The sequence below is a fragment of the Cervus canadensis genome, chromosome 14 (assembly GCF_019320065.1).
Source record: "Cervus canadensis isolate Bull #8, Minnesota chromosome 14, ASM1932006v1, whole genome shotgun sequence".
Lineage (NCBI taxonomy): Eukaryota > Metazoa > Chordata > Mammalia > Artiodactyla > Cervidae > Cervus > Cervus canadensis.
In genome coordinates this window covers 11,941,844-12,013,061 of record NC_057399.1, presented here as the reverse complement: position 1 = coordinate 12,013,061, position 71,218 = coordinate 11,941,844, and the positions used below count along the sequence as shown (strand labels likewise).

The 71,218-nt window shown below is 46.3% G+C and overlaps 2 protein-coding genes and 1 non-coding gene across 7 annotated transcripts; 2 read left to right on the top strand and 1 right to left on the bottom strand.

Moving 5' to 3' along the window:
* The first annotated feature begins 19,060 nt into the window (after window positions 1–19,060).
* Window positions 19,061–27,952, top strand: GRHPR (glyoxylate and hydroxypyruvate reductase). The gene is made up of 9 exons (XM_043486658.1): window positions 19,061–19,191; window positions 21,081–21,211; window positions 21,572–21,644; window positions 22,193–22,309; window positions 23,345–23,433; window positions 24,478–24,582; window positions 25,363–25,498; window positions 26,021–26,151; window positions 27,614–27,952. The coding sequence occupies exons 1-9, from the start codon at window positions 19,109–19,111 to the stop codon at window positions 27,733–27,735; spliced, it is 987 nt and encodes a 328-aa protein (XP_043342593.1). The 5' UTR covers window positions 19,061–19,108; the 3' UTR covers window positions 27,736–27,952.
* Window positions 27,953–28,767: 815 nt separating this feature from the next.
* On the bottom strand, window positions 28,768–62,082 carry ZBTB5 (zinc finger and BTB domain containing 5). 5 transcript variants are annotated; one of them, XM_043486654.1, is made up of 3 exons: window positions 61,863–62,081; window positions 55,865–56,089; window positions 28,768–33,162 (listed from the first exon to the last, which is right to left on the bottom strand). In XM_043486654.1, the coding sequence occupies exon 3, from the start codon at window positions 33,156–33,158 to the stop codon at window positions 31,128–31,130; it is 2,031 nt and encodes a 676-aa protein (XP_043342589.1). In that variant the 5' UTR covers window positions 33,159–33,162; window positions 55,865–56,089; window positions 61,863–62,081; the 3' UTR covers window positions 28,768–31,127. The 5 variants fall into 5 exon arrangements, with proteins under 5 accessions (XP_043342589.1, XP_043342591.1, XP_043342588.1 ...); XM_043486656.1 differs by lacking the exon at window positions 61,863–62,081 and adding an exon at window positions 60,471–61,468; XM_043486653.1 differs by lacking the exon at window positions 55,865–56,089 and having other exon boundaries at window positions 61,863–62,082.
* LOC122453442 lies at window positions 48,435–48,539 on the top strand. Its single transcript, XR_006273064.1, has one exon. It is a non-coding gene; the product is annotated as a U6 spliceosomal RNA (small nuclear RNA).
* Window positions 62,083–71,218: the final 9,136 nt, after the last annotated feature.

Sequence of the window (71,218 nt, the reverse complement as noted above, 5' to 3'; positions counted from 1 at the left end):
GCCTGGTTTGAGACCTCTTCATGGTCCTATGGTATAAATCAGGCTGCTGCTTCATCTCTGGGATACGGCTTTCTTGGGCCTGTTTAAGTCCATCTACTTTCCCACTACCAAAATGCTGTTGCTGATGACTCCTCTGTTATCCTCCTCTTTGTGGGTTGTTCTGTTTTAGTCAATTTGCTATATTGATAGTTTGGAGAGAAAGCAGTGTGGTACCAAGGTTAGGTACGGAGGGAGTCCTGCTTCCCGGCGGAGAGTCTCGACTGGACTCCTCCCCAGCACCCCCCGGGACCTGGTTTTCACTTCTGACTCCCTCCTCCCACAATCCTCTCAAAACAGCTGTTGCTTAGCTCAGTTCAGCTGGCTGGGCAAATACCCTCAGGGCAAATTAATGACCTCAGTGTCAAGTGTAAGGAGGTGGAAAAAATTACAGTAAACCCCAAAACAATATAAGGAAAGAGATTTAAAAAAACAAAATGGAAATCAATGAAATAGAATTTAAAAAATGGAAGGTGAAGACCAATGAAAGTAAGAGTTGATTCTTTGAAAAGACAAAAATCTCTGGGAAGATTGATCAAAGAAAAAAAAGAAAATATACAAATAAATGATATTATATATGAAAAGAGTAACATAACTATAGTTAAAACAGGTTTAAAAGATAACAAGATAAAGATAGACAAATATCTGGAGATTTTATCTTTCCATGTGGCTGTATTTGCAATAAAAGATTACTGAGAAAAAATGTAATAAGAGAATGCTATCAACAACTTTATGCCAACAAATTTGAAGTCTTAGTAAAATAAATTCCTACCAAAGCTGAAAAGAAATAGATGTTATGGGTAGCCTTAAATCATTTAAAATGATTAAAGAATTTGAAGCAATAATTGAAAATATTCCCATAAAGAAAATTCAAGGCCCAGATGGTCTTATAGGTGAACTATACCAACATTTCAAGAATAGACAATCTCAGTCTTACATGAATTCTTCTAGGAATATAAAAATAATGAATAGTCCCAAATTCATTTTTTGAGGCCAGTGTAATCGTAATACAAAAATTAAACAAGTAGAGCATAAAAAAAGAAAATTATAGGTCTATTTCACTCATACATTTAGATGTAATAATCCTAAGTAACATTATCAAAATAATTCAACTGTATATAAAAAAGATAAGGTAAAGTAACCAAGTTGAGTTTGTTCCAAGAATACAAAGGTGGCTTAATATTAGAAAATCTATATAGGTAATTTACTGCATTAATAGATTAGAGAAAAAAAGCATATAATCTAAGTAGACACAGAAGAAGGTATTTGATAAAAGTATATACTGACCAATGATAAACTTTTAAGCAAATTGGAAATAAAAGAGAAGTTCCTTAACCTGATAAAGGATATCTAGAAAAACATCCAAAGGAAATATTACTTGTGTGAACAATAGAAACATTTCCTTTAAAATCAGGAAAAGATAAGGATGCCCACTCTAACATTTTTTGTTCAACTTTGTAGTTACAAGTTTGTTTTTCTTAAATAATTACATTTAGTGGTAGAAGTTTATAAATAAATTAATAAAGAAGAAAATAAATGAATGACATACATTTGAAAAGACAGAGAAACTGTCAGTATTTGCAGATGATATGATTATTTAGAAAACCCAAAAAAGTCTACAGGCCAATTATTAGTTTGCAAGATTACTGGGTATAAAATCAATAGACAAAAGTCAATGAAATTCCTAGTCATTAGAGAAGAAAACGCAGATAATGAATACATTTATGAAAATATGCTCAACCTTTGTAGTTATCGGGGAAATTCAGTTTAACCAAAGATGGTATTTTATACTTGTCAGACTGGCAGATATTTTTTAAAAATCTGATACCATCAAGTGTTGGAGAAGAGGCAGAGTAACTGGACCCCGCACACGCTGCTTGTGGGGGTCACCGGTACCATCTAAGTTACGTCAAAGATGCCCTAGGCTCAGCAAATTTATACTAGGGTATATGCCCCCCACCAAATCTCTTCTGAGTGTATCCAAAGAGACATTTATAAGAATGCTTATGGCAATACTGTTTATAATGACAAAAAAAATCTTAAATGTTCATTGCCAAGAAAACAAATAAAGATGGTGCATTCATAAAAAAGAAGAAAATAATATGGAGTAAATAAACAGGAAATAGAAGGATATGATCCTACTTAAAATTGCAGCATTGCACCCCCTGCCCCCCACCTATCTGACTTTATTTTTCTCCTTTGCACCTCTCACATTCTAACATATAATTTATCTATAATTCATAAGTTTTGCTTATTGTTTGGCTCACCCCGTGGGAATGTACACAAGAGTAGAGACACTGTTTGAAAGGGTACCCCATATACAGTAAGCACCCAATAAATATTTGCTGAGTGAATTTGCTGAATGAATGCAAGACAGCATGAAGCCACATATTGAAAGTTTAAAGGCGTGCAAAACAATACTGCTTAACACTACAGATCAACGCCCCTTTGTGGTTTGGGTTACCTGTGTGACAGAGACGGAGGATCAGTGCACCCAGGAGCCTCCAAGTGTCCCCGTAAGGTTTTATTTCCTAAGGTGGCCGTGGAGGGGGAGCATTTGTCATGTTATTACCAGCAATGTTTGCATGATGGAAAATGTTAGCATTACAACTTGTTTTAAATAATAGGAACAATTGCACCTGCGGTATGTATTAAGTTTCTAAGGGTTTTTCCACATGATCTCATGGGTCAAGTGTGCAGAGAGGGGGCTTCCTATAAGACCAGCTCAGAGCAAGATGGGGCCTGGCACTGGGGTTCTTCCAAATTGCCCAAGAGGGGAAATCCCAGTCTGAGGAGGCAGAAACAGTTGCCCAGGGGACACCCCTCCTGGATGAAACGGGAGGGTCTGTGAGAACTGGGGTTTGTCTGACGCGGTCCTCACTCGGGAGCTGGGGGCTTGCTGCTGGGCCCCCAGTCTGGGGCATGCTCCTCGGAGGCAGCACTGGGTTCTGTGTTAGGAGCTGCCCTAGTTCAGAATCTGAGTCTCTGGGGTCTCTCTTTTCTCGCCTGGATTATGAGAGAATAACTAATGACCTGTTCTATGTACCTCAGAGGGCTGCTGGGAGGACCAGACAGCGAGGAAGGAAGATTGCCCTGACAGTGTCAGAGACCAGAGTCCCAGTTCAGCTTTGCATTTTCTCCTTCGATGTGAAACACTTGAATGTAAACACCATCTACGTTGTTACACAATCTTCTTCTTTTCAACTCTTTGGCCACACAGAGAGGCATGTAGGATCTTAGTTCTCCAACCAGGGATGAACCTGTGCCCCCTGCAGTGGAAGCGCAGAGTCTTAACTACTGGACCACCAGGGAAGTCCCACATTGATCTTCAAAATGATAGTTTTTATTGGTCAAAGAACCATCAAGGGCCCCAGCATAATTTACAGAATCTCTCCCCTCTTGTTGTAGGTGGTGGTTACCATTTTCCTCAACTGTAAGCAACACGACAATTAACATCTTCATGTGCTTGCATTTTGCTTTGCTCTTTTGGAATTACTTCACTAGGATAAAGTCCAGACTCAGTAACTGGTCAAAGTATGTAAATGGCTCTTGCAGCTCCCTTCAGAGCTCAAGAATGGCTTGCATTCTTGATGGCTTCTATCAAAGTGCTACTTCCAAAGGGCTGGCCCTTGTGGTATGTGTAGGACCTCTGCACCTTACTCCAGGAGGGGTCTAGTCCTGCTGGGGCATAATTCAAAATTCACTGAATTCGAGACTAATCCTGACAAAAGATGAAAGAAGATGTTTATATTTGTTTACCTGTTTTAAAAAATGCCCTACGTAGCATATTGTAAATCCAGTTGGCAGCTCACTTAACTGCAGAGCTTCGAAGTTGCTTGTTTCTTGACATACATTTTAAAAGGTGGGAGAATTCAGACAAAATGAGACTTTATTAATATGTAACATTCATAAAATACTTACCTTGCAGATTTAAGACACTCACAAAATACTGCCACGCTGTGCTAGCTTTGTCACACCATTCCCACCATGGGGCACTATTATTTTAATTGATATTTTTTCCCCTAAAGAAATAGGTCTTCTTCTAACTACTGCCAAGTTTGCAGCTGCAAGCCTGCGAGAACCACCTGTAAGGCAGGGAAGGAGGAGAAAATGCAACATAGGGTCCTCTCTTGGAACCAGCTGACAGCTATATGCTCTGATTATTAAGAATTTACTTTCTGCCGGGCACTGTGCCAGGCTCTTGCCTGTGTTACCTCACTTAATCTTTGATACTATTAAATAGGTAGAGTTTTCCCACTTTACAAAAGAGGAAACCGAGGTCTGGATCCTAGGGATACGAGCATTACAGACATAGCAGGTAGACTCAGAGAGCAAGATAGAACTGATGTCAAGAGTCATTGCTCCCAGTTCTGTCCCTAATTTCTGGCTCATCGCTCAACTCTTCCGGGCCTTGTCTTTGCCACCAGGGTGAGGCTAAGGACCACGGATGGGCATGGTACAACCTCTTCACATCCTCTGCCCACTCTGGGGCCCTGGGAGGGAGAATCACTGTCTTTTCTTTACCTGCACAGAACACCAGGAGAGTCTCCATCTCAACGCTCAGCTGAGCAAGGACGGGCCACACAGACCAGACCAGCAGAGGGCTGGTACACGCTGTGTTCATGGTATCTTCATCACTCACTTAGGAGCCCCAGAACTCAGGCTTTTCATTCCCCAGACACTTTTTTTTTTTTTTTTTCCCCAGACACTTTTGGAGCACCATGCTGACGGCCGTGGAGCCGGCCTTGGGGCCGGGGAGCCGGCTCCACTCCGCTGTTTCACAGCTGTGGGACTGGGTAAGTCATGTCTGTGGCCGCTGACCGCAGCTTCCTCCTCTGTAAGATGGGGCTGAGAATGTCTGCCTCAGAGGGTTGTTGGGAGGCCTGAGTGAAGAGAAGGTGTGACTTTGGCCTCATGAGAGGCCCTGTAAAGCGTGAACTGAAGCGGGTCCTCCAGGTGTTCTCTGGATATGACTCAGGTGCCCGCCAGGGACCCCAGCCTGACACCAACACCCCAAAGAGACCACAAGGGAGAAAGTGTCAGGCCAGGAGGGGGTGGGACCAACTTTCCCTGAGGGTTGGGAAGGCTTCTCAGAGGGCTCCCTGGAAGAGGTGGTGTTTGCACCAAAGGAAAAATCAGTCCTACTGAGTGATCAGAGCTGCCCCCTGCAGCCAGGACTTCCATTTAGAACCCGGACAGAAGACTTCCTATAGGAGGTAAGGTCAGACTGATTCCCCCCACCCAGAGAGGACAGCCCCCCAACATCTCAGGATCTCTGCCACCCGCTGTCTCACCGCGCAGTTCATTCATTCATTTGATTAATATTTATTGAGTATCATGTGCCAGGCACTGCTCTCCGTCCTGGAGATATGTCAGTGAACAAAACAAATCCCTTGCTCCTTTTCACAAAATTGGTGCTGAAGATAAAGAGGAAGCCTCTGCCCCTCCCAAAGCCAAAGGCAAAATAAAGCCCTTGAAGACTGAGAAAGCGGTGTTGAAAGGTGTCCACAGCCACAGTAAGACGATCCGGAGGTCACCCACCTTCCGTTGGCCCAGAACACTGTGGCTTAGGAGGCAGCCCAAATGTTCTCAGAGGAGCGCCCCAGGAGAAACAAGCTTGACCACACTGCCATCATCAAGTTTCCCCTCACCACAGGGTCAGCCACGAAGAAAACAGGCAACAGCACACTTGTGTTCATCGTGGAGGTCAAGGCCACTAAGCATCAGATTAAACAGGCTGTGAAGAAGCTCTGTGGCACTGACGTGGCCAAGGTCAACACCCTGATCAGGCCTGATGGAGAGAAGAAGGCGTGTGTTTGACGGGCTCCTGACTGTGATGCTTTGGACATTGCCAACAAAATTGGGATCGTCTAAACTGAGTCCAGCTGGCTAATTCTAAATACAAAACTTTTACTATTAAAACAAATCCCTTGCTCTTAGAGCTGACATTCTGATGAAGAATAGAGGGAAGCTAAACAATAAGTAAAAAAAATAAGGATATTTCAGGCTGGTGGTGAGTGGTAAGGAGTGAGGAGAATAGAAAATGAATGGAGCACGGGCGTAATCACTGCAAAGGACCAATTTTTGAATAAGATCAGTAGGAAGAACATTCCATGCCGGGGAAACAGCCTGCAGGAGTGCTGGAGGCAGAGTGTGTCGTCAAGGGATTCCAGGGAGGCAGGAGGAGGGAGGGAGTGAGGATGCAGGGCGTCGTGTGGCCCTTAGTGGGCCTGACAGCATTCCTGAGTTCCCCCCAGGGGCAGCAGGGAGCCCTTGGAGAGCTTCTGAGGAGCCATGGCTTGGCCCTGGTTGCTTGTGAGCAGAGACTGGAGCGGGCTGAGGTGGAAATAGGGAGATGGCCAGGGAACCACGCAGAGGTGACCGTGGCTTAGGTGGGGTGGAGGCAGCAGAGGAAGAGGAGGTCGGATGCTGGCTGAGCTTAAAGGTGGAGCCAAGAGGAACTTTTGATGAGCTCGAGTCTATCCCCCCTCCCCCCAAAGCCCTCCTGAGGCTGCAGGACTGAAAGGCTCCCTGAGACCACCTTGCCGAACACCACCTGGAAGCCTCCTCCTTCCAAAAGTTTTTGGGGAAGTTAGACCTTAAATGCTTCGTTTTCGTGCTTTTTTCCAGAAATAAAACCAAACGTAAGCACTGTTAGAAAAGCTCCACCCCCAAGGCGCTGCTCCCTCCGGTGGAGGCAGGGATTAGATGAGATTTGCAGGACTGTGTTGACTCCCAATTTAGATGCTTTCCATAAATTAATTACAGAGGCAAAGTCGGGAAGGGAGACTTGGGGAGCGGGTCCCGGGGCGGCTCTTCCCTCTTCCTGGAGAGCCAGGCTGCTGCCAGAGCTGCCCTGCCTGCGGGCTCCGGGAAGATGCTGGAACTCCCGATCTCTGCCTGAAGTTTGCTGCCGTCAGCCCCTGCGGGCTGAGCATCATATCCTCAAGGGAAGAGGTCCTAGGAGAACATGGGGCTTTGGTCTTTCTCCTGAGGGCAGTGGGGAGCCAGGGAAGGTGGCAGGCAGGGAGGAGACGGGACCAGATTTGCTATTTAGAGAGAACCTCTAGCAACTCCAGGAGACTGGCTTGGAGGAGGGGAGGCTGGGGGCCCGGAGGTCAGGTGGATGGAGAGAGGGGAAGTGGGGTCATGTAAAGAGACGGGAGTTCCCACTAATAACACACCGCCCTCTCTGGGCTTCCCCTCATCAACATGGCTCTGCCCTCTGGACCCAGGCCTGATGCCCACCTCACCTGAGGCCTGGAGGTCTTGTTGGCAGAGCCTCTTGGGGCCTGGATCAAGGCCAGTGACTCATTTCCGAACGGTTTTGGCTGAATAAGACAGTTCTACCTCTCACCTAAGCTTTTTGTCCCTCCTCGTCACAGTTCAGAGTTTTGGCCGCAAACAGTGGCAAATGAGAGAGGGATTTCCGGAGGTGGTTTATGGGACTTCTGCTGAAATAGTTGAGTGTACTTCACCTGCAGCCTGCAGGGAGGTGAGCCATCCCTCCGGCTCCACGCTCTTTCCTGGGTCTTAATCGCTTAGTCGTGTCTGAGTCTTTGTGACCCCACGGACTGTAACTGCAGCCCACCAGGCTCCTCCGTCCATGGGATTCTCCAGGCAAGAAGACTGGCGTGGGTTGCCATTCCCTTCTCCAGGGATTCTTCCCAACCCAGGGACTGAACCCAGGGCTCCCGCATTGCAGGTGGATTCCTTACCATCTGAGGCACCAGGGATGGAGTTCACGCTCTCCCTCAGCCTGTCCTCACGGTGGCCACCCTGGCCTTCCGGCAGTGTGCCTGAGCTCCTCTCTGGCGTCCCTGTCAAGCCCTATTCCTCAGCAGGAGGAGCACCTGGGCAAGGACAGGGAAGGGTCCAAGCCTTTTGTGAGGCCTCAGGACCCAGCCGGGGGGACACTCAATAAACATCTTCTCAGCGAGGGAACCCCTGCAAGGGTGGACACCATCCCCATTTTTCAAACTGGAACATTGAGGGTCAGTAGGGGATGGGGACCTGCCCGGGCCGGAACCTGCACATCCTGGGCAAGGCCGCACCGCCTCCTCCAGGAAGCTGCACTCAGGTCTCCCGGGATGGTGCAAACTCATGGTTGCAGGGACCAGGGAAGCCCAGCTCCCTTGCCTGGGCTTTTGAGAACCCTGACATGTAACTTACACTCCAGGGCCCCCTTGGATCAGACTGAAGTTTCCTTCTGCAGGAGGAGACCAGAAATGGCACCATGCATGATGGACAGGGAAGCCTGGCATGCTGCGGTCCGTGGGGTTGCAAAGAGTCTGACACGACTGAGCGACTGAACTGAACTGGAGTGATCTTCTCCCTCCTCCCCACCTCCACCCCTCCTGGATCCCAGTCCTTTCCAGGCTCATTCTGGGAGCACTTCCCTGGATAAATCACTTGCATTGGAATCCTCAGCTAAGAGCCTGCTTCTGGGCCTCAGCCCCGCCACACCCACAGTCCAGTCTGCATGTGGAGTTCTGCTGCCCCCAGCCTTGCAGCTGCCCTGGGCCTCCACGGCTCCATCTGTATAAAGGTGGTGCCGGGCTCTAGCCCCGTGTGAGCACTGCTGTTCTTCTGGTCCTGGATCCCTGCCTCCCAACCTCCCCCACCCCTTGCCACAACTGAACTCAGTCATCAAGGAAAGAGGAGCCCTCCTCATGTAAGAATGAACAGTTCTCAACTCACAGAACCCAGTATTCGGATGGTTACAGCTCATTACTAAACCCCAGCCATGCCCTGAGAAAGGTTGCAGAAACGGCTCTGGTAGAAATCCCCAGCAGAAATAACCTGCTCCTGCTGCAGGGAGCCCTGCAAATCTGACTGTGGTCATTCCCCTGCTCATCTCCACCCAAGCAGATTCAGGTGTTTGCGAGTCAGTGGGCTCGCAGCATCTGAGGGATGCTGCCCACTTTTGGGTCCACATGCAGGACTTTGTGGTCTTCCTTGATGGTTCAGATGACAAAGAATCCGCCTGCAATGCAGGAGACCTGGGTTCGATCCCTGGGTTGGGAAGATCCCCTGGAGAAGGGAATGGCAACCCACTCCAGTATTCCTGCCTGAAGAATGCCATGGACAGAGGAGCCTGGCGGGCTATGGGGTCCATGGGGTCGCAAAGAGCCAGACATGACTGAGCGTCTAACACACACACACACACACAGGACTTTGTACAGCTGCTGGGGGGCTTCAAGCCACATTGTCCCATGGAGGGAACCTGAGTCTGGGCAGCAAGAGGCCCAGGCTGGTGGGCGCTCTGCTTGGAGGCTGCTGGTGGCCCAAGCAGGTCACCGCCCCCTACTGACCCTCAGTTTGAAAAATGGGGATGGTGTCCACCCTTGCAGGGGTTCCCTCATTCATGGGGAAGATGTCTGTGGAGTGTCCCCCCCGGCTGGGTCCTGAGGTCTCACAAAAGCCTTGGGTCCCCCCCTGTGCTTGCCCTGGTGTTCCCCCTGGTTTGTGGGGACAATGGGCAGGGAAGGAGGACGATGCGGGTCAGAGGGAAAGTGGAGTGTGTTGGTTGGAGTCAAGTTAGCACATGGAGGGGCTGGCTGCTGGCTTGGGTCAGAGGAGTGTGGGTGTTGGGGTCAAATGCTGTGGTGTCACTCTGTCTTGGGTTTGAGGACAACTTACGGCCTTGGGTGAGTCCTTCTGCCTCTCTGAGCCTCAGTTTTCTGGAGGAACCCTAACAGTGCCGCTGTCAGGGCCATGTGGTGGTGAAGTGTACATTGTCTCAAATCTGACTCAGAGCTGAGCTCAGCATGGATGGAAGAGACTTCCCCGTGCTGAGTCCCCCAGGCTGGGGTCCTCTGCTCCCCAGAAGAGCAGGCTGAGGGCTGAGAAAGGGGCAGGAGGATTCCTTTGCTGGGAGCAGAGCTACAGCAGGGCTGAAAGTCTAGGGGCGACCGAGGTTTGCTGAGAGAGCTGGGTCACCCCCATCCCTCTGTGCTCTGGTGAGTCCAGCCCCTGCAAAGCCTGTGGGCAGGTCCTGCCAAGCCTCCCTCCCTTTCCGCCAGCCTGTGGCTCTACACGCTCACCTCATCCCCCAGACACACCTCACTGGGAGCTGAAACTCAAACACATTATCCAAGGGCCTGGGCTGGTCAAGGGGGCCCAAATGGGCCCTTTGCTTCCTCTCTGCCCGGGGCTCAGGTCCATATGGCCATATTAGCTTCCAGCAATCAGATGCGAACCCATGCAGAGGCCAAGATGGAAGCCACACTGAGTCTAGCTTGGTGTGTATCATCAGAGGACTTCTTGTCCATCTCTGGGCCTCAGTTTCCATATCTGTATAATGGGCAAGTAAGAGATCTCTGAGATCCTTTCACCAGTCATTAGAGCCATTGTACCCTCTGGCCCAGAGAGGTGAAGGGAGCCCAGACTAGAACCCAGGCATCCTGCCCCCAGACCAGGGCTCTAGGACCATGAGCGTGAGCAGAGGGAGGCTCCCAGGTTATGAAGCTGTCAGGCCTTGAGATGACGTGGAGGAGCTAAGTGCCCAGGCCTCTGGGTATCTGGAACCCCAGCTCCTAGCTTTCTGCATATGCCCCATCACCACACACCCACTTCAAGCACAAATCAGGGGTAGGCACTCCCCTCAGGGAGGAAAGGATCAGATTATCTCAATTCAGTTCTGCCCTTTATCAGCTGTGTGACCTTGGACAAGTCACTTCATGCATCTAGGCCTGAGTTTCTTCGTATGTAAAGCGGGGGGACTGCAATCTGCCTCCCTGGACTCTGCAGAGACTAAATGACCTGCCTGGCATGGGTCAGACACCAAGTGGAACTCTCCTTTCCCTGGGGCCTCTTCCCCTCCTCCTGTGTCGTTATTTGGCTCACCTTCCACTTCCCATCCCGGCTGCTTGTACGCCTCTTCCCCTTGGCACACGCCCAAGCTTTCCAGCCTCTAGGCCCCTGCTCATGCTGTTCCTCCTACCAGGAATGCCTTTCCTCCCTCTCACTCCCACCGTTCTCAATCTTATTGCTTTCCTTGTTCAATTCAAATGCTGCCTCCTCCAGGAAGGCTCTCCTCCGAGGAGCTCGGTTCCAGCAGACAAGAACACAGATACAGCGGCATCAGAAGGGACAGATCTCTGTCTGCCGTGACTTCGGGTCCCTCCTGCTTGGGTTCAGTCACGCACGTGGAGCGTCGTTCTCCCCTGGCCCGCAGTACACCAGAGTGTCCACTAGGTGGAGATAGAATGACAAGGTCGCCGCGGAGATGCGCCAGACAAGGGAGGCCAACAAGGTCCAGGGTCATTCATATTTCTGAACATCTGCCACGTGCGAGACTGTAGGATGACAACGAAGTCCTTGCTCTCAAGGAGCTTATGTTCTTGTGTCAGGAGGTGAGAGAGAAGAAACAAAAAATAAGGAAATAAAGCAAGAAAAACCAGGACACGGGTGAAAGCTGTACAGAAAACACTGGGACCCACCGTGTCCAGACTTTTGAATGAGCACTTCTTCGGTGAACAGCGGAATCTGTAATCAAAGCATCACTCAGGGTCTCCGAGTGGCTGAGCTGGAACATTCCCCACGCCCTTGTCCACAGTGTGTTGTGAACCAGCAGCATCACTTACAGGAAATGCAGCTTCCTAGGTCAACCCTACATCTACTGGATCAGAATCTGCATTTTAACAAGATCCCCAGGTAATACATGTGCACATTACAGTGAGAAGCTCTGCTCCAGCCAGAGGTTGGGGGGTGACCTGCAGCCATGGGCTAAATCTGGCCGCCTATTTTTGTACGATGCCCAGGCAAGAATGAGTCTTGCTTAAAAAGAAGAAATCTAGGAATTTTACGACACAAGAAAATTATATGTACAATACTTCAAATTTCAATGTTCATACGTAAAGTTGGATTAGCACACAGCCATGCCCATTTGCTGGCTTGTTGTCTGTGGTGGCTTTCAGGCTACGATGGCCACAGCTGAGTAATGCAACAGAAATGTGTGGCCCACAGAGTCTAAAATATTTACAAGTGGGCCCTTTGCAGAAAAATTTTGCCGATCTCTGCTCTAGTTCATCTCCTTGAAGAATCAGGGCCCAGAGAGGGGCAGTATCTTGTCAGAGCTCATAGGAGCCCAGTTTATATTTCCATATTCCATGTAAGGTCTTGTTTGCACAGCCTCTGGTTTGGGCAGTTGAATTGCCTTTGTCTTTTCTGGATTTGGAGTGATAACCTCACTGGAAAAGGTTCATGATTGATTTATGATATAATAAAGACATTTCAATGAAATATCCGTTTCAGAGGAAGCTGGTTTGGAGCCCAGAATGAGATACGGGTACGCATGGAAAGTGGGTTCTTTTTAGTAGAGTGTGCATGGCTGATATGAGCCTTTTGTTGAGAAGGGCGGGAATCCTGGGCTCTTGAGAAAAGGAGAGGGCTTCAGAGGCCAGCACAGGGAGCTGGAGGGAGACTTTCCTGGCCATAACCCACCTGCAGAGTGAGGGGTCCTGACCCTGTGGGGTGCTCTCAGGCTTTGGGACGGGCCAGCAGTTGAGACTTATCTCACGTCACCAAGTACTTGCCTGCTGCGTCTCCAGTAGGAGTTTAGGGGTCTTGCAAGGGTGTGGGTACCAATAGGGCACAGCAGAGAGGACCGTGGTCCAGGTCTGGACTCTGGGAAAGGAAGCAGCTCTCCCCGACTCTGCTGCATCCATGATCCCACTGTCCTTGTGCTTGAGGGCAAAGCTCAGCCTGCCACAGCCCCCCCCTAGTTGACCAGCTGCCCAGAGCAGCTCGCAGCCCCGCTTTGGGGCCTGTGCTTTCCCTGTCAGGACCTTTGCTCCTGCTAGAGCCGGCCAATGACCGCAGTGGCCTCCCTCTGTCCCCAGCTGCCTCTCCAAATCCTCCCCGTGATTCAGGGCCCTGCTCAACGTCTGCTCCTAAAAAAGACTTTCTGGTTTCTCCCCAGTTAGTTTCTCTGCCCCCTTCAGCACCTTGAACCTTTCTCAAAATTAGGAACACCATTGCTCTATCTCTTCTCAGCTGCTGGTTGGGGAACAGAGGGAATAAGAGCACAAAGTCATCCATACTTAGATTTAAACATCATCTCATCCACTTATTAGTTGTGAATGCTTGGGCAAGTTTCTTAACATTTCTGAAACTGTTTCCTCATCTGCAAAATGTGAATTTTGCACCACAGAGGGTTGCTGTGAAGGTGAAATGAGATAACACATGTAAAGGACAGCGTGGACACATAGCTGGCACTCAGTAAATGTCAGCTCTCATAGCATGTTGGAATAATATTACTACTAGTTGTTTGTTGAATAAACAGCTGAGTGGCATCAATTCTGAATCAGAGATCTGATCAGCACCCATGGACACCTGTACTGGTGGGCACTTTTCTACACGGCGCCTCTTGCAGCCCTTCGCTGTGGCCTCCGAGGCAGCCGCACTCTCCCTGCCTCCCAGCCTGCAGCTGTCCCCGCGCTGTTTGATATTCAGGTGTCTCTGGGATGCATGCTGGGCTGTGTTACTCTGTGCCTGGAGTGGGTGTGGGGAGGGCTAGGTCACAAGGTCAGCCCTGGGGTGCCACAATGGGACTCCATCCCAGAGGACCAAGGCTGGACTCTAACCATGGCTGGGGGGAACAGTGGAGGACAAAGGGAGGCATGCCCCCAGGTCAGCTGGGCAGGGCTCAGGAGGGCTACTGGGTTGGCTCAGGCCCTTAAAGTTCCAGGTTTCAGAAGGCAGGAATAGGGAGCAGCCTCAGAAACTGGGCAGAAGCCAGATGACCAGAACAGAGTCCCAAGGGCCAAGTAGACCCCTCAGCCAGGCTGACCTGAGCTCTCTGCATCCCCTGACCAAGGGTAGGAGGGGTCCAGGGCTGGAGCAGGAGAAGGGGCTGCAGGGGGCACGTGCCCTAGCTGTGGGGAGTGGAGCCCCTGAGGACAGGCAGGCAGACAGTGGACATAAACGTGGCTGGGGCCCGTTTTCTTCCGCTGGCCAAGGAGTGAGGATGAACTTTGGTCCAATTTATCAGCATTTCCTGCGCACCTCCGAGGCCCTGGCCCTGGATTCAGCACATACCAGCCACCATGACAGGGAATGACTGACCCATTCTGTGGGTTGGAAACCAAGGATCAGACAGAAGCGCTTTGCCTGATGCCACCCGGCCAGTATGCGGCCAAGGCAGATCTTATGAGCCAGCCTTGTTCTCACAGCGCCTCACACACAGGCCTGACTCTCAGCTTCGAGGCCCTCAGGGGTGTCCTCACCCACCCTTGGGTACGAGGCTGCATAACATGACCACAAACCTAGTGGTTTCCAGAACAACACCCCTTGACTGTCTCACAGATGACCAGTCACATACAACTAGATAGAAAGTTCCAGAGCAGGAGATCCAATTTAGGAATAGATCCTAAAAGACCCACATTTAGTATATGATAGAAAAGATGGTTTATTTCATAAAAGGTGTTGAACAATTCGCTAGCTATCTGAAAAAAAAATCAAAATTTCAGTAAAAAATTAAACTGCAAAGGTACCAAGCCTAGAAAGTGTGTGTATATGTGTGTGTATATATATATATATATAACCCCATGTGAAAAAGATTTTTTTGTGAAAAGGTAACTTTAAAACATAGCCCCCAAGTCTTCCATACTCTTCCCATCAAGAGATGGGGTCTCTGTCACCCCCTGATTCTGGGCTCAGTGACCGTGCGGCCAAGAGAACGTGGCAGAAGCGAGGCAGTGCCGTTTCCGGGCTCGGGCCCTAAGTGCCTGAGAGCTCCCTGTTCTGTCTCCTGGACTGGCCCAGGCTCCAGGCTGTGAGAACGTGCAGGCCACAGGCCGGGCGCCCTGCAGAGGCCCAGCTGATGGCCAGCCTCGGCAGCCAGACACTTCAGCTGCCTGCGGCCCAGCCACCATCTGACTTCTCAGCAAAAAGAAGCCTGAGCCAGACTCTCTTACTGAGACCAGCCAACCTCCAAAACAATCAGAGATAATAAGAGAATGACTGTTGTTGCTTTAAGCCACTATGTTTTGAGATAATTTATCTCAAATAGATACAATAGATACACTGTGGTACACAGTATGTGACAAAACCTAAAAGCCACAAGAATAAAAATGTCTTCATTAAAAATAATGAACAAAATCATATGACAAAAAAAAAAAAAAAAACCTGGGGGAAAGACCATATTTGCAACTCATTATAGACAAAGGGCTAATTTCCTAATGTACAAATAGTACCTACACATCACTAAGGCAAAGATGCCCAGCTCACCTGAGTAGGCAGAGACTATCCATAGATAGTTTATGGAAAAGGAAATGGCTCTTAAATGTATGAAAAGTGCTTAACTTGGCTCAAAAGAGAACTGTAAATTAAAATTACAATAAGATATCATTAAAAATAATAATACGCTGAAGAAATAGGTGCTTTCATATGTTACCGATAGGAGCGTAAACTGAACAACTCTGAAAAGCATGTTATCAGTATCTATCAGAATTTACAGCGCACATGTTTTTGGACCCAGCACTTCTCCTTCTAGGAATTTATCTTACAGATGTATTTACCCATCCGCAAAATGACATTTGTGAAAGGCTCGTTGTGGTGGCACTGTAACAGTAAAGATGGAAGCGCCCTAAATGTCCATTAGGGGAGGACTGTTCATGGCGGTTCACTCCTACAGTGAAACAGTCCACAGCCATAAAAAGAACGAAGTGCCTCTGTGTGTCCGGATCCGCAACACTCTCTAGGATAGGCTGCTCAGTGAAAACAAATGGGGTGAGGCAGAGGGTATTTGCTACCATTTACCTGAAAACTATATGCATATTCCTGTATGCATTAAACATCTCTGGAAAGGTGTGACTGCCTCTCTGGGGATGATCTGAGTGGTGGGGGCAGGCCAGGAATAGGCAGTTTTCACATTATACCCTGTATACCTTTGGGGATGTGTATCTTGCATTTATTGGGTTGGCCAAAATGTTTGTTTGGGTTTTCCTGTAAGATGTTATGGAAAAACCCCAACGAAATTTTTGGTCAACCCAGTATTCTCTATTCCAAAACTAAAGAAAAATACTCATTTAAAAATAGTACTTGAATAATTGGCTGATCCTTTGGAAAAACATTAAGGAGAACCCCCCTCAAACTGTAAACACAAAATACTCCAAATGTATTCAAGATGCAAATGCAAAAGTGAATTTATAAAAGCTCTGCAAAAACTTCCTTTCTGTCATTTTGAAGTTTTGCATGTCCCAAACTTCCATCCCCCTGCTGGAGTTGTGGCCCTGACCCCCAGACCCTCAGGCCCTGAAACCCCACCCAGGTATCTCCCAGGCTGCTGGAACTTACTAAGGGCTCCATGAATCTTAGCTGCCTGTTAGTTTGTTTCACCCTTGAAGCCTGGGAGAGACAGAGCAGTGCAGAGTGAGCTCAGTCAGTGAAGGCTCTGCTTGCCAGAATGCCTTCCTGAACCCTGAAGGATGGAGGAGGGGTTAACAGCTGAAGTTGGTACACTAGGTGAAGAGGACAGACAGGGGTGCAGGGAAACTTGACTCTGAGGAGTGAGTTCACCACCTCCATGGTCCCCAGGGGCTTCCCCAGTGGCTCAATGTAAAGAATCCATCTGCCAATGCAGGAGACCTGGGTTCGATCCTGGGCGGAGAAGATCCCCTGGAGAAGGAAATGGCATCCCACTCCAGTGTTCCTGCCTGGGAGACCCCATGGACAGGGGAGCCTGATGAGCTGTGGTCCACGGGGTCAGAAAAGAGTGGGACACGACTGAGCGACTAAACAAGAACAGCAACCCATGAAGCTCAGGTCAGGTAAGCCCGGATCCCCCTCCAGTTTGGATCCGTCCTCTCCCAATTGCTTCATCTCCTGGGCCTTCAGTTGGCCCCATCCCCTGGCTCCCTAGCCACCATCCGGTAACCCGTACCGAGCACCTGCTGGGTGCTTTGCCTTGGAGGAGGGGCCCACTGACATGTCACAGCCCCTCCTGCCTCTGGTGGCCAGACTTGCCCAGTGTCCTTGCCTGTCCCAGTGTGAGGGAGGAGCTGGACCCGGGTATCACCACTGATTAACGGATGCTAGAGCCACAAGGCCAGAAGCCCTGGCCTGAGGAAAGAAAAACACCATGTTTCAGTGTTTGAGGTATTTCACAAATTGTCCTCGAGGTGGCCTAGCACCGCAGATCGCAGTCTGTGGGTAAGACATTGATATGTTACGTACAGGGGGAGATGGCAGGACAGAGCATGGTTCAGGGACCCAGGTGACCCCAGGATCCAGCTCTGGCCCCTTCAGCGGCTTCTGTGTGAACTCAGGCTGGAGATGTCACCTCTCTGGGCCCGTCTCTCCTTCCTATGTGGGCCTTGAGGAGGCAGATTGGATTCAGATTAACATCCACAGAGAAGAGACCAACAGGTAGGGCTTTTGCCTTCTAGAAGCTCCCAAGCCTGGGAGCAAGTACGTGAACAGCCTGTGGTAGAGATGAAGCCGGCAGAGCTGAGGGACAGGTCTGGGCCCCGCTCACTTGTTTACTCAGCATTTGCACCTCTGGCCAGCAGCTATCGCTGGGGTACGGGGTTCCTTGAATGTGTTGCTATTTATTAAGCACCCGTGACATGTGTTACCTTGTATGGTTAGGCCATTCACGGTGGCTATTCTCTTGTTCTTTGTATAGCTGCTGCTTGACTGGTCCCTGCTTCACTCACATGACTATCCAGTCTCTTAATTAGAGGGCTTAATTAGCCCTCGGTAACCGATGAGCCCACCTGATGCCAATTCCCTCCTGTAAATGTAGCCTTCTCCCTCGGGTAGTAAAGACTGTTGCAATGTCCTGCCAGCATCTGTTTGGCAAGGTGTGGCTCCAGGACCCTCTGTGTATGATCCCCTGTCAATAAGCCACTGATATCTCTGTCTCCAGGCTCTTTCTTCAGTTTCAAAGCTGGACAACTACAAGGCTTGTAGGCCTGAGGGGTGCAGCCCAACAGACCTGCTGCTTGTGAGGACTGTACATAGTTAGCCTCTCAACAAGCCATGAGGGAGGTAAGTACTATTACACCTATTTTACAGATGAGGAAACTGAGGCACGTAGAAGGTGAAGACTTGTCCTTAGTGGGTCACAGAGCTGCGATTTAAACCCAGGCGATCTGGCTCCGGAGCCTGAACTCCTCACCTCTCTCGTGGCCTCGGTGCTTGGTGACTATCAAACATGGCCCAGGGCCCACGCAAGTGCTGCCTGCTTAATGATCACGGTAACACTCAGGTAAGTGCTCATCCCCCCATCTTGAAGCTGAAGAAGCAGCCTTAGGAGGAGGCTGTGAACCGACCAAGACTACAGTGCTGGTAACTGACGGAACTGGGAGTCAGACCCTGTCCACCTGACTGGGACCCCAGGCTCTGCCCATGACCCCATGACCTCGCAAGGCTCCAGCATTCTTGGCCCTGGCCCTATGCCTGACCTGCTTCCGGCCAGTCAGCAGGTGTCCACCAAACTAGGTGGCTTTCAACTGCGGGCTTCCTATGGGAAATTGCACCAAGTATTAAGGAGGTCACTCTGGGATTCAGACTGCCCTGGTCCAGGCGCCTGTGTTTGCACAACAGGCCGGGCTCAGAGTCCAGTCTGTGTGACCAAAGACCGCTGCCTGGAACACTGTGACCATGATGGAACAGACCTAGAGAAGATGGTCAAGGCGCAGCAGACCCTGGGAACGGGGATGACCCCTGACCACACCCTTCTCCCCCAGCGCAGGCAGCATCCTCACGGCTGTCAGCACCTTTACGGGCACCCACGCACATTCACACAGGACTCTCCCGTGGCTGCCGCTTTACCCATCCCAACCCCCTAAGACCGACCGGAGGCTCTGGGGCAGTGAGCACTCAGAGGTAGGCCCTGGGAGCCAAGGGCACGAGCCTGCCATCAGCTCCAGAGCCAGTCTGTTTCATTAAGGTTTGATCACACGAACAGAAATGCACAAGGCGCACACTCGGAGCCGGAGTCCCCCCGGCTCCGGAGCCAATCCACACCCTCGCCCCGCCTGCTCCGGCTCCGCCCCTCCCGGGGCCCGCCCCCTTTCCGGCCCGCCCCGTCCGGGCCCAATATCCGGCGGCTGCGGGGTCAATGAGGCCAGTGAGAGTCATGAAGGTGTTCATCACGCGCAGGATTCCCCCCGAGGGCAGCGCCGCGCTCGCCCGGGCCGCAGAGTAAGAGCCCGGCGCCCCCGGACCGCTCCGCGCGCCGTCCCCTCCCTCCGGGCGCGCGTTCCGCGGGTGGCGTCGCGGGAAGGGGTTGCGGAGCCCGGGGCACCGCTCCGAGACCTCGGGCAGCCTGCACGCGGGGTGACTCAGCGTCTCCGGGCGGGCCGGGGGGCGGCCTCCCGCCACCCACTTCTTTTTGGTGGGGAGGACACAGCGGTCCGGGGGGCCAGAGAGAACCGGCATCCTGCTCTTGGGCCTCCGCCGAACTTTCGAACCCGTGCCTGGCTGGAACGGTCTTGGAGTCTGGGGAACCTTAGAGAAAGTCCTCAGGGGCCAGGCTTTCTCCAGGCCCGTTGCTGTGCCGCTGGGACCCGCAGTTTCCCGTGGCACTTGCAGTGGGGGTGGGGTGAAGGCTGGAGGCTTCCCCAGTCATGGGCGTGGGGAGAGGGGAGACTGCCCATGTCTCAAGGCCCAGGCTGTTAATCCTTTACCCTCTGAGGTCACTTGGACGGGTCAGGGGCCTTGCCAGTCACTGAACTGGTCCCTTTGGACGGTTAGCAGTGGGCCTCTGGTAGCACTTCTTAAACTGAACTCTGCACCTTGCCGAGTGCTTCTCATGAGTAAACTCTTAATTCTTCAACACTGTGAAATCAGTGCTGTGATTCCCACTTGACCGAGAAACTGGGAGAGGTCAGGTACCTTCGCCAGCCTCTATTGGTGGCACAGCTGGGGTTAGAAATCTGCCCTGCGGCAGTCTGAGCACTGCAGTATGCAGGTTTTCACGTCCCAGGTCAGGCGAGGAGAAGGTGGACCCAGCCTTAGAAACAAGTGCCAGGGGGAAATGAGATTTGTTTCTTTTGCTCAGTGCAATAAAACTTTCGCTGAAGACTTGCCGTGTACTAGGCATCGAGGGGCAGAGGGCAGGGCAAAGACAAGAACTCTAGGAGCAGCGCTCACACTGCCGCAGCGCTGGGCCGCTGTCCAGGGAAGGAGGCCGAGAGGAGGCCAGTGCCTGGGCAGGGAGTTTTGGAAAGTGCCAGCAGCTCTGTGTCCTGCGCATGTAGATTTTCCAGACGTTTTGGCTGCACTGAATTAAATGTCAAGGGCCGGAGGCTGGGCAGCACTGCTGGGAAACATGCCTGGGGCCCACCTGCCCCTCCGGAAGCGCCCCCTGAAACTCCTCCATGTTGAACTGCTTTGGTCTTGTCCATGGCTCAGACGGTAAAGAATCCACCTGCAATGCGGGAGACCTGGGTTCGATCCCTGGGTTGGGAAGATCCCCTGGAGGAGGGCATGGCAACCCACTCCAGTATTCTTGTGTGGAGAATCCCCACGGACAGAAAAGCCTGGTGGGCTACAGTCCCTGGGGTCGCAGAGTCGGACACGACTGAGCGACTGAGCAGAGCGCAGCACATGTACAGAGTCAAAAACAGTAGTTGCTCCCTTCATGACTCAGAGGAGAGGATGTACAACTGGACGAGGGATCCGAGCCCGGCGGTGCCAGCACCCCCCCACTTGGCCTTGCCAATAGGCAGCCTGGCCCGGGAGCTCATTGCCTGCGAGGCCTCCTGTGGGGGAGAAAGAAGAAAGCTCTTCTTGTGTTGAGCTGAGAATGGTCCCCGTGACTTTCTCCTTTCAGCTTAGGCCCTTTTCAGTCCTTGTTGGAGAGCTCTGCTCCGTGACCGCCTTCACCCTTCAGCCACCCTCTGAGGACAGTTCTGAGGCCGCCCACACCTGACCTTGACTCCCCTCAGCCAGCCCCAGGCAGCTTGAGGCCAGGGCAAGCAGAAAACAGTTTCCCACTGACAGGGTCTGTGGTGTGGTCCGAGGGCTTTGGGGGCTGGTGGGCACCTGTGGGCTCCCCCACTTCTGAGCGGTCTCTCGTTTGTCTGCAGCTGTGAGGTGGAGCAGTGGGATTCTGACGAGCCCATCCCCAGAGAGGCCCTGGAGCGGGGGGTGGCCGGGGCCCACGGCCTGCTCTGTCTCCTCTCGGACCGCGTGGACAAGGAGCTCCTGGCCGCTGCGGGTGCGTCCGCTGGGCAGGCGGGGAGGTCCCCGGGTGTCTTGGGCTGCTGCTGCTGGTTCCCAAGCAGGTCTTCAGTGGGCTCTGTGGGCTCTGAGGGCGTTCACTGTGGTCCTAGACCACAGCTCCACGTGGCACACACTTTGCCCCTCTCTGCTGGCTGTGAGTCCCCGGAGGGAGGCCTTAAGAGAGCAAAGACCATGGTGTGGAGGAGAGCCAGGGCCCTGGGCCCTTGTCCAGCTCTGTTCAGGCTTGGTTTACGACCTTTAGCAGGGCCCTCCCTTTTCTGCACCCGTCTGTGTATGTGCGAAGGCCTTGAATCCCATGATGAGAGATATAAATAAGGCTTTTTCTGCCCAACAGGAGCTAATCTCAAAGTCATTAGCACAATGTCTGTGGGTGTCGACCACTTGGCTTTGGATGAAATCAAGAAGCGGTAAGTGCAACCTGGGCTCTGGAGTGAAGGGTGACTACCAGAGAGGGAAAAAGAGGAGCTGAGTATCTATTTGTTTTTTCTTCATATCCCTTGACCATTTGTTGAAAATGTAAGGTAGCCAGTGATAAAATCTGCCCATGTGTGCACAGGTCAGTTAAGAAGCAGTCAGAAACAGTGGGTAACAATGTCCAGGTAATATCCTTTCTCATTCACTCTTTTTTTTTTTTTGATCCTCACATCAACCCCTTCAGGTAGAAAAGGCAAGTATTATTATTTCCCTCTTTAGATGAGGAAATTCAGAAAGATTAGGTAATCATAGTTACTGGAGCGCCACCCATTGGAGCCTGATCTTCCATCTTATATCCTTCTCAAAACGGGAGATGGTCAAGAGGGGACTGAGGGCTGGCTGTTCCTGGGGGCCCACTTACAGCTCTGAGCTTCCCAACAGGCAGCGCAGAAGGCGCAGAGCCGCATCACAGCAGTGTCCCAGCAGTAGAAATTGGGAAGGTGCTTGAAGCCATTGTTACCACCACCTCTTTGGTTCACAGTGGGATCCGTGTGGGCTACACTCCGGGTGTCCTGACTGACGCCACGGCCGAGCTTGCCGTCTCCCTGCTGCTTACCACGTGTCGCCGGCTGCCGGAGGCCATCGAGGAGGTGAAGAAGTGAGTGAACGCCCGGGGCGGGATGTTGGCTCAGCTCGGCACTTGAGCACTCAGAGCCACCCCTGGCCCAGAGCTGATCCCACCCCCAGCCGTGCCCCAGCTAATGAGGGAGACAGATCCAGGCGAGATACTAAAGTGCAGAGCAGAGCTGAGACAGGGCATGAAGGGAAATTGCAGGGGTGCAGTGTGGCTCGGGGAAGGCTTTGCAGAAGAAGTAGCCGGTGGGCATCCTCAGAGGGCCCTGTCTGCCGTCATGTGGATCCAAAAGGCTCTGAAGACTGAAGGTTGTTCATGTTGCTGCAGATACACCGACGGGCTTGATACAGGTGCCTCCCCAGATGTTGTCGAGTGTTTTATGTGGAGTACAGCATATATACTTGACCCCCTTTCTAAAATCTGAAAATTTAAAAAATTTGACCTGGGAGTTTCGGATCGAGATGTGGGCTGTACATCCAGAATCGGGGAAAGCACCCAAGGTGGAGGGGACTGACCCGAGCCGAGGCCAGGAGGCGTGCGGGTGCAGGCGCTCAGAGAGTGTGGACCGGGAGAGGGGCTTCGTGGTGGGGGGTGTGGCAGGGCCGAGGCTGCGTGGGGCTGGGTAGACACAGTGCTGAGTGTCCCTCCCACCCTCCTGCCCAGGGAGTTGGCCCCTTCATCGGAGGTGACTCAAGATAGGCTGTGTTTCGTCAGTCCAGGGCAGCGGGGTGGGCCTGTGTTTTCCCTGGAGCACTGAGAACATTGGTTTGGGAATCCCACATTCCAGGTTTGCAACCTGCTGCTCTGCCCTGGCTGTGTGACCTCACACAAGTCGCCCTTTCTGATCTCAGCTTCCCTGTCTGCAGAAAGGGAGGAGAACCCCTAAGCAGCTTTCCAGCCCTCAGATTCTGTGTCCCCAGTGGTGTCCTCCATCCTTAACTGAAGGGTGGGGCCTGCCCTTGGACCACAGCCCCTGCCTGGGAATGTGGGGTCTGTGCAGCAGCCCTCATCTTTGCCCAGAACCAGGGCCTCTCACCCGCCCCCCCTCCCTCCCTGCAGCGGTGGCTGGACCTCATGGAAACCCCTGTGGATGTGTGGCCACGGCCTCTCACAGAGCACCGTCGGCATCGTTGGCCTGGGGCGCATAGGTGAGGCTCCGTCTACCCGTTTGTCTTCCTGGCTCACATGTCTTGGTTAGAATCTCCAGCACCCTGTGTCTGGATGTTGACAATCCTTTGGGAAGGATACCTGTGTGCAGTAGGGATATCTTCAGTGAGAAGAGACAGCATCGTAAAAGATAGGCCAAAAAATAAAATGAGTTCCTTAAGAAGTCACTAGGTGATAGATGCGAGTCATTATTGCCAGGGTCCTTTATGATTATAGCTCCGTACAGAGCAGATGAAGCAGTGATGGCTGAGGGGTTGGGGAGCCCTGCTCCCCGAGGCCTGCTTTCTAGAAGGCATTTGACTCCTGAAGCCTTAACACAGAAACCAGAGGGTCCAGTGGACAGAGCTTACCTGTGATTCTGAGGCAGGGCAGAGCTATTTTTCTTCCAGTGGCCCCAGCACTGGAGAAGTCTGGCATCCTGCCTGGAGCAGAGGCGAGGGTGAGGGTGGGAAGTGGGCATAACTTGTCTGGCTAGCTGCTAGCCCTGCCTCCCACACTAGGGAGTTGCTTAGAGGAACCCAGCAGCTTTGGGGCATGTTCTGAGTCAGAAAATCCAGCTGCCCAAGCCCGTCTTGGCAGCAGCGTATGTGGAAAGGTGTTAGAGGTGGGGCGAGTTGGCAGTGCCATCAAAAAGTCATCTGGGGCCTGTGGCTGCATTAACAGAAGCAGAGGGTCCAGAGGAGGCAGGGGGCCGGGTGGTCAGACCTCTCTTGGGCTGCCAGGTCCGTCCAGTGCTCAGGGAAGGTTAGAAGTGGCCCTCAAGATGGCCAGACCACTGAGGACAGCACAGGCCAGTCACAGCCGCACAGGAGCTGTGGTCGCTGAAGGACGGACCCCTGAGCTGAGGGCAGTGTGGGGTGGTGCGGCTGGGTGCCCTGTGGCAGGATTAGCTAACGGAGGAAAGGACCTTGCCCCCCAGCCCTCCCCCCAGGGGCTCCCCCTCCCTGGAGCCACTGGACGCTGTTCCCGCCCTCGCCCTCTGAGGGCTTGGGAACAAGCGCTGACTCTTGACTCCTTGCCACCAGGCCAGGCCATAGCTCGGCGTCTGAAACCATTTGGTGTCCAGAGATTTCTCTACACAGGGCGCCAGCCCAGGCCTCAGGAAGCAGCGGAATTCCAGGCAGAGTTTGGTAAGTAAAACCTGGATTTCCGCAGGGCCCTTGTGCTTGGCCAGGCGGTTCTCCGTGTTCGCTGTGATGGCAGCACTTTGGGGCAGAGTGCAGGCGCTCTACAAGGCCTGTGATGTCCCTTAGGCTTTGTCTGACTTCCCTGCCCTGCATGCAGAGGCCTGTTCGGGGAGCGCAGGGACTCAGCCTGGCCACACCGAGTCCCCTCGTGTCAGATACTCCGGGTCTCCCGTCCTGCCAGGTCCCTCCTCACTGTGGTCCACGTACCTAGAGCGGTAGAGATGGTGACACCGTGTAAGGAATTGGTGCATGTAAGGATGATACATGTAAGGAACTGCTGGGAACCTTCGCTCATAGTTTCCGTAGTAAACTGGTGAGCGCTGACCCTCAGCCTTGCGTCTGGGTGAATCCAGCCCCCTGGCAGGCGCACAGTGGGGTGAGCAGAAGGCAAGCCAGATTTCAGCCACTCCAGCCTGTTGGCACATTGGGCCTTGAAAGAGGTGAAAGCAGTGTGGCCTGGATCCCCGCTGTGTGACCCTGAATAAGCTTCTGCTCCTCTCTGGCCTCAGTTTCCCCACCTTTCGAGCAGGGGGCTGACTGAAGGATGTGACACATTGGGACCCCGTGAGTGGCCATTGACTTGAGTTGTCCAGGTGGAGACGCCGCCGTCAGGAAGCATCTTGGGAGTCTCACTGTGGGGGGAGGGAGGGAGGGGTCAGGTTCCCCAGCCCCTTGCTGTCCTTACCCGGGCACAGCATCTGATGGAGCCCCGCGCTCCCCCAGTGTCCACCCCCGAGCTGGCCGCCGAGTCCGATTTCATCGTCGTGGCCTGCTCCTTGACGCCGGCGACCAGGGGGCTCTGCAACAAGGACTTCTTCCAGTGGATGAAGAAGACAGCCGTGTTTATCAACATCAGCAGGTATCGGGTCACCGGGCGAGCCTGGAGAGGGGCTGCCCCTGCTGTTGTGATCCCCATGGGCTGTCGATGAGACTCAGGCTGAGTCTACTGCTCTCCATAAACCAATCAACCACTCACCTCAGAAGGACAGTGAGCGCCCCAGAGCAAGTCCCAGCTGCTCAGAGCAGGGCCTGGTCTGGTTCCCAGCAGTACCTTGACCTTGCTCAGGAAGTGAAGGCACCATAGCAGCAAATTAGGTAACTTGGTTCCTCTAACCCCAAATGGTTGGACTTAACAGACTTTACAGCCCGTTAGAGGCCAGCCTTCACGGCCCTGGGCCTGGGTTTGTCAGTGAGTCAGTGAGCTTGGACTCACACACTTCTGGACAGACAGACCCAAACCCCAGGTTGTCTTGGGTCCTCCAAATGTGCACAGGGTGCCTCTAGTCCACTAAGTGTGTTATGGGGGCAGACCTCCCCTCTCAGCCACTCCAGTCCCTTCCTAGTATTAACAGTGCCTCAGGACACCCACCGTCATCCCCAGGGGAGAAGTGGTAGACCAGGATGACCTCTACCAGGCCCTGGCCAGCGGCCAGATCGCAGCTGCCGGACTGGACGTGACGACCCCGGAACCACTGCCTACTAACCACCCTCTCCTGAGCCTGAAGAACTGTGGTAAGAACCGCCCTTGGCCAGCAACACTTCTCCCAGCGGTGGTTCTTTCCCACCGCGGCTGATGAAGCCAGTGGCAGTTCTCCCAAACACTCGGGTTAGGCACCGTGCCCCTCAGAGCCACAAGCCACAGTCATCAGAGGCAGAGGCACTGCTCCGAAGGGCCCCCCTCAGTCTTCTAAGTTCTAACCACCCCAACCCCTCTAGCTCAGTTGGTAAAGAATCGCCTGCAATGCAGGAGACCCTGGTTCTATGCCTGGGTCGGGAAGATCCACTGGAGAAAGGGATAGGCTACCCACTCCAGTATTGTTGGGCTTCCCTTTCGGCTCAGCTAGTAAAGAATCCTCCTGCAATGCGGGAGACCTGGGTTGGGAAGATCCTCTGGAGAAGTTAAAGGGTCCCCACTCCAGGATTCTGGCCTGGAGAATTCCACGGACTGTATAGTCCATGGGGTCGTAGAGAGTCGGACACGACTGAGCGACTTTCACTTCACTCCTCTCCCCCATTCCCTAGCCCCGGGGGAGGTTTGGCATCGCCACCGCGGTGATACCTCAGTGCCCCTGGAGGGACTGACCAAATGCATGGTTCCGGCCCCACAGGCATCTGCCTCAGTAGGTCCCAGGTGGGGCCTGATGGTGTGTCTGACATCTCGCACGTGGCTGCTACTCGGCCCGGGAGCACTGTGAGAACCACGTACTTAGAGTTCCTCTTTAGCTTCCTCAGTTACTGTTAACAATTCTGTGCTGAGTTGACAATTCTTTATATTACGTTCTCTCTATTCAGGTAGCTGGTCTGGTTTCCGTCTCCAGACTAATACATAACTGTTAGGGCCGCGGGCCGTCTGGGCCAGTCCTGCCCTTTGCTCACCCTCTGGAATGGAAAACCAAAGAGAAGGCCTGTGGCTGCCTCCCCTCGGTGACTGCTCCTGTTACCACAGCCCTTGGAGGCACTACCGTCCCCACCCTGTGCCTGTGTGAAGGGGGCGCTGGCTGTGACCGCCAGGCTGTTGCCCAGAGCTGGGAAAACTCCCATTCCCGAGGCCTGGCGCTCAGCGCCGTGCCCTGGGGACTGCTTTCAAAAGGCACTGTCTGGGGACCACTGACCCCACTTGTTCTGCAGTCCAGCCTCTCATCTGCTTGTTTCGGGAGATCAGGGGCCTGGGGCCTTCAGGGAGGGGCCCACGGTGTGGATGAGCAGGTAAAGGGGCACCTGGTGTCACTGCCTGCTGTTTGAAGGGCGGCCTGGAGAGGCTCCGGGACCTCCTGACCCTGACACTTGTGCTCAGGCCGCACATCTGTCACCCTTGCACCTGGCGGCCCGGGGAGAGGAGAGCTTTGAGACAGGAAGGAAGGCAAATAGAGAGCAGTGAGGGGGGTCCTCCTTGTTCTTTTTCCTGGCAGACCCTAGACCGACATAAGGCTCTGGAACTGCCCTTCTCATTTCCCGTCCTTCCTCTCCTCTCCAGTGATCCTGCCGCACATCGGCAGTGCCACCCACAGAACCCGAAACGTCATGTCTGTGTTGGCGGCTGACAATCTGCTGGCTGGCCTGCGAGGGGAGCCGATGCCCAGTGAGCTCAAGCTGTAGCCACACGGGGACTCTGGGGGCCAGAAAGCAAGTGGCTCTGGGATTCTGTCAGACGCGCCCTGGCTGGTTGGACCCACAGGCTGGGAGCCAGAGGAGAAAGTCTGATCTGTACCCTCTCTGCAGAGGGAAGACTGGTGCTAACACATGTGCTGCACTTTTGTGGTTGGAAGCCTCCGAGCCCCGACTGTGTAATTCTATTAAATAATTCTCGGAGAGACGTCTGGGCATGTTAACGGGGAGAAACCAACAAGAGCGTCTGCTTGGCCTTCCCGAGCCAGGGCCTCTAGTGACTCCAGGTTCTGCTTCCAACCTCTGTCCCCACCCCCGAGCATTTGAATTCCTAGAACCTGCCCAAGCCACCTTAACCTCAGCCAAAAGGCCTCCAAGTTTCCCTCACTGAGGACAGGACAATCACAGCCTAGTGATGACCACAGAAATGGGACCTGCTACCTAGACCGTCAGGCAAATTAAATACATGTGGCGAAGTGAACTAGGTAAGGTCACAACACTCACTTTTTGGTCAAAAATAATCAGGGTAGGTAGGTTTCTTTCATTTTTATTTTAAAATTGGTTTCAGCACCTTCACACGTTGTTCCTCGTGTCCCTCTCCTCCTCCACTCCCGTCCCAGGTGGATGCCCTTTACTAAGCACCTCCTCACTCCTAAGGCCTGGCTACCAGCACTGCCGAAGCCCCGCGCCTGCTAAGGGACTTGGCTCTGGCTTTTCCCCGCAGCCAAGCCAGACTGAAGAATGGGGTTTCTCCCCTAGGAGGCAGGAGAGGGAGCAGCAGGAAGTACACCATTTGGCAGGCCCTCTAGGAGGACACGGCCTCACCCCGTCCACAGTGCAGAGGCAAAAAGCGCAAGGGTCTAACGACCAATGCTTGTTACTGACAGCATGAGAGTGTTATTTTCTAAGATGCCTGGTTTAAAACAAAGTACTGGTAACAGCAGGTTAGCAGAAAAAGCAATACTACTTCACTCTTTGTCTCAAACTTAATAACCTAAGGTGAAGAAAAAGAACACATAATTAGTTAGAGGCATTAATATGACAAAGCTTTTATTTCAAAGTCTCAAATTTTGACCAGCATAGCACCACTGACACAGGTGCCCTGATAGAACTTTATGATTTGGTCACCAGAAATGATTATGCCAAGCTATAATTAAGGCTAACCAATCAAAATCCAGGTACCCAATACCACTTGAAATTCAGGTAGAAACTACCAGTTGTAGGAATCCTGGGACTGGTCTTCCAGGGAACCTCTGAATTTAAGTGCTACAGCATGTACAAGGACACTGGCCCACAGCCTTGCTTCTCACACATGGAAACTGATTGACTAAGAGGTAGATGAGAGATTCCAGGCTCCACCGGGCAGTGGAGAGGCAGGGCTTCAGCCACTGTGTCAGTCCCCGAGGCAAGTCCACTGAAGCCTGAGCTCAGGTGGGGGGCCACTTTCCGGCACCTCTTCCTCAAGGTGGAAGGGGAGGAGAGCGACTGCTGTTCTGTGCCGCCAACTCCTCTTCCCAGGCCAGGCAGGGCCTCTCTCCCTCCACGCTGACCCACCTGCCTCCCAGGGTTGATCTCACAAGTCACTGGTTCCCCAGAGGGGTGGATGTAGAGCCTCATCACATCGTCAGAGCATGACGACTAACAATTTTCCACACACACCGAGCTTCACAGGTGATCCCACGGCCTCCGCCTGCCTCCCCAACTCTCCCCTCCCCTGTCAGGAGAGGGACCAGAGGCTTCCCTTTTGGGAAGGAAGCCTTCCCTTTCCTCCCTGGGAATCAGGTCATAGGAGACGCTAAATCTGACAGTGAGCATTATGAGTTTATCCACAAGACAGACGTGTAACTGCATATGCTAGATTAAGAGAAGGTGCATGCTGACTACTTTCCTAAACACAAGAACTGAAGGATTTTGCTCAGTTATGCACAGTGGTTTGGGGTGTCTCAAATAAGCTGTATAAAAAATGAACTCATGTACGAATTAAACTGACTTCATGAGCTCTACAGAGACACATTAACCTGTGCTGTTCCCCTGGAAGTTCTCAAGCAGGGCTCAGCCTAACTGATGCTGCCCAAAGGGTGGGAAGGCCACAGGGGTGGCCCAGAGAAGGCCAGGCCAGTCACCCAGAGGTCTCCTCAGACTGTCTCAGATGCTGCCTGGTGGCTTCTATGTTCTGGGCTGCCCAGTCCTCTTACAGAGATGGGAATATTTACCCATGACCACTGCTGTGTCTGGATTTTAAACCTTCAGTATTGGGCTGGGGCAACAACCGAAGCTCAGGGTCTGTACTTTAAAACCATAGAACAGAACAGTAATAAAGCCCACGATGGAGGGGGGTTGACTTCACTTTTGGTTAGTTTTTTACCTGAAAACAGTAATCTAGGCCCAGGAAAGATGCTGTAAGTGGCATGAGTGTGTGAAGAAGCGAAGCAGAGAATGGGCTTGTCGTTGGGTGAGATGTGTCAGGCTGGACCGGCCCCCGAAATCTGCACGGAACAAAGGGTAAATGCGCCGTAAAAGATCCCACTAAACAGGACTCCACATCATCAGAACAAAGACGAACATTAGGTCTTCTGGCTTCCAGACCGTAACGTGTGTGATACAAGTCGGCTACAACACCGCTAAACAGCACATACAGAAACAACACCTTACTTGTCGCTCCCTATTAATAAGTACACACTCCTTTTACAACTTTGTCTTTAAAACTGGGGAAAACTGTTAAAACGTCTATCTAACGATGTTTTTTCAAAAGTATATACACACCTGTTAGTCCAGAGAATGCTCGCTCTGGACCCAGTGTCAGCACCATCAAAGTGCAGCATCTGTGACTGCAAATCAGACAAAAAAAAAAATACAGTACTTTCTAAAGCCTAGAACTAGCTCATGATAAACTTTAAAGCATTTCTGGCAGACAGGCGTGTCCTCAAGGGTATTCCTTTTAGACAGGCACAAAGTTGCCACTGGTTACACATAAGTGCGTTTTGCATCACTGTATACAAGTATATAATATTCTCATCAGAAGGTATATAGGAAATTTAATTAAATGCTTCAGTTTTACAAAAATTGCTAAAAAATGTTTTTGCACTTCAATTTTTAATTGTTCAATGTGCCACTTCTAACATCAATTAGAGACTACTTTCCAACTGCATTACTCAACCCTAAGGAAGAACGTGGTTTCAGGGACTGGATCCCTTCTCTGAAATGTGTACCTTGTACTCAGAAACGCGGCAGCACAAGCACTACACGTGTTAACTCTCCACTTATTAGTCTTCGACATTTGCATGAGCCGCTCACAGCCTGAAGTCTTAAGCCCCACGGCGTTAACCACCAACCAACCAGAGATCCGGTCCTGCTTCTGGCATCCGCATTATCTCGAGGTCGGGCTAGAGCAGAGTGCTGGGGAGGTTGCTGCTCTGCCAGCGCAGGCAGGTGGTCTTCGAGTGTTTGTACAGGTGGCTGGACTGACTGAACCTCTTGCCGCACTTCAGGCAGGCATAGGGTTTTTCACCGGTGTGAACACGAATGTGCTTCTTGCAATCTGTTAAGGTCAAGAAAGTCTTGCAGCAGATTTTGCAGGCGTACTTGCGAGCCCCCTCTACAACCAAGACGTTGTGCTCCGATAAGGCCTTCTTGCACTTTGACAAGACATCAGCAGATGCCCTGGTCAGCTGTGGGGGACCGGGCTGCGAAGGGTGGCCGTTTTCAAATGACGATGTGGCCGCATTCATCATCAGCTGGGAACTGGCAGAATTCTCTGGGATCTGTGAGCTCCTGACAGAAGTTACCACTGGCATTTTGGGAGCTATGCGGCGATAGTATGGAAAGTTACTGGCTCCTCCTCGAGGGGAACCCATCATTACCCTGGAGAAGGAGGAGTGCAACCCCAAACCGGACCTGGAAAAATCTATCCCAAACTGTTCTCCTCCTTGGTAGCCTGAGGTTTGCACACACGGGAGGCCCATCACATCCTGCATGGGCCTGACAAAGTGGGAGTCTGCAGGCTCGCTGAATGGGTTCTCCACATGGGCACCAGGGGCCGAGGAGGGCCCGCTCGCAGGCCCGGCCTCCGGACTCAACAAATAAGGGGCCTCCCCCTCCAGCCTGCAATCACTAGTTGTGTTTGGGAGATTATCGTCATTGTTCTGATTGGTACTAAAGTTACTTCCTCTGCTCTTGTTCAGAAAATTTGAAATACTAAAGGTGGATTTATGTTCAAGGTTATTGGTGACTTCCAAAATGTGGATGTCCCCTACCCGGTCAGTGCTAGACTGGGGATCTGAAAAACTCCGGTCGCTGCTCTCTGGGCTGAGGTCTATCTTCTCGGCACTGACCACCACCCCCTCCACCTCCACTGACTCGCTGCCTTCCGCTTGGGAGGTCACGTCGCTGACTTCGTCCTGCGGCTCCGGGGAGCTCAGGGGCTCAGATTTCACCACAACTCTCATGTGCTCCTTCTCACCAAGGCCCACCTCCCCGTTTTCACACTGGAAGCCACTCTTCTCGGTTGTGGCTTCCTGCTCAAAGCCAGTCTCCACCTGAGTGGCACGGGAGGCCATGGAGAGCTGGGCTATGTTGCCGGCACTGTTGTCGGACTGGCTGGGCACCTGGGCATCTTCCTGAGTGCTGAAAGACTGGTCAAACATGATGGTGCTGTCGTCCGGGTTGTCGGCCATCCCATCGGCCTTAGGGTTGTCCACGATTTTGAGAGAATCTGGAGAAAAGAACTCCTCCCGGGAATGAACCCCCGGCCCATTCTCTGGCGTCACGTCGGAAATGGCAGACTCGTCCAGGGTGGGTCGGAGGCGCTGTCTGGCCCGCTCCTCCGCAGACTGCTTGCGCTTATGCAGGCGGCGCATGGGGAAGGGCGTCCGCTGGTCCAGGTTACCGCGCATCGAGGAGCTCATGGGGGCTGGCTGCTCCTCGCCGCTCTGGCTGGAACTGAGGGCGGAGCTCACGATGCTCAGTCCCAGCTGCTGCAGCATAAAGGAGCGCTGCATGCGGGCGCTCTGCTCCTGAACACGCTCGCTGGGGGGAGACATGGGCAGCGTCCGTGTCGTCAGGTAATGTTTACATGCCTTAACAACAGAGTTCAGGTGCAGGTGAGAGGCTGCCAGTAAGACATCCATGACATTGCTCTCCCCCAGCATGAGCGTGGAGGTGTACATCATGTCAATCAGCGCGGCGAAGGCCTCTGCCGTCACCACTTCGCTATCCAGCTGGATCATGTTCATGGTCTGATCTCCCTCTGCCACTGAGAACAGGGCTCGGAAATGCGTGCTGCACGCTGCTAGTACTGAGCGGTGGGCTTTGAAATGTCTATTCCCCACTACAATGACACAGTCACAGAGCTGGCCGTGAAGTCTCTGATAGTTCAGCTGCTGGAAGATCTGTTCAAAGTGACCAGGAAAATCCATGATCCTACAATACAAAGAAAGAATGAATTAACATGCAAAACAGCTTAAGTCAAAGTCAGAGCACAGAGCGGGCACTGACCCGAGAGGCAGGAATGGCCAAGCCTGGACCTTTCAAAGCTTGTGGTGTTTCTGACGGGGCACACGGATGAAACACCTGTCCAATAAGGAACAAATGGTGACTCAGCTAACAGCCTCAGAAATCTACATGGACACACACAGATCAGCAACTGGCTGTTTACAGGCTTCCCTTCACTCTTAAATGACCCACTTTCAACACTTGGGGCCATTCTTAGAAAAGACCAACATGTGGGTGATGCAACATCTATACCTGAGAAGTCGAGAGTTCTGCATTCCTGAGAACAACAAACTCCAAGAAACTCTAAACTGAGACTTTTGGCAACCTTAAATGATGAAAAATGCAAATCGACATTACTGGGAAGATGTCCAGTTCTAGATGGCAGTAGACTGACACGTGCGTTTGCCCGCTCCACCCCATACACACTCCCGAAACCCCGTTAAAAAGACACCAGTGTTTCTTGGTTTGTTGTTTTAAAGGTAAAAACCCACAAGGGAAAAAAGAATGGGAAAGAGGTATCAAGGCCATTTTGGAAACTGGTGAGCAGGTAAACAAATGTGTGCTGACTTAGTGCACCCAGAAAACTGAACCCCAAGTTACAGTCCATGGAGTCGCAAAAGAGTTGGACATGACTTAGAGACTAAACAACAACAAATAAAACTGGCAGTGGTTAAAACAATCTGACTTATATATAAGTCCCCATCCACCCAGAGGCTCAGAACTGGCTGCCAGGGTGCCAGAGGAAGTGGAGCAAAGATGATGCCAAGATAAAAGGACTGGCTGGAAGTCTACTCAAAAAAACAAACAAAAAAAACGGAGGTTCCACACTTGTGACACAGAAAACGTAAACCTATAGAGACAGAGAACAGATTAATGGCTCTCTGGGGCTGGGCTCAGGGCAAGACTGCAATAAGGGACTTTCAGGGACATGATGGAAATGTTCTAATATGATGATTACTCATTAAATTTTCTAAAAATACTTCATCTGTACACTTAAAATGAGGAATTTTATGGTATGTACATTATACCAAAGTAAAACTCAATTAACTAAACTTCAAAAAAAGGGGTGGGGGGGGAGAAAAACAGGAGATGAGCAAACTCTAAAACCACCATTTCAGACTACATTTTGAACTTCAGGGCTTCTATAAAACCAACCAGGGGCTTCCTTGGTGGTCCAGGTGGTCTGTGCTCCCAATATAGGAGGCCTGGGTTCACCCTCAGGTCAGGGAACTAGATCCCACATGCCACAACTAAGACCCAGTGCAGCCAAATAAATATATATATATGTATTTTAAAAAGACAAAAATAAAACCAAACAGACTGCTTAGAACATCACATATATCTTCGATAATACTATGGAATTACACCCAGAAAACTGTAAAAACCCAGTGTTTGGGTTTTTTTTTTTTCCCCTTATATGTGATAATGGCATTCTGATTTTTTCCCCTGAAGGAACAGTTTTTAAAACGAAAACACTAGAATATTTACAGATGAAATGACATGATGTCTGGCATTTGTTTCAAAGTTTATTTTTCATACATTGGAAACTTTCCATAAACGTTAAAAAAGGGAAAAAAGAGATCACATCACCAAGTAGAAAAATTTCCAGAGCTGAGTTTGGAATCATTAAATATCTGGACATTTTCATCTCCTGGACTCATTAGAAATAAGAATTTGCTTCCTCTCCTAAGAAACTGCTGTACTTCCCAGGAACTACGTGTCTGCTGATTCAAAGTCTGTGTCCCTGACTAGTGCTCAGGACACACACTCGTGTGGTTAGAAAACAGGGTCAAGTGGCATGGCTCTGTGCCCTCTGCCCACAGACTCTGTAGAAGCTGAAGGAGCCACAAAGTTTAAAACCCTGTTTCACAAGTATACTATCAAGGGTGAAACAGATCACCAGCCCAGGTTGGAGGCATGAGACAAGTGCTCAGGGCTGGTACACTGGGAAGACCCAGAGGGATGGGATGGAGAGGGAGGTGGGAGGGGGGATCGGGATGGGGAACACATGTAAATCCATGGCTGATTCATGTCAGTGTATGGCAAAAACCACTACAATATTGTAAAGTAATTAGCCTCCAACTAATAAAAATAAATGGAAAAAAAATAAAAATAAAACCCTGTTTCATCCTCTCCAAAGAAGGACCCTCTGGTCTTCTGGGAGGGGGTGAAGCAGAATCTAGTGGTTAAACTCCAGGTTACAAACACACACAGACAGAGCATCTAGTGTGCCTGGTACTAGAGATAAAATGATCAACAAAACAGATCGGATCTCTACCCTCAGGGGGGAACAGACTAATCAACGTTCAAATACAATAAAGTACTGCAAGTGCTAAGGTAGAAAGGATGAAGAGGCCCCTGCCTCTGATAGGGGGTGTGGGAAGGCATCGGCAGGGAAGAAGCCTGCAGACTCCTGCTGGGCTTGGGTGGCTGAACCACGGAAACTGTACTCAGGACAAAGTGTGCTTGTGAGGCTGGGACGAGCTGGTACACCCGCAAGTGGAGCGTGAAGTTAAAGTCGGCATCAGAAGGCGAGCCGCTTCCCCTCACCCCACTCCCCACCAACAGAAGACTAGCAGCTGGGTTCATATGCCTGGGAAGTCCCTCCAATAGAAGAACACTTGGGACCCCATCAAACTTCTCCACAGTGAAGCCCCCAGTCCTCAAGGCCTATTAACTCAGCTTCCAGTTACTCAAGAACACCACAAACTGGAGGGGGAAAGCTTCTAACATGAACAACAAAGTTCTAAACAAACAAATGCATTTGGAAGAAACAGAACTAAGAAAGAAAAGCACCTATAATTAACATCCTCAGAGAGCTAAGATATCATATCCACAAAACAAGAAGAGAAAGTTTTTAATTTTTTAAAAAACATTTATTTAGCTGTGCTGGGCCTTAGTTGTGGGATCTTTAATTATGGCATGTGGGATCGAGTTTCCTGACCAGGGATCAAAACCGGCCCCCCTTCATTGGGAATATGGAGTCCTAGCCATTGGACCACCAGGGAAGCCCCTGTTTTTACTTTTTTTTTTTAAGAAATATTCCAGAAACAAAATTATTGGAAATTTAAAGTTGCAAAAAAAATTTTTGTTGTTACTAGAAGGGCTGGAAGATTATATGGCTGGAGAAACGTGGCAGACAAGGCAAAGGAGAAATAAAAGTGAATGAACAAGGGAAAAAAAAGAATTAATGAAGTCCAATGTCTGAATACAAAAAGGGAAAAGACAGAATGTGAGGAGAATGATAACAATAAAGAATAATTCCCAGAACTGAGTAAGTTACTTATTCAAACTAGAAAGTTCCACCAGGTACTCAGCAATATGAGCACAATGGACAAATCCCCACGTTTGGTGCATCACAGTGACATTTTAAAACACTTGGGATAAAGATCTGGAAAGTTTGGAGTGGGGGAATTAACAAAGAATCAGGAATAAAACTGGCATTAGACTTTTCAAAAGCAATGTTGGAAAGTAAAACGTGACAGTTCCATTGAAATTCTCCAAGAAAATTATTTCCAACTTAGACCATACCCAGTCAAACTATCAATCAATTATGAAGGTAGGCTAAGGCATACTCAGACAAACAGGAACCCAAAAAAGTTTACCTCCAAAAAAAAAAAAAAAAGTTTACCTCCCACATACCTTTTCTCCAGAAGCTATTAAAGGTTGTGCTTAAGGAAGCTGAGAATAAACCAAGAAAAGGAAGACAATACAGAAAGTTGAGACCTATCCTAGAAAATAGGCAAAGAGAATTTTTAAAGATGCTGCTGAAGCCCAAGGGGACAGCTAGGCAGCGGGGCAGGGGAGCAGACTGGAGCAGGGAGCTGAGGGCCTGACTCCACAGAGTCCCCGGAGAGGGAAGAAGGAACAGGCAGACCACATCACATGGCTGAGAGCGCTAACAAGTGAACAGTTCTGTGAAAAGGTGATGGCATCATGTAAAACAAGAATTTCAAATGGGACAATTTAAAACCTTAATGGTTGTCTAGTTGCAATGTCCTGTGTGGTCTATTTACAGAGTCATAACGATGTGAACACAGAGCCACATGTGAGATACTGGAAGCACGAGAGGAGGCCAGTGTGCACTGTGGGGCAGGGCAGAGGAGAGGCGTAAGAACATTAAACTGCCACCTTCCCTGTCAGTCAAGAAATAATACCTGAAATACTACCTCAAGAAACAGTAATATGAGAATGTTATTTGGAAATAAGTAAGTCAGTAGTGGAAAAACAAACTAAAACAAGTGAAAGTGGTTGCCTCTGAGGAGGGGGAATTTGGAGGGGAAAAGGAAGGGATGGAAGACTGCTATTTTTAGCTCTAAACTTTATGGAACTATGTGCCTTTTAAAATATAAATACACACACACATTAACTTTTATAAAATGCATTCTTTTTTTTTTTTTGGCCAACCAAGGATTGAACCTGGGCCCTTGGCAGCAAAAGTGTGGAGTCCTGTCTACTGGACCACCCAGGAATTCCCAATATAAAATGAAATTTTAAAAAACATGGTAGATCCTTGACATTCTAAAGGCACACACCCTGAGATCTTTGCGTATCTCCAAATTCACAGATACCGCTATGGCACTTTGCAAGGATTACGGCATGGATGCCATGCTGCACACCAGGCTTGCCCACCTGCTCTCGTGGCCCAGCACCCCAGAGCAGGCCAAGCCTTGACTGAGTGAAATGACCAGTAACAGAGAACACACACCTTCAGATCCTGGGAAGTAACAAAAACGACAAACGCTAAATCCAGCAAAACCAAGCATCTACAGTGCCATGAGGGTGTTAAGCCACAGGCCTTTGCTGTACCTTGAAAGTTGCAGATGGTAAAATGCCTCAAAGCAGTGGCCATGTGTTGGCCATATTCATTGTTGAGTGAAGGGTCAACGATGGCAAGCAGCAGCACACGTGCCCGGACCCCTACTCAATCAATGAGGACCAAAGAGCTCAAGGCTTTGGGGAGATTAGTTAGACAAAAGGCAATCACTGCTCACAAGTCGACAGCCCCCTGACTTGGAAAGTAAACACATATAAGTGTCAAGTTCCAAGGAGGTGATTATTTTATAGAAGTAACAGGGAAGAAACATTCTGGTTCAAGTTTATTCAAAAGAAATAAAACAGGGAGTTGTCTTAGGAAGCTGTGCTGGCCTCAGAGTCACTCTGAGAGACCATGTCGACTGGGGCCTGTTAGGTGAGAGCAGGCAGCACCAGACACTGAGCTTATTGCTTTCTCTCCTAACGTGGAGACCAATGCTGAGGTAACTGCTTAAGTGCCATCTTAAGTACTTTTCACTTATTTATCTCTAATCTTCAAAACCACCCTACCAGGTACAGCTTATTAATCTGACTTAACAGATGAGCGGAACATAAAAGACTAATTCCCCAAGTAAGTGGTATTTAGATACAACATATCAGTTTGAAATAATAATGATATTCTGTTCAATGCCTTTCTTTTCAACAAGCAGCAGAAATATGACTATCTGAGGAAAAATAGCCTCCTTCTTTTTTGAAATGTCAGTTATCTTGAGTATAAGAAACCACCACTCTTTTCCACAAAAGGTCATTCACTAAAATGTCAAACACTTAATGTTCAACCCCATTTCTATAGAAATGGCATAAGTAGGAAGGAAATTGTAGTCTCAAAAGTACCATTCTGAGGAAATTCCCAGGGCTCAGAAACCTATGACTACTGAGGTGGCTAAACATGCCCTGGAAAAAAACCAAGAGATTTAAATAATGTTGGAAAATAGGTAAACAGTCCATATAACTTGATATCACTTAGCGATTGTCAGCCCTACACTAGATGCCCCAACAGACAGTCCTTGAAATCAGCTTGAGCACTCCAGGCTCTTCTCGAAGCACCTTAGGGACAGAACTATACTGTTCTGCTGTGCCTGACTGTCAGGGCAGGACAGGATTCCTTTCTTCCTCCTCCTCTTCTTCAAATTAAGATTTTTTTTTTTTTATGTGAACCATTTTTAAAGTCTTTATTGAATTTGTTACAATATTGCTTCTGTTTCATTTTTTTGGTCAAGAGGCATGTGGAATCTTAGCTCCCCAACCAAGGATTGAACCTGCAACCCCTGCACTGGAAGGCAGTGTCTTAACCACCAGACCACCAGGGAAGTCCCAGGACTCCTATCTTCTTAAGGGGCTCTAGAAGTTGTGAAACTAAATTGTGACATTAGAGATGATCAAAACCTGGAGAAACACTTATTCTCTATAAATTAATAACTGTGTTGAATTACCCATTTAGAGATAACTCCAAACTAATTTCTCCTTAATGATAATATTCTTTTATCTCAATATCATGTAATCAGTCAATTTATGATCATTTAGATTAGCAATAGAAATCAAATCCACTACAATAAAAGCTAATTTTAGTCATAAAACTGGCCAACTAGATTATTCAACTATTCTTTCCAATATCTAGAGTGTCAGAAAGCACTTCAGGATAACTCAGAGCTCTTAACTGAATACAAGAAGTTCATTCAACTGATTTAAGGAGAAGGGGATTTATGATTAAAGGATGTCAGGAAGCTCACAAAATCTCCAGGAGGGTGCAAAAGCGATACTGGAATGAAGCAGAGCATCCAACCACATTATGGAAATCATCATTGCCACGGCCACTGAACTTTGCATGGACCCTGCTCTGGATTAGCCGCTCAGAAGAGTAGCCGTCACTGCACCGTCTAGACTAGCACTATCCAACAGAACTTCTACAGGGACGGAAACCACCAGCATAGTCGCTGTGCTGTCCACTAGGCACTGGCAGCTACAGAGCGCTTGAAATGTGGCTAGTGTGACTGAGGAAATGAGCTTTTAATTTTATTTAACTAATCAAATGCCTACTGGATTGGCCAGAGTAATTCTAAATGCTCAAATCATTCCATATGGCTCACATCTGCATCCAGACCCCACTCAGGTACCTGTGACCAAGGGAACCCACTTCTCCTATCTGCACTGTAGCTATTCTTCTACCTTGAAAAATGGTGCTCATAGTTTACAGCCTATCCAGATGTAAAGGTTGGTGTGTTCAAAAGACTCTGGACAGCTGCAACTGACAAACAGCTACACTGTATCATTCCTCTGACAATCTGAGCCCCTATCCCTGTGTGTCGCGTGCAGATGACTTTGAAATACACTGCTGTACATGCAGTGGGGTGAGAGCGGATCAGCCTGAAAACTAGAGAGAAGAAAAGTAACAGAAAGTCAAAGAGCTGGTGTCACAGCACTCATGCACAGACAGTGCAGACACCTTTAACTAGCATTATCTTTTTATATTTTTTGCTGCCCTGGGTGTTAGTTGCAGCATTCGGGATCTAGATCCCCAGCTAGGGGTCAAAGCCCCTGGGAGCACAGAGACCCAAACACTGGGCCGCCAGCATAGTCCAACCAGCATTTCCTGAGCCATTCCACAGGCCATGATGAGGAAATAAAGCTCTAGGGAATTTAAAACTGAGACCACTTAAAAACACGTATTTATAAATTAAATTAACAGTATATAATTCATACTAATTTATGAAAAATAGTATCTCCCACCAAAAAAATGAGAGGAACTGCTTTACATTTTTGCATTAACAGAAGACAGCTGGATGGATTCTCATATTTGCTTTTGCATTCAGGCTTTTGCAATATCACACACAAGTGTACACTCACGAAAGCTGTTACACTGCAGCCTGGATGAGAGGGGGGTTTGGGGAGAATGGATACCAGTATATGTATGGCTGAGTTCCTTCGCGCCGTTCACCTGAAACTATCACAATATTGTTATCAGCTATACCCCAATACCAAATATAAAGTTTTAAAAGATAAAATACCTAGTAAATTAAATAATAATGATAAGAGAGGCATTGTTTTACATTTTTGCATTAACTGAAGACAGCTGGATTCTCATATTGCTTCTGCAATCAGGCTTTTGCAGTATCACACACAAGTGTACATTCATGAAAGAATGACAGTGAAAAAACTAAGTTTTTGTATCATTATGAAAATAGTTTTAACCTCACAGACTCCTTGAAAAACTCTCAGGGGCCCCTATTGGTCCTTGGACTATACTTTGAGAACTACTGATCTAAATTCTAAGTATATTGGGGGATGGAGGAATGGGGAGTGAGCACTGAAATGCACAGGGCAAAACTAGTAGAATTATAAGGAGAAATTAACAGACTCATAAAAAATTCTTATCTCTAACCAGGGGAAGTCAATAGACTATGTTTAAACTGAAAAATTAAGTATCTCCAAGCATAGCTTTTCATACATGTATGTAAATATCAAAAGAATTAACTAAGAGTTGAAAGTGGGAGTCTTGAGGAAGAGGAGATGGGAAGCAGGGGAGCCAGGGCTTATCTTAACAAATCTTGTTGGATTACTTGACTTCTCAAGTGTGTGTACTTAGCAAATTACTGAGACATTTATGTATCTATGGTAAAATTTATTTTTAAAACTATAAAAAGAGCCTGAAGAGACCATAATCACCCCCACCCTAAAACACACAATTAGAAAAAGTTGCAAAAGAATTCAGTTCAGTTCAGTCACTCAGTCGAGTTCAACTCTTTGCGACCCCATGGACTGCAGCACGTCAGGACTCCCTGTCCATCACCAACTCCTGGAGCTTACTCAAACTCATGTTCATTGAGTCAGTGATACCATCCAACCATCTCATCCCCTGTTGTCCCCTTTGCCTCCTGCCTTCAATCTTTCCCAGCATCAGGGTCTTTTCAAATGAGTCATTTCTTCCCATCAGGTGGCGTAACTATTGGAGTTTCGGCTTCAACATCAGTCCTTCCAATGAACACCCAGGACTGATCTCCTTTAGGATGGACTGGTTGGATCTCCTTGCAGTCCCAACGGACTCTCCAGTCTTCTCCAACACCACAGTTCATAAGCACCAATTCTTCAGTACTCAGCTTTCTTTACAGTCCAACTCTCACATCCATACATGACTACTGGAAAAACCATAGCTTTGACTAGACGGACCTTTCTTGGCAAAGTAATGTCTCTGCTTTTTAAACTGCTGTCTATGTTGGTCATAGCTTTTCTTCCAAGGAGTAAGCATATTTTAATTTCATGGCTGCAATCACCATCCGCAGTGATTTTGGAGCGCCCCAAAATAGTCTCTCACTGTTTCCATTGTTTCCCCATCTATTTGCCATGAAGTGATGGGACCAGATGCCATCATCTTCGTTTTCTGAATGTTGAGTTGTAAGCCAACTTTTTCACTCTCCTCTTTCACTTTCATCAAGAGGCTCTTTAGTTCTTCACTTTCTGCCATAAGGGTGGTGTCATCTGCATATCTGAGGTTACTGATATTTCTCCCAGCAACCTTCATTCCAGCTTGTGCTTCCTCCAGCCCAGCGTTTCTCATGATGAACTCTGCATATAAGTTAAATAAGCAGGGTGACAAGATACAGCCTTGACATACTCCTTTCCTGATTTGGAACCAGTCTGTTGTTCCATGTCCAGTGCTAACTGCTGTTTCCTGACCTGCACACAGATTTCTCAGGAGTCAGGTCAGGTGGTCTGGTATTCCCATCTCTTTCAGAATTTTCCACAGTTTGTTGTGGTCCACACAGTCAAAGGCTTTGGCGTAGTCAATAAAGCAGAAGTAGATGTTTTTCTGGAACTCTCTTGCTTTTTTGATGATCCAGCGGATGTTGGCAATTTGATGTCTGGTTCCTCTGCCTTTTCTAAATCCAGCTTGAACATCTGCAAGTTCACGGTTCACATACTGTTGAAGCCTGGCTTGGAGAATTTGAGCATTACTCAAAATGAGATGAGTGCAATCGTGCAGTAGTTAGAGCTTTCTTTGGGACTGGAATGAAAACTGACCTTTTCCAGTCCTGTGGCCACTGCTGAGTTTTCCAAATTTGCTGGCATACTGAGTGCAGCACTTTCACAGCATCATCTTTTAGGATTTGAAATAGCTCAACTGGAATTCCATCACCTCTACTAGCTTTGTTTGTAGTGATGCTTCCTAAGGCCCATTTGACTTCGCATTCCAGGATGTCTGGCTCTAGTGATCTTTTTTGTATAGCTCTTCTGTGTATTCTTGCCACCTCTTAATATCTTCTCCTTCTGTTTAGGTCCATACCATTTCTGTCCTTTATTTATGGACACCTTTATTGTGTCCATCTCTGCATGAAATGTTCCCTTCGTATCTCAAATTTTCTTGAAGAGATCTCTATAGTTTTTCCCATTCTATTGTTTTCCTCTATTTCTTTGCACTGACCACTGAGGAAGGCCTTCTTATCTCTCATTGCTATTCTTTGGATTAGAATCATGTGCATTCAAATATCTTTCCTTTTCTCCTTTGCCTTTTGCTTCTCTTCTTTTCTCAGCTATTTGTAAGGCCTCCTCAGACAACCATTTTGCCTTTTTGCATTTCTTTTTCTTGGGGATGGTTCATAACATTGTACAGGGGGCAGTGATCAAGACCATCCCCAAGAAAAAGAAATGCAAAAAAATTACTTCCCCCTAAAAAAGCATTACCACCAAGTAATTTTATAGGAACTATCTATTGAATGCTATGGAAAAGATAATTCCTACATTATTTAAACTGTTTTAGGACAGAAAGCTTCCTATGATGCAATTATAAATTAAACAGCTAATATATCACATGCCAGGCAATGCAATTAAATATAGTAAATACTGACCAATCTTTCTGAATGGATTGGTGAGGATGAGCTACATATAGTAAAGGGTAACCTACCACTGTGAGTGTACTGACTTTAAGTTATTTAATATCCAGTAACACATGTATAACTCAATTAAGGTACAAATGGAGCCATGAGTTAAAACAAAATGAGAACTACAGCTGGCTCACTAATGTCATTGTTAGTTTATGTTCTGGCCATTCCAAAGTGCAACAAGTCAGTATTCCAAGAAAGAGCTGGAAATACCAGGGCATTACCATGATGCCCCAAAGTGATTCCAAAGACTATGAGTATGAAGAAGACTTACAGTCTTACTGTCTCAGGTAGGGTTTCCCACAGGTAGACCCTAAGAGAAGGATTCAAATGCAAGTGACTTACCAAGAGAAATGGGAATGGGAAGCAATAAAGAGAAGCAGCAGCAGCCAAGGAAGGAAACAATTTGCTTAGTCCAGCAGAGGAACTCTGGAGTATAAGTAACTGAGTTTGAGCCATCTCAAGGCAAGGAAACTGGTCTCTCATAGCCCCTCATTAGTCAGTCAACAGCTAAGAGCTTCTTTAGGGAAAAGGAAACAGCCAGGCACTTCAGGTTCTCCGGGCCTATGCACAGAGTGAAGCCAGTCATTCAAAGATGTTCCTCAAAAGAGTCACAGACACAAGCCATTAAGAAGCAAAGCTTCACTCAAAGCTGCATAACTGGTGCACAGAATTGGTAACACGGATCAAGATGATCTGATTAGAGCACAGACAGCATATGTTACACCTGATGATGATACTAAAGAATAAAGTGATGTGAAACCATATGGATAAACAGATCATACTGTCTGTTAGTAAAGGATATTATTGTAAATATACTTAATATGTTTTATTCTCAATCCCCCACTGCTGTCCCCAAACTATTATTAAGTAAACGAGAAATCCCAATTCCTTTCTTTGATTCTAAGAGGCCACTTAGCATTAGGAGACCCTACTGTAGTAAAAGTTAGTAATCACTGTTTTAACAAAAATCATTAACAAAATAATTTATCATTTGTACTTTCTCAACTGAGCTTTTCAGGACAACTAAAAAAATTTAATTAATTTGAGTATTAAAAACAAAACTAGGACTTACCTGGTGGTCTACTCGTTAAGAATCTGCCCTTTCATCACAGGGGACACAGGTTCAATCCCTGGTCAGGGAACTAAGATCCCACATGCCACACGGAGGCAAAAAAAAAAAAAAAAACACCAAAAAACCATAGCTAATTGTAGTTATGATGGCCTATCAGTTTTAAGGCCCTATATATAACCAACAGAACCCAATTCTGGTTTATTGAGTGAAAGCCATCTGAGAGCTCAAAGACTTGGGAGTCTGAAGAACCAGAGAGTGAGCTTGTAAAGGCTAAGAAGCAAAATCCACAATCACATTGGTACAGAAGAAAGAGTGGCCTTGGGCTACTGCCCCTGCAATAAATGGACTCCCAACAGTTCCCTCAGTATGGACCATCACAGGCTCAAGATTCAAAGTTCCACATAGCTGAGCTTAGGGACCCACCCATCCCAACAGTGACTGTGCTGGGGGAAGCAAAGAGGAAGATCTTTCTAGTTTTCCTTCTGTAACAGAAAGCTGGCTGCTGATTTATCCAGCTAACAAGATTACACGTGAAGCTGATAGAAATAATTCACAACTAGGAAATCCAAGTGCTATTAGGAAGGGAGAAAGAATGCTGGTGAGCTTCTTAATGATACTGTATGATACACTAGGCCACAAAGAAACTGGTCAGCATAAGGACAATCCAAACAATCCAAGAACTGGTACAGCCTACTTTATATTACATGTTCTTTATAAAAGACAATATGAATAGTAGATTGCATTTTCCCAGTTGGCTGGCCACATAAAGATTTCTCATTCTGCATGCTTTCTTACAATCTGACATCAACAATATGCCTACTCTCCTTGGAGCCAGGCAAGTCTATGATCACGGCAACTGTTACACCATGTGGCTACCTGTGAGCTAGGTCATAAAAGGTGACACAGCTTTTACCTGGTCTTTTTGGTTTGCTCCTAGAACCCAACCACCATCCTGTGACAAAGCACAGCTGAAATCTAGTTGACAGTCAATACCTGCCTCCAGACATGAGTATGACTTCAGCCTCAGTTACAACACAACCACAACCCCGTAACAGACTCCAAGAGAGAATTAGCTAACTGAGGCCTAGTCAACCCCGAGAACTCAGATGTTTTTTTTGTTGTTGTTTTAAGCTATTAAGCTTTCAAGTGATTTGTTCAGTTCAGTTCAGTTCACTCAGTCGTGTCTGACTCTTTGCGACCCCATGAATCGCAGCACACCAGGCCTCCCTGTTCATCACCAACTCCCGGAGTTTATCCAAACTCATGTCCATTGAGCCAGTGATGCCATCCAACCATCTCATCCTCTGTCGTCCCCTTCTCCTCCTGCCCTCAATATTTCCCAGCATCAGGGCCTTTTCAATGAGTCATTTCTTTGCATCAGGTGGTCAAAGTACTGGAGTTTCAGCTTCAACATCAGTCCTTTCAATGAACACCCAGGACTGATCTCCTTTAGGATGGACTGGTTGGATCTCCTTGCAGTCCAACGGACTCTCAAGAGTCTTCTCCAAAACCACGTTCAAAAAGCATCAATTCTTCAGCACTCAGCTTTCTTTATAGTCCAACTCTCACATCCATATAGGACCATAGCCTGGAAAAACCCATAGCCTTGACTAAACGGACCTTTCTTGGCAAAGTAATGTCTCTGCTTTTTAATATGCTATCTAGGTTGGTCAAAACTTTCCTTCCAAGGAGCGTCTTTTAATTTCATGGCTGCAGTCACCATCTGCAGTGATTTTGGAGCCCCCCCCCCAATAAAGTCAGCCACTGTTTCCACTCTTTCCCCACTTATTTGCCATGAAGTGATGGGACCAGATGCCATCATCTTCGTTTTCTGAATGTTGAGTTGTAAGCCAACTTTTTCACTCTCCTCTTTCACTTTCATCAAGAGGCTCTTTAGTTCTTCACTTTCTGCCATAAGGGTGGTGTCATCTGCATATCTGAGGTTATTGATATTTCTCCTGGCAATCTTGATTCCAGCTTGTGCTTCCTCCAGCCCAGCGTTTCTCATGATGAACTCTGCATGTAAGTTAAATAAGCAGGGTGACAATATACAACCTTGACATACTCCTTTTCCTATTTGGAACCAGTCTGTTGTTCCATGTCCAGTGCTAACTGTTGCTTCCTGACCTGCATACAGGTTTCTCAAGAGGCAGCTCAGGTGGTCTGGTATTCCCATCTCTTTCAGAATTTTCCACAGTTTATTGTGATCCACACAGTCGAAGGCTTTGGCACAGTCAATAAAGCAGATGTTTTTCTGGAACTCTCTTGCTTTTTTGATGATCCAGCGGATGTTGGCAATTTGATGTCTGGTTCCTCTGCCTTTTCTAAAATCAGCTTGAACATCTGGAAGTTCACGGTTCACGTATTGCTGAAGCCTGGCTTGGAGAATTTGAGCATTACTTTACTAGCGTGTGAGATGAGTGCAATTGTGTGGTAGGTTGAGCATTCTTTGGCATTACCTTTCTTTGGGATTGGAATGAAAACTGACCTTTTCCAGTCCTGTGGCCACTGCTGAGTTTTCCAAATTTGCTGGCATACTGAGTGCAGCACTTTCACAGCATCCTCTTTTAGGATCTGAAACAGCTCAACTGGAATTCCATCACCTCCACTAGCTTTGTTCATAGTGATGCTTCTTAAGGCCCACTTGACTTCACATTCCAGGATGTCTGGCTCTAGGTGAGTGATCACACCATTGTGATTATCTGGGTCATGAAGATCTTTTTTGTACAGTTCTGTGTATTCTTGCCACCTCTTCTTTGTAGTTTCTGCTTCTGTCAGGTCCATACCATTTCTGTCCTTTACTGAGCCCATCATTGCATGAAATGTTCCCTTGGTCTCTCTAACTTTCTTGAAGAGATCTCTAGTCTTTCCCATTCTATTGTTTACCTCTATGTCTTTGCATTGATAGCTGAGGAAGGCTTTCTAGTGATCCTGGCTATTCTTTGGAACTCTGCATTCAAATGGGCATATCTTCCCTTTTATCCTTTGCTTTTCACTTCTCTTCTTTTCACAGCTATTTGTAAGGCTTCCTCAGACAGCCATTTTGCCTTTTTGCATTTCTTTTTCTTGGGATGGTCTTTGTTACACAGTAATAAATAACTGAAACAATGTGAAACTTTGCATCTCCCAACAAATCAATATTCAAATACAATCCCCAAGGGATACTTTTATTTTTTTATTAATATTTGGGGGGAGGGGTGTCTGTCTATTAATATCTTTGGGGAAAATCACTTTTAAACCATTCTTAGTCCACATGGAACAGATGAATACCCCCAAACCTCTGAGTTCTAGAAGATCCAGGGAGGCCTGGCTAATTTGGTAACCACTTCCCTTGATTACAGTGATTGTTTCAGAGATGGATATGTGACCCAAGCCATACCAGAATCGGAGTCTGCCCTGGGGACTTCTGCTGGTACCATTAAAAAAGAGATATTCTTGTGCTTGCTTCAGCAGCACACATACTAAAACTGCACCCATACAGAGAAGATTAGCATGGGCCCTGTGCAAGGATGACACAGATTCATAAAGCGTTTCATATCTTTCACTCACTGGGATCCTTTTTTGGGGGGCTGTGCTGCATGGCATTCAGGATCTTAGTTCTCAAACAAGGGGTCAAACCCACACTCCCTGCTCTCAGAGTGGGTTAACCACTGGATCTCCGGGGAAGTCCCTCACCGAGATCCTTACCAATGCCAATGTTCAGCTCAGTCGCTCAGTCGTGTCCAACTCTTTGCGACCCCATGAATCACAGCTTGCCAGGCCTCCCTGTCCATCACCAACTCCCAGAGTTCACTCAAACTCATGTCCATCGAGTCAGTGATGCCATCTGGCCATCTCATCCTCTGTCGTCCCCTTCTCCTCCTGCCCCCAATCCCTCCCAGCATCAGGGTCTTCTCCAATGAGTCAACTCTTCACATGAGGTGGCCAAAGTATTGGAGTTTCAGTTTCACCATCAGTCCTTCCAATGAACACCCAGGACTGATCTCCTTTAGGATGGACTGGTTGGGTCTCCTTGCAGTCCAAGGGACTCTCAAGAGTCTTCTCCAACACCATAGTTCAAAAGCATCAGTTCTTCGGCACTCAGCTTTCTTCCAACTCTCACATCCATACATGACCACTGGAAAAACCATAGCCTTGACTAGACAGACCTTTGTTGGCAAAGTAATGTCTCTGCTTTTTAATATGCTATCTAGGTTGGTCAAAACTTTCCTTCCAAGGAGTAAGCGTCTTTTAATTTCATGGCTGCAATCACCATCTTCAGTGATTTTGGAGCCCAAAAAAATAAAGTCTGACACTGTTTCCACTGTTTCCCCATCTATTTGCCATGAAGTGATGGGACCAGATGCCAAGATGTCAGTTTTCTGAATGTTAAGCTTTAAGCCAACTTTTTCACTCTCCTCTTTCACTTTCATCAAGAGGCTTTTTAGTTCCTCTTCACTTTCTGGCGTAAGAGTGGTGTCTTCTGCATATCTGAGGTTATTGATATTTCTCCCAGCAACCTTGATTCCAGCTTGTGCTTCCTCCAGCCCAGCGTTTCTCATGATGTACTCTGCACATAAGTTAAATAAGCAGGTGACAATATACAGCCTTGACGTATTCCTTTTCCTGTTTGGAACCAATGTTAGAGAAGAGAAAAAGGAAGGACTATGTAAAAAAAAAAAAAAAAGAGTGAGAAAGAGAAAGGAAAAGAAAGAGATCTTCTCTTCACTCAGATTGCAAGCTGTGAGGGAGATGTAAGTCTGACACTGAGGGTGTCGAGTTTTGCCTGTTGAGAGTGAAGCCCACACAGGAGGAAACAGTTGCAAAGGCAACGCGCTGACGACACCGAGACCCTGGGACCAGCCGTGACTCGTTGGCATGATCCGGGGACTTTCTGTTTCATGAGCCAACAAACTCCCCTTTTACCTTCACCAGGTTCACGTTGGATCTCTGTCACACAGTAAAGCTCAAATCATAATCTTGATAAAAAAATATAAATAACATGGCTATCTTGAAACATTTTGGGATCTAAAAAGAGTATTTTAAAACTTCAGTCACTTTGGGAGGTAGGAAATGTGATGGAAGGGAGTCATGAATCAAGATCATGCTTATTCAAAACTCACAAGCATCTCTAGCAAACTCAGAGATCCAGTCTAAAAGCTATAAAAGAGCTCATGCTAAGAAGATAAGTGTTCTATGAAAAGCTGCCTGTCTGAAGCCTTCCAACCAAGGAAAAAAGCTTCATGTCTTTTTAAAAGATTTCAAAATGTGACTATATGGCAGGAGATACCGCAAATAATTTACCAATTTCTAAGACTGAAGGAGGGAGGAGAAGGGGACAACAGAGGATGGGATGGTTGGATGACATCACCGACTCGATGGACATGAGTTTGAGTAAACCCCAGGAGTTGGTGATGGACAGGGAAATCTGGCGTGCTGCAGTCCATGGGGTTGCAAAGAGTCGGACACAACTGAGCGACTGAACTGAACTGTGTTTGACCCGAAGCAAGTGTACACTACAATATTTATCTGTAGGAACAGACTGTTAGTAACCTCCAAACTAAATATAATTAAGAAAATACACTTATACCTCTGCTTATTACATTAACATGATCAAGAGCTAACTGTTTTCTCAATAGATTCACTTTCCTAATAGTGCTTTACTTAGACTAATAAAAAAAGTTCATTTGTGTTCTAGGAGAACAAGCCAGTTAATAGCACATTTTAAACTGATATATACTGACCTACCCACATGCTTTTCAACAATATACTTAGTTGGTAAAGAAAAGTAAACCCATACTCAAACATCATCTACCACATAGCAAGCGATCTGCTGCCCATCTGCCAGGGAGGACCTGCAAGGCTACACCACTAAGAAGCATCTTAACATTCTAAGAACTCTTATGTTCAATATCCCTAATCTAGATAAAACCCTAGCAGAAATACAAACAGAACTTTCCCTCTACTTGTAGAGATGACAAAAGTGAAAATAAATATATAAGAGTACAAAACTAGGCAAGGTCCCAGTCAAGCAGGCTAGGATTTTGATGGGGTTCCAAGTCCTGGAATCCTAAAATTCATCCATATTCTGATCTGACCAACTAAGTGAGACTAGCTAGGCACACAGGTGCCCAGGGTTAGCTTCAGACACCACATCCATCAGCCTTATTTCTTTCTTTCTTTTTGGCTGTGCTGGGTCTTTGTTGCTGGGCATGGGTTTTCTCTAGTTGCAGCAATCAAATTTCTCATTGTGGTGTCTTCTCTTGTTGCAGAGCACGAACTCTAGGCATGCAGGATTCTCTAGCCTGCACGCAGGCTTCAGGCGTGCAGCCCAGCATGTTGGCTCAGCAGTCATGTTGCAAGGGCTCAATTGTGCCACAGCATGTGGGATCTCCCTGGATCAGGGATCAAACCCATGTCTCCTGCATTAGCAGGCTGGTTCTTAACCACTGGATATGACTAATTTCACGGTATCTCTGGTTCTGTTGTGTCAGGGCTCGTTCAGAAATTGGACTTGTGTACTAAGACTTTTCAGTCATGTCTGACTCTTTGTGACCCTATGGATTGTAGCCTGCCAGGCTCCTCTGTCTATGGGATGCTCTAGGCAAGAATATTGGAACGGGTTGCCATGCCCTCAACCAGGGTATCTTTCCAACCCAAACCTGCGTCTCTTATGTCTCCTGCATTGGCAGGTGGATTCTTCACCACTAGCACCACCTGGGAAGCCGAAATTGGACAGATTAAGTCTATTAAAATGAAGTCCATCAATGACTGAACATGAGCATGACTGGGGATGTCCAGCTAATGCCAGAAGCCCTGACCATCTCACCCTACTCTTCAGTGCTCCCACTTCACCACCTTGCTTTCCAGTGAAAAATCCTTAGGGACTAGCTGACCTAGAACTTTATAATTCAGTCTGAATAAGTTATTAGCACCCTACTCCAGTGCAAAGTCAAAATGCTTCTACTAAAACCTCCTGTTGAGGCCAGGGACTATATTTCCTCTCTCTCTCCCAAAGTACCTGATATAAACTCAAGGAAGTATTTAATTTTAGATATTTTATTGGCCACTAGGGCAGCATGTGGGATCTTACTTCCCCGACTAGGGATCAAACCTGTGCCCCCTGCATTGGACGCAAGGCATTTTAACCACTGGAAATTTTGTATATAGATGAAATATAACACCATATTACCCAACAAGTCATTTTCCTGAGAGTCACAACTATCCCTAAAATCAGCCAGAAGTCAGAAAGAAGAAATCTCAGAAATCCAAAACAAAGATCAAAGCCTACACACATATGAAAGATTTCCTCATAGGAAAGTCCCTGAAGCCCCTCAACAGTATTTTGTTTCAAACAAACAAAATTCAAGTTTTTCTAGTTTTCTAATTAACTGAAGACGGGCACAAGCAATTCTAGAATGAGGAGCAGAGGCGGCTGCATGCTGACAGCTGCAAAAAGGGACAGCTGCCCCACTAAGGGGGAAAGGGGCCCCGCAGCAGGTACTGGAGGAGCTGTTAAACCTGAAGATCTTAAAAGCCAAGGAAGGTGCTTGTGAATATGATTTACAGATTCATTCATCTAACATTTTAAAACTCCTACTTTAAGATTAAGCACTGTGGAACAGACAATTTCTAAGGCATAGTCAGTCTTTACTGTCACAGGGGCTTACTGGCAACAAGACATACACAGATAACCATGGCTCAAAGAGAAAAGCATTAAGTGCCACCTAAGAGATGATGGTACTCAGTAGCTCAGAGAAGGCAAAGGGTATTTTCAGTTTCATGGTGATACTGAAAACAGAGCTAGGAATTACTGGTTTGGATTTGGATAAACTGTAGATGTAAAGTACATTCTAGACAGAGGTAAAGGCAGGGAGAGGTTTGAGGTGGGGGAAGCAATGTATTCACTCTGGCTGGAAACTAGGTAAGGCTAGAAAGATAGGTACTGGAGAGTGAATGCTCATAACTGATATTAATGATTACTGTGAGTCATCAGAAAAGTGAACCATGAGAGGCATACAATTTTGAACTGAAGACTATCATCATTTTTTTTTCAGATAACTTTTTTAAAAAGCACTTTACTAATTTTTTTTATGTACTGTTCACAGTATGTCAGGTTCTGGGTTGCAGCATAAGGGTAAGTTGCTGAGAGGTTACTGGTTTGCTCACAGAACTGATGGGAAGGCTGGGCGTCTAAGCTTGAACTGGGCAGCAGGAACCATCTGGCCAGAACGCAGTCTCTGTGCTGGACAAGCCACCAGTGCAAGGAAGCTGACTCTACAGGGTATCTGATCTCCCTTTCCCTTCGTTATCACTAATTTTTATTCTTGAACAGGTTTTTTTTAAGAATACATGAGATGAAATGTGAAGTGCACTTTAAGTAATTGTACTGCATACTGAAATATGTTGTCTCAAGGAAAACTACTTGCGTAATTTTTGAGTCATAAGCTGAACTATTTTCATCAAACACCATTTTTACTTGGAAGAACAAACAATAGACAGACTATGGTTATTCAGGCTCGAGTATCTGCCAGACATTTTCTTGAAATGAAATGCGCCTGTCATTTCAGCTAAAACCATCTGCTGCCTATGATAAAATTTGAGCTTTCAGGTGAATACAAACCTTTTGGAAAATTTGTGTTTGCCACCATAGGCTTCAAAGCATCCCAAAACTCAAAGTCTTCTGACAAGACCATTGGTAATGTTAATGTCATGTGATTTTTAAAATACTGTATAAAAAATAAAATAAAATAAAATACCATATAATAAGTGTGTCAACATTTGAAAGATCTGCATAACTCAGTGAAACAATATTTTCCAAACATTCAATGTTGTAATCATATTACAAAATAACATATGGGTAAAAAAATTCAAAGTGCAAGATATAAACTAATATATTTTAATGCAACAATATGATATGGCTTCACATCCCACAGCAACTAACCACTTAAGAAAATTACATCTGTCAAGTTTGCTACAGTATCATAAAAGAATATCCAAATTTATCTGAAAAAGCTACTAAAATACTCTTCCTTCCAACTACACATTTTGAGATGCTGGATTTTTCTTTTAGGCTTTAATCAAGAGCATAACACAAGGGACTTCCTTGACAGTCCAGTGGTAAACACTCTGCACTCCCAAGGCAGGGGGCACAAGTTTGATCCCTAACTGGGGAACTAAGATCCTGCATGCCGCACAGTGCAGCCACAAATAAAAATAAAAAAGAATATATCATAACAAATAGAATATTAGAAGCAAGTATGAGAATCCACCTGTCTTCTATTAGACATTAAAGAGATTTGCAAAAAATGTAAAACGCTGCCATTCCAAGCATTCTTGGTGCCTACAACTTGGTTTCAAATACAATTCTCTAAAAAAAGAAACCAGGGCTCCTTGAAGAAGTGGATGGTTCTAGGACTGGGGCAGGAAATACACAAAATAGGCCTGTAGCATCTCACAGTTCTAGTGTAAGAAAGTGCTTCAAACAAACAAACATGATAATGGAAGTAGGTGAAAGCTCTTACCCAATAGGAGTAAGAGCTCTCAAAGACCAAAGTTGGAACAATTGAACACAAAGATAAATAGTACTGGATTATAACCCAAAATATAAATATCCATAGGTCAATATTGATATAAATGATTAAACAAATGAGAGAGAAGAGACAAATCTGCTGTGCAGACAAATTACAAATAATTTATGTAGCTACTCTGCCCTTAAAGCGGCTGGAACATAACTCTCCACTCCTTAGTGTGAGCAGGTCATAGTGACTTCCTCCCAGGGTAAGGGATGGGAAGGGAGGGGAGGGGAAGGGAGTAACGTTAACAGTGGAGAAATCTGACCAACACTGTCTCAGCCAGGTGACCAAAGGCAACATCAACGGTGATAAATCATGCTGATAGTCTGCATCTTGGTATGTACCATATGTTCCATGATGAGGATGGTCTTCCCCGAAGACACCCATAACCTCCGTCTTAATTGTGAGAAAAATCAGACAAATCCCAACTGAGGGATATCCTACAAAGTATCTGACTGGTACTCCTCAAAACTATTAGAGTCACTGAAAACAAAGAAAGTATGAGAAACTGTCCCAGCCAGAAGCTTAAGGTGACAAAATAACTAAATGTAATGTCATTATATTTAGTAAACAGATCTTGTAACAGAAAATTGACAGGAGGTAAACAACTAAGAAAGCGTGAATGAAGAATGGACTTTAATTAATAATAATGTGTTGATAGTGGTTCATTAATTATAACCAATGTACCATACTAATGTCAGATGTTAATAATAGGGAAACAGGGTGTGGGTTTATATTTATGGGGACTCTGCACTATCTTCACATTCTATACATCAAAAACTGTTCTAAAAAATAAAATTTATTTTTTTTTTAAATGCCACTCTTTTCACTAGATATTTGTTTTGGAAAATAGTTTTCATAAAAATATGTTATTTATGTTAACATGTAATGGGTTTATTATTTTTAATGAATACTTAAAATTTCCCCTCAATATTACTTTCTACTATGTTAAATATCATAGCTATAACTCACAAACTCTTTGGAGTCATCAACACTTTTTAAACGCGTAGAGGAATTCTAAGGAATTCAAAAAGTTTGAAATATCACTGAAAAAGGTTAAGTTTCACATATATGGAAAATGCATGTATGTGGAATCTCACTTTAAAAAATAGGATAAATGGAACTTTAGTGTAAAGGTAGCCTTCAATTTATACATACAGTGTGCTACTCAAATTTACAAAATAAATCACTTAGCATTTTCTCAGCAATATTACCTTCCAAGATCACTCATGAAGTATGCCTTTTAACCTGTTACGATGGTAGCAAACAGTCAAAGCACCTGTGCAAATTAAGTAACACTGCACCACACTTACCACTACACTTCAGTCAGCTGGATGAAAGGGCAGAATGCCTACTAAGAGCAGGTCCTGGAGGTACTTCACATATATTCTCTCTTATGAATGGGTGGTCAAGCAGTGACTGTCATCCCCATGTCTAGGGCCAACATCACCTGACTAGTGCAGTAAGTGAAGGAAAAGAGGTATGAACCTCGGTCCAACCACAAAACTTCAGCCCCCAGGAAGACACGGGCCCAGTGCCTGATAAGAGAATATCCAGAGAGAGAGAGAGTACAAAATTATTAATACTAGTGTGACACACTAGTAAAGTAATGCTCAAAATTCTCCAAGCCAGGCTTCAACAGTACGTGAACCGTGAACTTCCAGATGTTCAAGCTGGTTTTAGAAAAGGCAGAGGAACCAGACATCAAATTGCCAACAACTGCTGAATCATCGAAAAAGCAAGAGAGTTCCAGAAAAACATCTACTTCTGCTTTATTGACTATGCTAAATCCTTTGACTGCCTGGATCACCACAAACTATGGAAAATTCTGAAAGAGATGGGAATACCAGACCACCTGAGCTGCCTCTTGAGAAACCTATATGCAGGTCAGGAAGCAACAGTTAGAACTGGACATGGAACAACAGACTGGTTCCAAATCAGGAAAGGAGTATGTCAAGGTTGTATATTTTCACCCTGCTTATTTAACTTATATGCAGAGTACACCATGAGAAATGCTGGGCTGGATGAAGCACAAGCTGGAACCAAGATTGCCAAGAGATATATCAATAACCCCAGATACTCAGATGACACCACCCTTACAGCAGAAAGCAAAGAAGAACTAAAGAGCCTCTTAATGAAAGTGCTGGAGTAGAGTGAAAAAGTTGGCTTAATGCTCAATGTTCACAAAACTAAGATCACAGCATCTGGTCCCATCACTTCATTGCAAATACATGGGGAAATAGTGGAACAGTAACAGCCTTTATTTTTTTGGGCTCCAAAATCACTGTAGATGGTGACTGCAGCCATGAAATGAAAAGATACTTGCTCCTTGGAAGAAAAGTTATGACCAACCTAGACAGCATATTAAAAAGCAGAGACATTACTTTGCCAACAAAGGTCCATCTAGTCAAGGTTATGGTTTTTCAGTAGTCATGTATGGATGTGAGAGTTGGATTGTAAAGAAAGCTAAGTGCTGAAGAATTAATGCTTTTGAATTGCAGCGCTGGAGAAGACTCTTGAGAGTCCCCTGGACTGCAAGGAGATCCAACCAGTCCATCCTAAAGGAAATCAGTACTGGGTGTTCACTGGAAGGACTGATGTTGCAGCTGAAACTCCAATACCTTGGCCACCTGATGCGGAGAAATGACTTATTTGAAAAGACTCTGATGCTGGGAAAGACTGAAGGTGGGAGGAGAAGGGGACGACAGAGGATGAGATGGTTGGATGGCATCACAGACTAAATGGACATGAGTTTGAGTAGACTCTGGGAGTTGGTGATGGACAGGGAGGTCTAGCGTGCTGCAGTTCATGGGGTCGCAAAGAGTTGAACGCAACTGAGCAACTGAACTGAACTGAATTGACTGTGAGCAAAGTCTAGGAATAAGGATTAGGAGATTGGAGGGATGAAGCTGAAAAGCAAGGTCAGAGTCAAGAATTGGAAGTTGAGTGAAAAGAAAGGTGTGTAAAATAACAGCTAAGGAGTGAAAATTAGAGTAAGGGTTCTGAAAGAGCTGGGAGCCTGGGCTGCTCTTCTTATCCTCAAATCCTCCTTTACTGCCAATACTACACACTGCCAGCACCAAAGACCACAGTGCCAAGCCTTCACCACTGCCAACAGACCCTCGTCTCGAAGGTCAGCAGGATGCAAGACAAGCTTTTTCTTCTCCTTCCACTGCTCCTTGCCTCTGGCTCCTCCCAACCCTGCCCTCCAAGAGGCTGGTGCCAAACAAGAATCAGAGAGCATTAGCTTTGGGGGGAAGGGGGGCTGAGTGATAGAATGCATTCCTCGTGGCAGGAACACCTGCTAAAAGGGGAAGATCTTGATCTGCCTAAACCTGTCAGGGAGATGGTCAGCCAAGATGGTGGCCCACCAGCAGGATGTTGTCTGATAGACGGGCATGCCAAAGACAGGACAGAGTCTGATAGTATTGCACTTCAACTTCAAAATAATTTACAACAAACTTCGCTGCTTTATCCTGTTCAGAACTTTACACCTGCACTGTATTGTCCCAGAAATGTTCCTTTCTCAGATGCTACATTTTCCTAAAACTTACAATGACTAGCCAGCCAACTGATTATCCAGATAAAAGAACATCTATAGCCACTTAACACTCAAACGATGGTACAAACTTCACAAAGGTATGCAAATATCTATAGAAACCATTCATCAGTGGCTTCTTTTAGCTGCTTGTATATTTGAGACTATATTTTAACATTTTTAAGAAGTCTAAACATATTTTCTATTATTTAGAAAATGTTGCCTGACGCCCATTTGAGTTGCCCTTGCCACACACACCTTTTCAGCAATTTTTATAAACAGCCTTTATTGCCTTTTACCCCTGACAGATCAAGATACATATTTCTTAAGAAAAAAAACTAAACTTTTATCAAGAAGAAAGCCATTCTGAAGCACTAGAGACACTATTATTGATGGTGCCTTTTCAGGAAGAAGATGAAAAATGGATTTAATTCATTTCTTATACCAAGTTTACTTTCAAAGCAGTATATCCCTTCACTTCTGAATTATTTATCAAATCAAGAGTATTCAGCAAGCAACTGATACTTCACCTGCTGAGCTGCTTTTAACATTCTATTCAAAATAAAATACGTATGTTACTAAATGTGCTTAGATTTTTGTATTATCTGTGATTCTTCTCAAAACTGAACCCCAAACAGTGCGTTTTCTTCTCCCGTATTCCTTTCGCAGATCCTCTCTGCAGTAGAGATGAAAATGGAAGGACTACAAAATTGAAGGTCTTGCATTTTTAAAGAAAGACAGCTGAGTGGATTTTAAATTATAACTCACTAATTAAGATGTATTGAAAAATCAATTACACCAAGTTAACAACATCTTGTACAGAAGAAAGGGGGAGCGATTCATCCTGATTATTTTAAACTTTTAAGCAGGAAATAAAGCATTTGTAAACTTTATCAAGTACACAAAGTAACAAAGCACCAAGCATAGTATCCAAAGAGCAGACCCAGCACTCAATCATCCTTTAAAATGTGTCTAAGAAACAATCAGTTTGCTAATTTCCATCTATATAAGGAAAAATATTACTTCCAATGGGATTCTTTTCAGTAACAAACTTTCTTCTAAGTGCTAAGGCAGATTTGGAAAATTAATTGGTTACAATTAACATGGAATTAATTGGATACAAAAGTCTTTTAATAGTACCATGTTTCATTAAATCTAGGAGGCCAGTGCTTATAAAGGGCAACACTATTTCATGTAACACTGGGGGGGAAAGCGCTGCCAATTAAACTATGGCATAATGCTCACTTATGGCACCCCACCCCCACCCCCTGGGTCATCAATATTAAAATGTGAACAGAATGTGGTTTAGAATCAAGGAAATACTGGAACCTTAAACATATCATTCAGATATGTTAGAATATCACAAGGAAAATTATCTACAGATAAAATAATCTTAGATACTAAAACAGTAATCTATCTATATTACAATAAAATGTCAGTACTCTAACACAATTCCTAATCCATTTGAGCTGTCAGAAAGGTAACTCAAAGCTTTTAATAGATGTATAATTAGTCAAATGCAAGGCACCTCCTAAAATTGGAATCTGGAGATTAAAAGCCACTATTCAGTGATGGAAATGATGCAAACAACTGTAAGAGCAATAGTTAACTCAGAAACAGCTGGTCTTTTAGCCTGAGTTCACTTTATATTTAGACAAAAGGTGCCTTGTAGAGTTACATTCCATCCCACCTGCCACACTCATAAAATCTGGCTCTACTGGACAGCATCCATATTTGAGAAATGTTAAATACGGTTAAAAAAAAAAAAAAAAGGAACTCATGTTCTTAAAAGTGACAGGAAAAGTATTTGTTTACAATAGATTTATATTTTAAAAAACAAAGCCTGAAGACTAACATGGAATCAATACCTTGGGCTTTTCTTTCCCCATTCCAAAGAGAATCTGAGGCAGATTCAAGATTCTGTACAGCACTAGAGCAAATTTTGTCATTTCTCACTGTACATAAGATATTTTTAAGTCTTGCCCATACTAAAGAACTCCAATTCAACATAATTCATGCTAAGTACTTTAAATACTAAGCATGCATTCTGTACCCAAGTATTTTTTTAACGACTTCAAGGTCTCGTGGAAGTCTTAAGACAAAGCCTCTTTTGAGAGCACTGACCCCCTAAGTGTAGCAAAACACCCCACTCTAAAATGCTTTTCTTCCAAATCTGATCACTTTCAGAATTTTGCTAGACACCTTAAATAGCCAGAATACAGCTTGCCAGTATCCCCAGCTAACCATGTTTTGACACAAATTTTAGGAGTGAAAAAGGAAAGCAAGAAAACATGTTGATTTCAGGACTCTAAAAGTCCTGGTTCGTTTTATTTAGCAAAACACAAGAGCCCAGAACAAGCCCTCAACCAGTTAAGTCTTACCTGGCAGGTCACCAAGCCAACAGTGGTGGCAAAGCCAGTCTTCCCAAATTTCCTGGGATTTCCAGACCAGACTAAAGCAGTAGGAGGCGACCTTCCCTTGGTTTAGGGGCTTTTTTCTAAAATCCTCTCTCTCTCCTCTCTCCACCTGGTCTCTTTCTCTCTCTGCTAATCTTTTAGCTTACCACGCTCACCACGGAAATCACAAAAACAGAATGCAGTTTCTCCAGAAAACAATGAGACACCTAACCCACCTTCTTTAAATTAATCTAAATCACAACAGACAGTACAAGGATAACAAATCATCAGTGATGTCTAAGGCACAGCATTCTCTTCAATCTCTAAAGAAAGATCCCAATGTACGTAATATCTTCTACCTACTACAACTGAAAGGTATATGGACATATTTTGGACATATTTTTGCTTCAATTCTTGAAGGTGAGGGGTTTCTTACTTCCACTCATTAAAACTAACCAGAACTCAAGCATACTACTTAGTACTCAAGACTTTGCTGCGCCTTTACCTATATTTTTTTCCTCCAAATTATTTAGAATTTGGGTCCTATTCAGAAATTAGCTTCCACAGTACCCTCCACGATGCCAGAAGGCAGACTGACTTAATGACAAAGGACTTTCTCTCGAAGGAATAAACCTAACCTTCGACCCCCCCCCCCTCTTTAATTTACTGCCTAATGTTAGTCTCTAAGTAGTATAAATCTTTATGTCCTCCAAACGAGGGGAGGAGGAGGGCAAGGCTGTTCTTGCCACTGAATTCCCCACAGCTCCTAGCACGAAGCCTGGAAGCAGAGGCCGTCCAATAAATGCCTATAAACACTTTAGTCCTCTGATAAGTTGGGGCATTCCAAAACACTAACTCCACCCGTGCAGGGTCAGCCTCCGGTTCCCGATTCCAGACCGCCTTGGCCTTGCTCTGATGAAATGAAACCTCGTCGCTCAAACAGACCCAGGATGGGGGCAAGGGAGCCACCCTATCCCATCCCGCAGATCTATTCACCTCGCCAGGCTGTTGGTCGCAAGCCGGTCCCACCCGAGCCCAGTAACCAACGTCGCCCGCCGGCAGATGCAAGTGGGCAAGAACCCCCGCCCCACCCTGCGGACAGACAGTCTGGCGTCGGGACACCGGGGACGCCTGCGCAGAACACGCCTCCCACTAGCCTGGCCCCTCCGTTCCGAGGGTTAACAATACTCCCTCAGAAAGACAGACAGGGTGGGCGGGGGTGGGGTGTGGAGGGCAACCAGTACGCGTCTGCGCGCGTCTGGACGCCAGGACGAGACCCCGCTCGCGCCGCCCACCCAGCACCCCTAGAGATCAACCGTCTCCACGTGAGCGCGCCCACGCGCGCCACCACAGCTCGCGTTGACAGGGTCGCCTCACCTGAGCCGGGCTCCGCCCCCCTTCTTGAAGGAGGAGGCGGTGACCCTTCTCCGATCCCTCCCGACAGTGTCGGAGGAGGTGGAAACGTCCAGGCTGGCGCCTCCGTGATGGGATTCCTCCCTTTTCCGCCCACCCCGCCTCTAGTCCCTCAGCTCCTTCAGCCCGTTCGCCACCGCACTCTGAGAATGCCGCCGCGGCTGCCCACAGCAAACGGAAGTGACGCAACACGACTCGCTTACTCCGCGGCTTTCCTCCGCCTCTCCGCCCGAGCTGCAACCAATCAGAAGGGGAGAGGGCGGGGCAGCGGCCGAAGTGCAGCCAGTCGATGCTCCGAATCCGGAGGAATTTACTCTGGAACGCTGACCAATCCCGGGTCCCAGGAGCCTCGCTGTGTTTACTACAGACCGAATCCGTGAGCCCTGCGACCAATAACCGTTTGCCTTACAACACGTAGAACTGTTATCAAACGCCTTTTAAGGCGGTATTTATCACCAAGCGGCTCTAGGTTTGGACTACAGAAAAGCGACTGTGTGCCGAAGCCAATCGAGAACCGTTGTGGTGGAGGCCAGCAGGTTTTCCGCCGAATCCCACCAATCACAACCACTACTGCCTGAGATCTGAGCCAGGTGTGAGCAGAGCCCGCGAGGTAATGGGTCCCCCACCGCTGCCTGGACCCGAAGGATTCCTCCATCCTCACGGCGCCCGGCTCCCTCTTTGGTGATCCCGGGCTCCCTCTCTGCTGCAAATTCCCTTCGCGGGGCTCACACAGTCACCAGGTCCGAGGTTGAGATCCCATCTCGTAGATTTTGGAATAAAATAAGTTCCAAGAAACTGTTTAGGTTGAACTAAGCCAAAATCCAGGCTAAAGACGTTGAACTGAAAATGGGATGGATCCATCTGACCGCAGTTGAGTCCGACACAGTCCCACAGGCAATCCCGGTGGCGACGTCGCGAAGCGCTGGCGCCTAAGTAGTCTGGCACTTTGCGCCGCATTCCGTGTGTGTGTCGCTCAGTCGTGTCCAACTCCTTGCCACCCCATGGACTGTAGCCCGCTAGGCTCCTCTGTCCATGGGATTCTCCAAGCAAGAATACTGGAGTGGGTTGCCATTTCCTTCTCAAGGGGATCTTCCCGACCCAGGGATCGAACCCCGGTCTCCTGCATTACAGGCAGATTCTTTACTGTGCAGGTGAAATAAGCCTGCAGGCTCCAGAACCAAGCCTCAAGAGAACAGAATTGGAAACGGGGAAGGGTTGCGGACCTCGCTGGGATTTTGTCAGAAAAGAGCTAGCTCCGGGCGGCCTGATGGAGGGCCCGGGCCCAGACTGACACCGGCCCAGGCGCTTCCGAAGGCGCGGGGCCCTGGGGCAGGAAGAAACTTCCTCCGCGGGAGCGCGCCTTGTCTCTCCAGACAAAGGCAGGCTGGGGAACGCAGTTCTTTTGTTTTTTTTTTTGGGGGGGGGGGGGGCGGGGGTGTATTATTTTTAAAAGGGAACATCCCACTTCAGCACTTAACATCCAGTTATCATTACATCTGATCCATCCCTTCTGACCATATGCGTTTTTAATGTTGCTTTTGGTCTTTGTTTGTTTGTTTTCCCCTTTGAGGCCTCAAATGAAATCTGATGGTAAATTGTATTCGTTAAGATTCTCTGACATTTTATAACCCTTGCATGTATTTTACTGCCAGATTTGGCAGCTTCAGGGAAAAGAAGGGGCTGGGGGGCGGATGCTGACAATAAGCCAGTCCTTTCACATGTGTGATCCTTAGAGACATATTATCAGCTAGATGTTGTTTCAAACTTACAGACTGGCAAAAAATTTAAAAGATTCGTATGTTCAATTCTCAGAAGAGTGTGAGAAAAAAGTCCCATCCTATATTGCAGTTGGGAGTATCATTGCTACTTCCTGAAGATAACGTGGTATCTTCAAATTTTAAATTGTATGTTCATTCCCTTCTAGCTGGCAATTCCTTTCTAGAAATTCTCCTTAAATAAACAAATGTGGAAAAGTATGTACGAGATTGTTGAGCACAGCTTTATTAGTGGCAGACACAAGAAAACGTGAATGTGCATCTATAGAGGATTATAATACATGGATATACACTGTACATGTAAACTGACTCCTTTATCACTAATGACCTCATATACATACAAAACAAAACCAGTAAAAACCTGTGTGTGGATGTACACATAAAAGCTGGTAAATGTATGGATGAGTATGAAAACATACCATCAAACTGTTCATAAAAATTACCTCAAGGTAATGAAATGAAAGGAAGTTGGGAAGGTGATAAGGAAATATTTTAAGAAGGCCTTATTAATTTTTTGCCTTTGCATACATCTGTATCAATTTAATGTTTAAACGAGCTTTATTATTTTAATAGTACTTACGAAAACCAGGAATTTTAGATGGAGTTTTCAACTCATTGACAAAATTATTCCTAAATTAAGCTGTAAATTTCCCAAGAAAAGTATAATTAAGATACTTTTGGAAGCTAGACATTGATTCTAAATTCATAAGAGATGCTAATACTACAAGAATAGCCAAAAAAAATCTGGGGGAAATTAAACAAGGCAGCCATTGTTGTTGTTTAGCCACTTAGTCTGTCCAACTCATGGAAACCCCATGGACGGCAGCACACCAGGCTTCCCTGTCCTTCACCATCTCCCGGAGTTTCCTCAAACTCATGTCCATTGAGTCGGTGATGCCATCTAACCACTGTCTCCCCCTTCTTCTCTGTCTCCCCTGCTGTCCCCCCTTCTCCTGCCCTCAATCTTTCCCAGCATCAGGGTCTTTTCCAATGAGTCAGCTCATTGAATCAGGTGGCCAAAGGATTGGAGCTTCAGCATCAATCTTTCCAATAAATAGTCAGGGTTGGTTTCCTTTAGGATTGACTGGTTTGATCTCTTTGCTATCCAAGGGACTTTTAGAAGTCTTCTCCAGCACCACAGTTGGAAAGCATTAACTCTTTGGCACTCAGCCTTTATGGTCTAACTTTAACATCCGTACATGACTACTGGAAAAACCATAGTTTTGACTATACGGACCGTGGTCAGCAAAGTGATGTCTCTGCTTTTTATTAAGCTATCTAGGTTTGTTGTAGCTTTTCTTCCAAGGAGCAAGTATCTTTTAATTTTGTGGCTGCAGTCACTGTCCACAGTGATTTTGGAGCCCAAAAAATAAGATATGCCACTCTTTCCAGTTTTTCCTCATCTATTTGCCATGAAGTGATGGGACTGTATGTCATGATCTTAGTTCTTTGAATGTTGGGCTTTAAGTCAGCTTTTTCACTCTCCCTTTTCACCCTCATCAAGAGGCTTTTTAGTTCCTCTTCACTTTCTGCCATTAAAGTGGTATATCATCAGCATATCTGAGGTTGTTGGTATTTCTCCCAGCAATCTTGATTCCAGCTTGTGATTCATCTAGCCCAGCATTTCACATGATGTAGTTTAATATAAGTTAAATAAACAGGGTGACAATATACAGCCTTAATGTACTCCTTTCCCAATTTTGAACCGGTTGGTTGTTCCATGTCTGGTTCTAACAGTTGCTTCTTGACCTGCATACAGGTTTCTCAGGGGACAGGTTAGGTGGTCTGGTAGTCCCACAGTTACAAGTGTATTTCATAATTCTTTATTATGTATTTTTTTTTTAAAGATGGGAGGTGGAGATTCTGGGAAGATGGGAGAGTAGAAAGCACCAAGAATCTGTCTTTCTACCCAGATCATAACTACACTGGCAGAATCTGTTTGGTTTAAGTATTTTGGAGCTCTGAAGTCTATTGAAGGTTTGTGACTTTGAGGGGAAGGCTTGGATGGCAAATTGCAGTTGATTTTGGCCAAGTCAGCTCTCCATTGAGTAGGAGATGCTGATTCCCTGCCTCTCAGTAGTGTGGCAGGCAGCTGTGCACGGATGCCTGGAGGAACCTGCACCCGCTTCTAGAGCCAGGACGGGCAGAAAGGACCCCGTCCTCCAAATATGAGGGTTCACTGACTGCTGCTTTTGATCTTAGAGGTACAGATGAAGAGGTAGACATCTATTATCCACCTTATCCACCGTTGTTTCAAACTCCCCTCGTCATCACCACCTGAAGTGACTTTTGGGGATTTTCAAGCAAAAACTGACAGAATTGAAGCGAGAAATAGAGACTTCTATAATAATAGTTGGAGGTTTCAATATTGCATTCTCAATAATGGTTAGAACAACCAGGCAGAAGGAAAGTAAGGAAATAGAGGACTTAACACAACCAACTAGACCTAAGAGACATATACAAAACACTCTATCAAATAAAAACAGTATACATATACCTTTTAAGTGCACCTGGTACACCAGGATAGATCACACCTTAGGCCACAAATTCAGTCTCAAAAGATTTTAAAAGATATTGTACAAATTAAAAAGCAGTAACAGAAGCAAAAGTGGAAAATTCACAAAGTTGTATAAATTAAACAATAGGCCCTTAAAAACACCAACGGATCAAATTACAAGTTACAGAGGAAATCAGAGAATACTTAGAGATTATTGAAAATGAAAACACAGCAGACCAAAATTTATGGGACACAGCAAAGCCGTGCTAAGGGGGAAATTTATAGTTATAAATGCTTACATTAAAAAATAAGAAAGATCTCAAATCAACAGACTAACTTAAATACTAGGGAAAAACCAAATTAGACTCAAAGCTGCAGAAGGAAAAAAATAGTAAAAGAGCAGACACAGGTAAAATAGAGAATAGAGAAACAATAAAGTTAATGAAACTGAAAGTTGGCTTTTTGAAAAGATAAACAAAATTGACCATCCATCAGCTAGCTGGACTAAGAAATAAAAAACAGAAGATGCAAATTACTAAAATCAGAAATGAAAATGAGGACTACCAGTTCTGTAGAAATAAAAATAATTACAAGAATATTCTGAACAAGTATGTCAACACACAAAAATCAGTTACATTTCTATATACCAACAGCGAACAATCTCAAAAGGAAATTATGAAAATTCCATTTACAGTGGCATCTGAAAGAATAAAATACTCCGGGATTAACCAAAAGTGAAAGACTTGTACAGAGAAAATTATAAAATATTACTGAAAGAAAGAATTCATGGAAATACATTCCATGTTCATGGATTGGAAGACTTAATTTTATTAGGATGTCAATGCTATCCAAAGCAATCTATAGATTCAATGCAATCACTATGAAGAATCTCAATGGTGTTTTGCCAAAATAGAAAAACCCATCCTAAAATTTACATGAAATCTTTCCCAAACAGACAAAACTATCTTGAAAAAGAACAAAGCTACAGGACTCACATTGCCTGATTTCAAAATTTACTAGAAAGCCACAGGAATCAAAACTGTGGTACCAGCATAAACATGGAGCCCAGAAAGAAACCTTTGTATATACATGGTCCTTTGCATATACAATGAGTTTTGAAAAGGGTGCCAAGACCATTCAATGGGAAAAGAACCGTCTGTTCAACAATTGGTGCTGGGAAAACTGGATTTCCACAAGCAAAATAATGAAACTGGACCCTTATATAACATCTCATACAAAAATTAACTCAAAATGGATCAAATACTTGAATATGAGATCTAAAACTATAAAACTCTTAGAAGAAAACAGGACAAAAGCTTTGTAAAAATTGGCAATAATTTCTTGGCTATGACACCAAAGGCAGAGATAACAAAAGAAAAAATAGAAAAATTGGACTTGAAAATTTTAAAGACAAAATCAACTGAGTGAAGTCAACCCATAGGATGGGAGAAAATATTTGCAAATCATATATCTGATAAAAGATTAATATCTAAAATATATAGAGAACTAAAACTCAACAATCAAAAAACCAAAAGACATAACTCAATAGTGGGCAAAGAACCTGAATGGATATTCCTCCAAAGATGATATACAAATTGCCAATAAACACATGAAAAGATGCTCAAAACCTCTGATCATTAGGAAAATGCAAAGCAAAACTTTGAGATACCACTTCACACCCATTAGGATGGCTTTTGTCAATAAAATTAAACATAACAAGTGTTGGCAAGAATATGGAGAAATTGGAACGCTTGTCCACTGTTGTTAGTAATATAATATGGTACAGCTGCTATGGAAAAAACTGTACAGTGGTTCTGGAAAAAATTAAAAATGGAATTACCATATGATCCAGCAAGTCCACATCTGGATATATACTAAAATGATTGAAGTGGTGTCTCAAAGAGAGATTTGTACAACGAACAATAGCACCGTTGTGCATAATGGCTAAAACATGATTGACCCAAGTGTCTATCAATGGATGAATGGCTAAGTAAAATGTGGTTATAATCACAATGAAATATCATTCAGCCTTTAAAAGGAAGGTAATTCTGACATATGTTACAACAAGGATGAACCTCGAAAATATTATACTAAGTGAAATCAGCCAGTCACAAGAAGACAAATACTGTATAATTCCACCTGTATGAGGTGCTTAGAGTGGTCAAATTCATCTGAGACAGAAAACAGAATGGTGGTTGCCAAGGCTTGGGTGAGTTGTGAGTGGAGTTATTATTTAACAGGTACAGAGTGTCAGTTTTACAAGATGAAAAGGACTACGGAGATGGATGGTGGGGACGGTTGCACAGCATTGTGAATGTATTTAATGCCACTGAACCTGTGCACTTAAAAACAGTTTAAATGATAAATTTTTATATAATGTGTATTTTACCACGGTAAAACAAACTATTTGGTACTGAATGACAGACCAATCAGTGGTTCAAAACAAGAGGGTCCAGAATAGACCTAAATATAAAAGAGAATTTAAAGTATGAAGAAGTTGTCATTTAAAATCGATGGAAGAAATAGAATTTTGGTTTTGTTTTTTTTTTTAAGAGATGGTGAAACTAGGAACTCTTTTGGGAAAAATATTATGTTGAATACCTTGCCAACTTCTTACCACAAATGTACTATCAAATAAATCAAATAACATATTTTAAAAACTAAACTATAAAAGAAGAAAACATAGGACAGGCTATCCATTAGAAACCTATTTAAGTATAAAGACACAAATAGGTTAAGAGTGAAAAATGTAGACACTTGCTTCCTGGAAGGAAAGCTGTGACAAACCTAAATAGCATATTAAAAGCCAGAGACATCACTTTGTCAACAATGGTCTGTATAGTCAAAGCTATGGTTTTTTTAGTAGTCATGTATTGATGTGAGAGTTGGACCATGAAGAAGACTGAGCACTGAAGAATTGATGCTTTCGAACTGTGGTGTTGAAGACTCTTGAGAGTCCCTTGATTGCAAGGAGTCAAACCAGTTAATCCTAAAGGAAATCAACCCTGAATATGCATTGAAAGGCCTGATGCTGAAGCTGTAGCTCCAATATTTTGGCTACCTGACTCAAGGAGCTGACTCATTTGGAAAAGACCCTGATGCTGGAAAAGATTGAAGGTGGGAGGAGAAGGGGACGACAGAGGATGAGATGGTTGGATAGCATCACCAACTCAATGGACATGAGTTTGAGCAAACTGCGGAAGATAGTGAAGGACAGGGGAGCCTTGTGTGCTACAGTCCATAGGGTGGCAAAGAGTTGGACACGACTGAGCAAATGAGCAACAATAATAAATACAGAGAAAGATGTATCATGCAAACACCAACCAATAGAAAGCCAGAGTGACTATCAGCTAAGGTGGGCTTCACGACAAGTTCTATTATAAGAGATAGAGGACAATTCTAATGATAAAAGAGTAGAAACTCTAGAGACTTAACAGTACCCTTGACTGTGCTTTTTTACATTTTTGTGTTCCTTATAGGAAGTTAATTTCTAGGATAGGTTAAATTCTGGTATAGCATATTTTCATTCTTACTTCTTCCAAAGTGCCTTGGGTAGTGTCAGATGACAGAGACAGGATTTTTAAAACATCTAAAAATCTTTTAGAGAAAAATTTGTGTATTAGCAATCTTTTTTATTTATTTTTTATAGGGCAAAACAATCATAGAATTTAATGTTGAATTAAGCAGTAAGCTGAATGTCTGGGTCTCCAAATGGGCTTTGAACCCAAGAAATCTTTTTTTAAACGTTCATGTTCTTTCGTTCATTAATGCAAGTCTGAAAACTCTATCCAAAGGAATCCATCCAAAAGAGGAGTTTTATGCTTGAAAATTCCCTGAAATGTTCTAGATAAGAGTGAAAAACGGGGGAGGGGGGTGGTTCCCTGGGAGTCCAGTGGTTAAAAAGCCACCTGCCAGTGCAGGGGACATGGGTTTGATCCCTGCTCCAGGAAGATCCCACCTGCTGAAGGGCAGCTAAGCCCAGGAACCACAACTACTGAATCTGTGCTCTAAAGCTTAGTAGCCGCAACTACTGAAGCCCTTGTGCCTGGAGCCTGGGCTCTGCAACAAGAGAAGCCACTGCAAGGAAAAGGAGCCTCCACTCGCTGCAACTAGAGAAAGCCCACACGCAGCAATGAGGATCCAGTGTAGCCAAAACAAAACCAACAAAGTTTAAAAAAAAAAGTGAAAAATTGGGAACAGCCCAAGTGTTCATCTAGAGGATTGTATATATAAACTCTGTGAGAACATTCAATGTAATATCATGAGAGATTTGAGAAAATGCTTACAAGATAATGCTAAATTTTTCTAAAAGGAGGATACAAAATTGGATACAATATTGTATCAGTTATATAAATATATATATGCACAGAGAAAATGTAGAAAAAAATAAAACAAAGCTAACAATATTACCCTAGGTGGGCAAGGGACCATGGGTCACTATAATTGTATTCTTTATATTTTTTTGTGTTTTCCTCAACACTGGACATCAAATATATATTGGTTTGATAATTTGTTTAAAATCTCACAAATGTTATTGGGGAAAATTACTTCCCAGGTGGCTGGCTCAATGGTGAAGAATCCGCCTGCTAAGCACATGTGGGCTCTATCGCTGGGTCAAGAAGGTCCCCTGGAGAAAGAAATGGCAACTCACTCCAGTATTCTTGCCTGGGAAATTCCATGGACAGAGGAGCCTGGTGGGCTACAGTCCATGGGGTGACAAGGAGTTGGACACGACTTAGCGACTAAACAACAAAAATGAACAGACTGAATCTTAACACAATTAAATTTAACAGTCCTTCATTCAAGGTCTGAATCTTTGTTTTTAAAAAATCGCAGGGATGATGTGACTTAGCAGAAGCAAAGTCAAGAATTTTTGTTTATTGTTAACCCTACATAAGTTAACTGAATAGTACAGATGCTTTGAACAAAAAACACATATTGGTTTCATTAGGAGAGGCATGGTAAGGAGCACAAAGGAAGTGATGGGTCCTTTCTGTTCAGTGTTACCCAGCCCAGAGCTAAAGTATTGATCTGTGTGGGGCCCCACA

What these genes read in the sequence shown, in the direction of transcription:
- GRHPR (XM_043486658.1), top strand. Translation starts at nt 19,109, where the DNA reads ATGAGGCCAGTGAGAGTCATGAAGGTGTTCATCACGCGCAGGATTCCC. An exon ending in GCCATCGAGGAGGTGAAGAA is followed by an intron (nt 22,310 to 23,344) that starts GTGAGTGAACGC and finishes CCCTCCCTGCAG; the next exon opens with CGGTGGCTGGACCTCATGGA. An exon ending in GTGTTTATCAACATCAGCAG is followed by an intron (nt 25,499 to 26,020) that starts GTATCGGGTCAC and finishes CGTCATCCCCAG; the next exon opens with GGGAGAAGTGGTAGACCAGG.
- ZBTB5 (XM_043486653.1), bottom strand. Translation starts at nt 33,158, where the DNA reads ATGGATTTTCCTGGTCACTTTGAACAGATCTTCCAGCAGCTGAACTAT.